Source organism: Nycticebus coucang, chromosome 21 (genome assembly GCF_027406575.1).
Source record: "Nycticebus coucang isolate mNycCou1 chromosome 21, mNycCou1.pri, whole genome shotgun sequence".
NCBI lineage: Eukaryota > Metazoa > Chordata > Mammalia > Primates > Lorisidae > Nycticebus > Nycticebus coucang.
The window spans coordinates 66,386,415-66,447,362 of NC_069800.1; the positions used below are offsets into that span (position 1 = coordinate 66,386,415).

The 60,948-nt window shown below is 54.8% G+C and overlaps 1 protein-coding gene across 1 annotated transcript; it reads left to right on the forward strand.

Annotated features, from left to right (window-relative positions):
* The first annotated feature begins 16,194 nt into the window (after nt 1-16,194).
* NTSR1 (neurotensin receptor 1) lies at nt 16,195-58,900 on the forward strand. Its single transcript, XM_053573508.1, has 4 exons — nt 16,195-17,282; nt 50,707-50,908; nt 55,026-55,116; nt 56,365-58,900. The coding sequence occupies exons 1-4, from the start codon at nt 16,569-16,571 to the stop codon at nt 56,612-56,614; spliced, it is 1,257 nt and encodes a 418-aa protein (XP_053429483.1). The 5' UTR covers nt 16,195-16,568; the 3' UTR covers nt 56,615-58,900.
* Nucleotides 58,901-60,948: the final 2,048 nt, after the last annotated feature.

Here is a 60,948-nt window from a genome sequence, read left to right on the forward strand (position 1 = left end):
TTGAGTGCTAGGATCATAACATGACAAAATCCCTTCTTGCAAAATCCATTGAGCACATCTTGAGTTTTCTGTTTACTAAAATGGAGAGGCAGCCGCAAGAGGGTCCCCAGTTATGGGTGAAGTTTCAGCCTTAAGCATATTTGGAAGATGGGATGTTCATGGAGTAGAAAAATCAACCCCTCTTTGCCACTGGTGGGCATCAGTGCTTAAGTGACGCAAACAGAATTTGAAAGGACAGGCAGAGAACTCCTGAGAACCCAAAGGGGATAGCAAAGGTTTCACAACATCACAAGCCGCAAGCCACAAGTGTCTCGCCCAAACCCGTCTCAGTCAGGCCAGTCGCAGGTGGGCCTTGGTCACCACGTGGGAAGAGAGGAAGCTGGAGACACCTGGGGGCTCAGGACACAGCCTGGTGTGGAGACCATCCTGAAGGGGAGATGGCTGGACTCCACCAAGGGGCTCCCAAGCTGCCTTCTGTCAACCAAGGCTTGTCTGCAGAGCAAATGGGTGGGGTTCTGGGTGGGATGGATTTTTGACCACCCTGACTCTGGTCTGAATCCAGCAGCCAGAGGTATCCTGTGCAGCACAGTCAGGTCAAACTGTGCCCTGGCTGAGGCAACTGCTGCAACAGCCAGTGTGACCCAGCCACACAACCCGAGCCTTGCCCCAGGGCCTATGCAACTCCCACATCCCCTGGACGTCCCCAGGGCTCCTCCCTCGCCTCTTCCCCAGGCTGTAGTGATGAAGCCCCATCACCATGGGCAGAATGGCAGCCTACACCCCACTCTGCACCCTCACCCTGCCTATGCCCCCTCTCACACGTGCTACAGCGCCCCACCACTCCCCATTCCGCCCTCTCACCCTGCCTGTGCCCCTCTAACCATGCTGCATGCCCCACAGTTTCATTTTGTTCACTCAGATCAGTGCCTAGAGCAGTGTCGGTTCTCAGTAAGTGCTTGCTGGATGATGAGGGGGCCTGGCCAAAGCCCCATTCTCCCCCAAAGTTCCTCACCTACAACTTGGGAGTGTCTCTCCCCTGAGGGGTCAGTGGGGCATCAAGTGAGAGTGTGTACCATGCCCAAGTGTCTTCCCCAGACACGCACACTCACACTGCCTGTGCCCTGTCTCGGTGGACAGGAACGCCGAGCCCAGCCCTGAAGTTGAGGTGAAATCCTGGCTCTGCCCCTTACAAGTAACCTTGGGTGGGTGCCATTACCTCTGCCCCAGTGTTCCCATCTGCAAAGGGGGCCGGTCCTGAGACCCTGTCATGGGGTGTGATGAGGACTGTTCGCTTCATCCATGCAGAGCTTTGGGGGCACCACTGGCCACAGCAAGCTTGATGGGTCCAGGGCATGCACTGGGCCTGTGTGTGAGGACTGGGCAGGTGGGTGAGGACTGAAGGCATGTCCCCTCCTGCCAGCTCCTTGGGGGACACAGAAGATGAACCATGGGCGCGACTGCTCTGAGTGATGATTTGCATTTACACGCAGCGTTAGAGAGGCGCCTGTGACAGCGCTTAATGTCTGTTGTGTGTATAAATCCACTTTGTTCTCAGCTGGCTCCTGCGGTAATTACATTTCTTTGTGTTCAACTCATAACGTGATCATTTATTCTGAGTCATGTTGGGCTTGGACCATGGGCTCTGCGGACCGGGGTGAAGGTGCTGAGACCGAGCACTTGGGAGCAGCTGCTCTGCCCTGGCCATGCCTGGCTGTGACGAGGTCACAGACCTCTCCATGGCACTCATGGGGACAACTGCTCCTGGTGTGGTCCCAGGTACCTGGTTAGGACAGAAGCCATGAGATCAATGACAGTTACAATGACAATGTAACAGCAGGAAGGCAATGGGTCATTCCTGCAGCACATGACAATGTTTCTCTCAGTTATCGGCCCACGATACAAGGGTGTCCCGTGAGGCTGCACACCATATTGCCACCGCATCTTTTCTGTGTTCAGGTGCATGAGTATGTGACACTGTGTGGCAGCTATCGGCAGTGGCCAGCAGTCTGGTTGTGCAGGTTGTAGCCTTGGCTGCACTACCGTGGGCTGCGATGACACTCCATGTGCAACTCCAAGGACAACATCGCCTGACGCGTCTTTAGAACGTGCCCCAGTCTCACTCAACACGAGGCTGAATTAGACAAGAGGCTCACACACACACCCACCCTCCAGGAGCACAGTGGGGGTTTCTCAGCCTTTGGGGCAGACCCAGGGGTCCTGGGCATTTTACCCAACCTTTTCATTTCCTTCCTTCTGTTTCCCAATCTCCAAAGTGGGGCTATACCACAGCGTCAGTTTCACTGAGGTGTCTGGACATTTTAGTGTGTGTCTATTAAATAACTAAACCATCATCACCCTGTTTGGCAGGTGTGGAAACTGAGGCACAGGGTGCTAATTGACTTTGGGGGACACAGAAGATGAACTGTGCCAGACAGCTCAGCAGGCCACACTGGCTCTTCTCCCCAGAACGTCCATCTATGGGGTTTGGGACACCAGTGCCTCCACTATAATCATGGGACCTCTTTGTGAACCCCAAATCCAGCCACCCTCACCCCACTGGTTAGAGTCTCTCTGAAGGGTCTCTCTGCTTGCATCACAGGCTACCAGTTGTCATTTAAGTGAAGTCCCTTGACTCACACCCCCAGCTCATCTTCTGGGGCATGCAGGAGGCTGCATCCCCACACTCAGAGCTGTTTATGCCCTGAGGACCATGCGGGGTCTTTGTGATTGCACAGCGGCTGCCAGGCAATCACCATCCCTCGACATTGCTCTCTCATCAGGGGCCAATCAGCCCAGCCCCCTACCTCACCCCAGTGGCCCTGGTGAATGCACATGTCAACTTTGCAGCAAAGGCAGCCACAATCATGACAATTGCTGTTTATTTCCCACTTCTCCCCAGAAGGGCATGGAGCAGCAGTGCCCACAGCTAGCTCTCCATGGGGTCCTGCGGCAACATCCAGGCAAAGACCAGAAACGGCCACAGGGCAGCCAGGGTCAGTGGAGGTGGGGCAGTGGAGGCACTGGTGTCCCAAACCCCATAGATGGACGTTCTGGGGAGAAGAGCCAGTGTGGCCTGGCCAGTGTCGCCCGCTGAGCTGTCTGCCACGGCCTAATGAAGTGGGTCGTTTTCTTGTTTTGTCTTGTTTTGTTCTTAAGGAAGAAGAGATGAATTTAGAAAGCTATAAAACACAGTTTGTGCCTTACAAATAGTTCTCCTCTAATTGAGTGTTTACCATGGCCGTGATGGATGTCGCAAGGTCTCGGCTTTCTGAGGACCTATGCCAAAGCACCCTCTTCTCCTGGAGGGAAACCCATCTGTCTCTGACACCAGGGTAGAAAGGGAAAGATAAAGGAAGGAAGCAGGGAAGGCGGGGAGGATTCATACCTGGGAAGCACAGCAGGGGCCTTTGTTTCAAAATTAGGGTTTTATGTTAAATATGTGAATAAGCCGCTCTGTTATAAGGTAATAAGGAGCCCAGGCCCAGGGCAGGGGTGCTGCTCAGGCCTTGGAAGCCTCCCCTCTCCTTGTCTCCCTCCACCCCCACCCTTCGTTCCCCCTCCTTCCCCTTCTCCCCTGCCCCTCCGGCTCCCCCTTCCTCAGCTTCTTCCCCTCCCCCTCCTTTCCCTCCCCTCCCCTCCTCTCCCCTCCCTCTCTTGTTCCTCTCCCTCCCACTCTGGCTGTAATTGCAGGGCAGTAGATGGGGTCCCTGGGTGTCCCCACATTCCTGCTCTTTGTTCAGTGACTGAGAAAGCCCTTCCCTTCCCAGCCACTGGAATCAGAGCAGCCACAAGCGACAGCCCACGGATTGAGACCAGCACAGAAGGAGAAGGTGCCCTTCCGGGGTGGGTGGTCCCTGGGCGCTGAGAGCCTGGGGTCTGGGTCTGCCCTGTCCCAGCATCTTGGCCACGCCTCTAGGGCACAGCCACCCACAGAGCGTTTCTGGGGAAAGGGAGCTGAGCTTCTCAGTGCAAAACTGGTCCTTCCCCCAATGCAGGATGACAGGTGATGTCTAAATAGCTATTCACGAGGACATTATCTCAAAGCACCCTTTTAAATGAGCCTCCCCCCCCCCACAGCTGCGACAGGCTCTTCCTTCTGTTTACCAAGGATGACAGTCAACTGCTGAGACGTGGAGTTTATTACTCCTCTGAAGTCCTGTTTGTGACTGAACGTCATGTTCCAAGGCTTCAGAATGAATAAAACTCAGCTCCATCAGTGACGGAGAGGGAGGCAGAAGGCACTGGTGTGGGGGGCAGGGGCTGGTCACTGCCTGAAGAGCGAGACCCCCTGAGGGCCCTCTGACCCCAGCACATCCTCCCAGCCAGCTCATACCCTTCCAGAGTCAGACCTTTGTTTTGTTTTCTTCCTTTTTTCCCTAAATCCTTTATTAGAAGGAGAAAAGGGAAAAGGTCATTAAGCCTTTAGTCTGAATTAGTGTATCAGCTATTTTGCCAAGAGCAGATTTGGATGCTGCAGGGAGAGGGAAGAGGGTATCACAGCACCATAGAAAGGCAGGTGGGGGTACTGTTTTCAGGTAGGTGAGAGATATTCCCCCAAACAGGTGCTGGAACCCCTAAAGCCCAACGCCACTGACCTCCTAACTTGAGCCTTACACTGCTCCAGAGGCCCAGGAAGATAACTAAAGGCTGGACACCCATGGGAGACACAGTGAGCAGCATGAGGGCTTCTAAACTGACCAGTCAAGGGGTCTTGGGGAGGAAGAAATGTTTGCCCCAAGGCGTGGGGAGGAGTCAGCAGGTAGAGAGGGGGACAAGAAACAGCGCAGGTGACTGTCCAGGGCCAAGACCACAGGGGCATTGAGGAGGGAGACCAGGGCCTTGGGGCTGAGCACAGAGAGGCACCCCTCTCCCCATCCCCTCCACCCCCACAGAAGGCACATTCACACCCCCACAGCAAGGTGGGCAGGGGTGGGGGGAGACAGTGCCCAGTGTGACCAGCAGAGTCTCTCAGGCTCTGAGCTGGGAGAGGGAGGCCTGTCATGGGTGTGCACTGTTGCCCCTATGGTTGGGTCTCTCCTGCACCCCAGGGCAGGGCTGGGTCCAAGCCACTGTCAGGGCACACGGGCGTGGAAAGATGCTCCTAGGCACAGGACAATGCTCCCCTCCTTGAGCCCCTGTAGACCTTGGGGACAGTCCCGGCCCCAGCACCTCCCCACCCTCAGGGGACCCCTGAGCGTGTGCTGGGTACAGGAGAAGAGACCAGGTGACTCACCAACGGGCCCTACCCTGCTCCCAGACCACCACCACCAACACAACACCAGCTCCCTTGCCTTAGACACACATACATACACTCACACACACTTGTGAGGGGCTGACTCACAGGCCACCCCTCACGCAAGCCAGGAAGCTGGACGCACACTAAGGGCCAGGCTAGGGCAGGGGGAGAGGATGTGTTCCTGGGGTCCCTACAAGGACACCAACTTGCCTAGGGTCCTCCCCCCAGCCCGACTCCAGGCCCCTTGGGAGGGCGACATTCCCTGCACCAGTTAATGTGTTGAGGGCCCTTGGCCAGCACACTCCAGCTATGTGCACCCCCAGGGCCCACCAGATTCTGCACTCTTGTACCTCACAGTGCACCATTCTGCTGCTGTTTCCTGGGGTTTTCTGTGCTCATGTCAGACACCCAAACCTGGGTGAGTAACAGAATCAGCTTCAGGTTTTTGAAGGCAAAATGTAGCAGACGAAGGGCTGAGGAGACGCTGCACCCTTTGATTTGCTGTGAGCAGGGCTCCAAGTCCAATGTGGAGATCAGCTGCCTCCCTGGGCCCCGAGACACAGCAGCTGCCGGGAAGAAGGTGCGCCCTGCCACCTGCTGCAGCTGGGCTGGCCCCCGCCAGGCTACGTCCAGGACAGAGGAGCCCGGGCCTGGCTGGTGAGTGCCAGGTGGAGCGACCCCTGCAGTGCCAGAGCACCATGTGCAGGGGAGGCTTGGGCCAGGCTAGGGCAGGAGGCACTAGCATTTTCTGAGTCCCTTCAAATAAGCCAGATGAGCACCTCTCAGCACAATAGCGCAGCTGTACAGGAGTCTGGAAGGTCAGATTCATCAGGAAAGATCATGAAAAGTTGACTCTCCACTGACACCTGTCTGGCCTGCTGTCAAGCAGCCAGTCCTCAAGCCAGCAGGTGGCCAGGGTGGACGGTGTGTAAGGAACTGGGCTAGGCCTTCCACCCACCCTTCTGTGGATGCGACTGGCTGTGCCCTGCTCCTGAGGCCCCATCACACGGCCCCTTTCTCTACCCCTCCTTTGCCTACTGCCCCAAGGTCTGCAGGGGCCCAGGTGGGTGCCATGGGTGTTGGCCCAGTGGCCTCCTGGGCAGGAGGAGTGTCAGGTCCCTGTGTGGGATGTGGCAGAGGGGACGACCGGAGCAGCGGGCACAGCAGCTACACAAGCCACGTTCTCACCCTCCCAGGCCAGATCCTTTTCAAAGTCCTGCAGGCCCCAGGACTCTGCAGAAGGCAGTCGACCTTCCCTGAAAACACACTGGGGCCAAGGTCACAGGATGGCTGCCCACCCTGCCATGGGGGCCTGCTGAGCAGCCACTGCCTCCTGGGCTTCAACCCAAGGGATCTCCTGCCATCAGCACCCCGAGGCCTGGGGCCCTCAGCTGAGCCCACCTGAAGCAGAGGCCGTATGGACCTCTCTCTGCTCAGTCCCTGTCCTGGGGCACCTGGGGGTGGGGGCTGCCTGACTCCTGTCCCTGAGCTGTATAATTCTGTGGGGAGGGTGGGTCGGCCAGACACTCTCCCTGCAGAAACCCCTTTCAGCAACACGTACAGCTCTACCGTCTGGTTTTTAAAAATATCATTACTAGAGGGAAAAAAGAGCATTAGCTTAAGGAAATGTGTTTCAGTATAAAAGAGCAGTTAGAATACAATCAGATTAGCATGCCCCACATACCAATGGGATCTGCTGAAATCACACCCTCTCTCCCGCACGCACACACATGCGTGTGCACACACTCTCTGCCTATGCACACGAACTTGTCTGCACTGAGCTGGGATCCTGTCGATGCCACGTGGCTGCCTCACTCCATGGATTTCACAGCATCATCTCCTTTGATCTGCGCCTGGCTTCCTCCCCATCCTCCCTCCCTGTGTCTACACACACACACATTAAATATGTGCCCGTACATAATGAGAGTGGGACTAAGATGAGATTTTATTTTATTTTTCTTTAAAAAATGCTGCCAGATGTCACTGAATGAATAATCTTGCTGTCAACATCCTTAAGGAGCCTGAGTCTTGGAGTCTGGCTCTGACTCTTTCTCAGATGCCACTTCTGCTTAACAAGCGTGTGTGTGTGTGTGTGTGTGTGTGTGTGTGTGTGTGAGAGAGAGAGAGGGGTGGGGGGGTCTGCTGCCCCTTCGGCCTTCACAACAGCCCCCAAAGCCATGCCCACTATGGACAGCTGACGCTCAGGGTAGGGGGGACATCTCTGGTTTTGCCCAGATCCATGACCTCCTGCTAGCCCTGTCCCTTCGCTGGGACGCAGGGCTGTCTGTGCCATGTGCCCACCCTGCAGGGTCTGGAGGTGGGCTGGCCCTCTCCTCCCCAGCCCCCAGCAGCCAGAGGCCCCATTCCCATCAGGGACTGGTCCAGGGATGGGAGTGTCCCCAAGGTTTACAATCACTGGTTGCCAAGTGGGTTCCAGGCTGCCAGCGTCAGGGATGGGAAGAGTTTGGAAACCCTGCAGACAGTGCTCTGACCCCGACCCTGCCTACCTGAAGCCTGCCCCTGCCTGCCCCACTCTTCCTCGAGCTGGTTCAACTTGGGTTTGTCACCTGTGCTCACATGCAGTGAATGTGGGTGCTGGGCACAAAAGGCAAGGATGCAGGCATTTCAACCGTCATGGGAGGGCTCAGGGCCCTCAAAGGTCACACAAGGGTGTGGCCCGCAGGTGAGGGCGGGACCAGCCCAGGCTGCATTTTCAGCAGTGGCATGCATGAATAGGTCCCTGTCTTCTCCGGGAATTTCAAGGTCTGATAATAAAGACATTAGTTCCTCAGACGCTTGGGGCTGACGGGAGCTGAGTAGAGATAATTATCCACACGGCCCCTCGGCCTGGTGGGGCATCCCCCAGTTCCCTCAGAGACACCTGTGAATGGGGGTGACAGCTGCTCATGCCAACGTCTAGGGAGCCCTGGAGAAAGGGGTGTTTCCTGCACCCCTTGCCTGTACTAATAGCAAGAATAAACTCCTGTTGTTTCAAGCCCAAATACAGAGCTCTTCTGCAGCCCACCATCCGCAGCCATGGGGGAGCACCCCCTGTGTTCATCTCCTTTGTTGGTCTGAGCTTTGAGTTGTCTACACTGGGGCCCAGCATGGTCAAGGGTCATCCAAGAGGGTGTCCATGTGGAACCAGCCAGCAACTCTCAGAGGCTCACGACAGAGCAGAGATCGAGCCCCTAGTGCCTGGGCAGAGGCCCTAGCCCCCAGGCAGGCTGTCTGAGGCAGGCTGGGCCATGTTCATCCTGTGGCCCTCAGAGGAGGGGAAAGCTGGGAAAGTCTGAGGGAGATCCCCACACTTGGCCCCTGTCGCATTGTCTAGGTGCAGAAGCACAAACAGGGTGACACAAAATTTTGGCAAAATTTAATGGCAGCAGCCTGCACTTGCTGGGGCTCAGACCTGGCTGATGGGGTGCGTGCAGAGCAAGTCCAGGCGAGTCAACCACCCTCATGGACTTTGCACCCCAAATGAGCAAGGCTATCACTGACTATATCAGGGATCCACACCGGGGACACACAGCTGACCATGCAGGAGTGGGCTATGTCATTATCTAGACATCATGGGAGGAGGCCCAGTTCCCGGCCAGCACCTGTGTGTTATTTTTAGGAAAGTTTTACACTTGATTATCCACGTTCGGCTCAACACAATTCATTCCCTGAAAAGAAATGACAATTAGATGCACCAGGCTGGGGTCTGGCCCTCCAGAGAATTGGGACAGAGAGTTCTGGAGGGCTGGATTCTGAGGGTGTCCAGGGAAAGAGGGAACTGCACTGGGCCTTTGGGGAGCACGTGGTCCATTAGGCACAGCCACTGCGGACACATGGCACCAAGGAAAGGACTCGTCCCTCCTCCTGCAGCCTGAGGAGGGGCACCTGGCATCTCGAATGGGGAGGGGCAGAGCCCGAGAGGGGTGCCTGCGGTGGAGACTGCCTTCAGGCCTCTCCTGCAGCCTTGGCTGGGCCCCAGACTGGACTCCCAGATACTGTCTTCTGCCCACTGGACTCAGTTTCCCCTGAAAGGAGACCACAGCCCCTGGCCTGCTGTGGGCAGACCTTCACTCACCTCATCCCACAGGAGGTGATTGAAGCAGCTCATGGATTCATGGGTGGCGGACTCAGCATACCTGGGGGTGAAACTTCAAGTCACACCAGCTCAAAAAACAGGGGCTCCTGTCTTGGAACCTGTAGCTCAGCAGCTATGTTGCCGGCCACATACACCGAGGCTGGTGGGTTCGAACCTGGCCCGGGCTTACCAAACAACAATGGCAACTACAACAAAAAAAATAGCCAGGTGTGGTACCAGGCCCCTGTAGTCCCAGCTACTTGGGAGGCTGAGATAAGAGAATCACTTAAGCCCAAGAGATTAAGGTTGCTGTGAGCTGTGACGCCATGGCACTGTACCAAGGGTGACATAGTGAGACTCTGTCTCATGAAAAAAACCAAAAACCAAAAACAAACAAACAACGACAACAACAACAACAACAACAAAAAAAAAAACCAGGGGCTCCTGTGACCAAAGGGCCCAGGGCCTTGAGTGATGTCCCAAAAGCTACAGACTCTATTTTACCCCCAGGAACGGTCCCAGGAAGGGGAGGGTCCCAGGAAGACATTCGGGCCAGGGTCAGGGAGGGGTTCTGTAGTAAAGTGAATGTTTGTGCCCCCCAGATTTCCATGCGAACCTCCCCCAAAGTGATGGCATTAGGAGGTGACGCGGTCTTGAGGGTGGCGACTCAGGGGTACAGCCGTTGCCCTGTACAAGAGGCCCTGGCGGGGAGTGTCTTTCCCAGTATCTTCTGCCTCACAGGCTCTGCCATGGAGCACACAGGCCACCAGTATGGGGGCCTCTCTCCACATTCCCGGCCAGGGCTCCCACTGAGACACACCCACCAGCAGGGGCAGGATAGGGAGCCCTTAGCTAGACTCAGGGTGAAGGCAGAGGACGCTGCATGCCATGGGCTTACCATCACCCGCAAGAGGGAATTGTGCTGCTGCAGGCCCCTCCAGGGATCCTCTGCTCTCCCAGGGTGCCCGTGGGTCACCCGATGGACAGGCCACTCTCGGTGAGCCAGGCCCCTGACTTCAGCCCTCTTTACCTCAAGATGTTAAGGAAACCGCCTTGAACAGGCAAGAAAAAATGAAGGAGGAACCGTTTCCAGGTTTTATTTTTGGAACACAGATGAAGCCACTAGAGTGAAAGACATTTTTCCTATTCAAATATTTCTGAGGAGCTAGAACTCCTGATCGTAGCTAAGGCAGCACCCTTGGCTCTGCAGCCATTGGAAGTCTCATTTATGCAAACCCCATCCTTCCCCCTGAGGAGACACAGATTTGGAAGGACAGAGGGGAAGAGAGTTGGGGCCTCAGCCACTGTCCTGCCCCCGGGACAGCCTGGCAAGGCCAGGGGAAGGCTCAAGGGCTGGCGGCCGACATTCTACACAGCTCTCCCCTTGGCTCAGGGGCCCAAAGGGTCACCCATCCTGCTTAGGCTGTGAGCCCAAGAATCTGGAAGGGTGCCCAGCAGGGTCACCACCTGAGAGGGGGCCTGCTTCTGTGAGGGAGGAGTCACAGGCAGCAGCAGGGTTGCTCCCCTTTCCTGCAGGTGCAGGGACTCCTCCCCACAGCCTCTCCGGCCTCTTATTGCTGTCTGGCCTCACCGGAAGTGACCTGCTCTGCCCCTCCCTCCCCTGCCCGCTCATGCCCTTACTCCCAGGCCTCTGTGGATGTGTCCTCCTCCGACAGGTCTTCCTGGATGGCCATCTTGCCAGGACCCCACAAGCCACATGCTTTCTCCCAAGACCTATTCCTTCCAGGCATCTCTCCCTCCCAGATGTCCCCTGGTGCTGACACTTGCATTGGGCGGATGGGTAGGAAGCCCCAAGAGCATGTGGGACCTCAGCAGGGACACCGAGAAGCAGAAACACAGTTCTCACTCAGGGTCATGGTCCCGTGAGGTGGGAGGATGTGCAGCTCCTGAAGAGTTCCTCCCATAGTCCCTCGCCACTCCTCCAAGGGAGCAGGTCCTGGTCCAGCCCAGCCTCCAGCCCAGGGGTCGAGCAGCTGCAGCCACCTGGGCCTCCCCTTCCTCTGTCCCCAGTCCAGGCTGGGCGGCCGCTGGAGCCCCATTCTGGCCTCACTCCCCACAGCACAGCCTAAAAAGTGGGAGGTGGCAGGGAGGGTGCTGCTCAGTGCTCCGGGGAGGGAGGGAGGGTGCTGCTCAGTGCTCCGGGGAGGGAGGGAGGGTGCTGCTCAGTGATCTGGGGAAGGAGGGAGGGTACTGCTCAGTGCTCCCGGGAGGGAGGGAAGGTACTGCTCAGTGCTCCGGGGAGGGAGGGAGGGTAATGCTCAGTGCTCTGGGGAGGGAGGGAGGGTGCTGCTCAGTGCTCCGGGGAAGGAGGGAGGGTACTGCTCAGTGCTCCGGGGAGTGAGGGAGGTACTGCTCAGTGCTCCGGGGAGGGAGGGTACTGCTCAGTGCTCCAGGGAACGCCAGGCCTGGAGCTGGGCACCTCCTGCCTGGAAGCCAGAAGGGACCTGTGGCTAAGGTGGGCAGAGAGGAGCTGAGGCCTGAGCCCTGGTGCTGGCTCTGAGGCGTGAGGTCTGGTACGTGGGCTTGGCACCAGTGTCTACCCCAGCCTTCATTCATTTGTTTGTTCATTCATTCAGCCATGCTGAGAGCAGGGTCTGGGTTCCCAGTTGTAGTGGCAGGGGGCAGTAGCAGCTGCGGCCAGGCTGACTCACCCTGTGATTTGGTGTTAAGGGGCCAAAGGCCTGGTTTACAGGGAGGGCCCCTGGAGTACAAGTCTGGAACCCACATCTGAGGACCATCCTCTGTATACAGGGGGCTCCACAGTGAACTGCGAGGGAAGGAGGGAGGGAAGACCAGAGGGTCCCCACCTCTCGGAGAGCCTGAGCGAGGCCAAGCCAATGGGACTGAGTTGTGGGACCATGTGGGGTCCTGTGTGGGGTGTGTGGACAGCATGGAGCTCAGACGCTCCCCAGAGTCTCCCTCAGACCGCAGGCAGGATCAGTGTCTTCCAGGGACCACTTCATAGGCTCAGTCTGCCTCTTGTAAATGCAGCAATAGTTCTGGGAATCAGACCCCAGAGTCTCAAGAGGTAAAATCAAGGTCAGCAGGGCTGGCTCATCTGGAGGCTCCAGGGAGAATCCACTCTGATGCCTTTTCAGTGTCTGGCAGCAGCCCCCACCCCTCACTGAGGCATCCTCCCACGGCGGCTGGTCTCGTCTTGCTCACACTGCACTTCACTTGCAGAAGGCATGGGGCCCCTGCTTTGGGCCCTGCTGTCCCTGACAGGGTGTGTGGGTGAAGCTGGAGTTCACTGAGCAGCAGCCCCATCCTGTGAGGTACACAGGGGCCACGCAGCAGCCACGTAGTGGCCACATCATCTGAGTGTCACACCTGAGGAGATGGAGGATCAGGACTTGGAATTGAATGTACGTCCCAACTCCTCCCAACCTGCCCTCTGCCCCTCAACCCACTGTGGCCTGTCCCTTGCAGAAGCAGGACGCACTCACGGCTGCCACATCTACTTCTCCTGTTTCTTCTGTGAACATAGCTCATGAATCCAGCAAGCTGGCCAGGCTCCAAGGAGCCACCTGGGAATAGGAGAGGCAAGGAAGATCGAGTTTGACCTGTCGATAGTCCCAGGATGCCTGGAGCATAGCTCTGCCTGCCGCACCAGGCCACTGACGCTTTGCTCACACACATACATGTGCTGCTCTATTTTTAAAAATCCTCCTTGGAACACTGTGCATCCTGGAACATGTGCAACTTCCATGCCGTGGGTGGGAAAATCTACAGCTAAACTCCACAGATTTGCATGTTACATTTCCATGGTGTTTCTACATTCCTCCCCAGGTGGCCTCATAGGAAGCCACTACAGCTACTAGGGGCAATGTCACGTGTTTGTGGGGTTAAGCCACTGGGTTCTGGGATGTTTTGTTATGCAGCAGCAAATAACTGATACAGATATTGTTGGGAACTTACTTTTTAAAATAGTAAGAAGGCTCCTTGCTAGCAAGAATCACCCAACAGGGGGCCACAGGAAAGACAGGGGCCATGCTGGAGAGACACCAGCACTCCAGCATTTGTGAGCCTGTTGGGAAGTGACCGTGGGTTTTGCACACCCTGCACGCCCTGCACAGCAGGAGGCACCCTCTCCTTGTGCGGGGTCATCCTGTACCTTCTCACCTTCTCACTCAGCAGAAACCTGAGCTCCAGCTATGCGGCAGGCAGCCCTGGGGGGTCTCGGGATAAGTGAGCAGGCAGCCTGGGGGCAGGTCCACGCAGGCACCTTTCACACCGTGACTCTTGGGACTTGATTTTCACCCCTGCTCAGTAATGTGGATGCAGCCCACCCACACACATGGCCGCCCTCTCAGCCCCAATCCGGGTGCATCCTGTAGGCGCTGGCACCCATAGAGGAGTCTGTCTCCAACAGGCACATTTCGGGTGTTGGGGTTGAGGCGGTACGCCCTCGAGGCTCTCCAGGTCTCAGGCAAATGTTCCTGCCCCAGAGCCCGGCTCCCCCAGGCTGTGCCTGGCTTCCATGTGTCAGGGCAGAGAGGAGCTGGCCCAGGGCATGCTGGGTAACCAACGGGCACAACTGGGCCTGGGCTCTGCCCTCCCCCAGCTCCTCATCAGTGCTGGATTTACAGAGCCACAGCTGTCCACGAGCTGCCTGGAGAAACAAGAAGAGATGGAGGCAAACAAAGGGGAGCTGAGAGGCTCCGGCCACTGAGCTGCCGGGTTCCTGAGCAGCTGGGCCCGTGCTCACCACGGAGCCCTCCCGGGGCCTGCCATCCCTTCTGTGTAGAACAAGGCCTTGCAAATGACATTTTCCTCTGTGATTTTAGGCAAATGCCTTGTCATAATATTTGTGCTTAGTTGCCTTTTATGATTTTTTAAGCTCCTAGCCTAGCTCAAAAAGAAATTTTTGAAAATAAGGCCAGCTTAGCCAAAAGGTCAGGGGTTTGAAAACCAAACAGTGGGTGTAAGTGGCCAGCAACAGCACGATTCTGCTGGTGTCCACCTGTGCAGCAGTGGGCACCACAGTTGAAGGGCCAAACCCCAGAGGCAATAGGTGGCCCAGCCCAGGGTCAGGCCCAGATGCCCTCGGGTTCCATAGCAGTGACGAGCATGTGGCCGACACCTCCCAGCACTGGCACTGCCTAGCATGGCGTGGACACTCACTTCTGGCACAAATCTCTTTCCCAGATCTACTCAAGCTATTCTTGTTGGACAGGACACTGCACCTCCCACCAGGTCAGGGCACGGCCCAACCACCACATTCCCCTCCCACACCCATCAGTAAGAGGCCTGCCCCAGAAACCTTCATCCTACATGGTCCCAAGCCCAAACATGAAGCAGCAAGGCAGAGCTTCAGAACCACCTGCCAGCCCTGGAGCCTGCTGCCCTGGCTTCTAAGCGAAGGGAACATTTATGTCTGTTTTAGTGGCTAAATGTTTAGGCACTTATTTTTATGAGTTGAGACTCCCTGACGTGCATAGCAGGCTTCAACGTTCTGAACAGGCCCAACTAGAGCAGGCTGAGAAATAGAGACCCGGGTTGCCAATAGCTCATTAGCCCAACTTCTACCTGCCATGCTGGGCAGCTTTCCTGGGCACAGCCCCTCCCTCAGCATCCAGCGATTCCCCGAGCCCGCTCAGGTTTCCTGATGGCAGCAGAGCAGGTGCAGGTAAATAGGTCCCATCAGGGATGGGCCAGGTCCCTGAGGCTGTGGTTCCAAGCGTTCCTCCTGAGCTGCACACTCTGAGCAGGGCCCTCCCCTACCATCTTCCAGGGGATGCAGCTTCCATTGTTGGGAGGATGAGTGTAGGGGAGGGGTGGAGGGCCCAGGGGGAGGCAGTGGTGGCCTGAGGGGCCTGGGCAGCCCAGAGATGGCAGTAAGCTTGTGCCCAGCCACTTCTGCCTGTACCGCTCCAGGTGCAAGGAGCACAAGTGGAAGGCCCCAGACCCTGCCCTCAAGGGTTCTCAAGGCAGGACAGGACGGCCCAGGAGGCCCATACTGGCTGCCTCAAATCCCCCCCGCCTCACAACCCCCCTGGGCTCTCAGGGTGGCTCCCAGTGACCAAATCAAGGCAGAGCAAGGGGCTCCGAGGGTGCCCACTCTTATCCCCCAGGGGCATAAGACCACCCCTGGGTGCCAGGAGCAGAGGGCTGCCTGGGGAGGGGTGATATTTCAGCTTTCCTCTCACCCCTGTCCCAGACAGTGGTGCCACAGCCCCCTTGAGCTCAGTTCTGGCACCCAGTGGGCACTCAGAAAGGAGGGGCAGAGCGGTCAGCTGTGCAGAGAGGCCCAGGACTGCAGGGGGAGGCGAGAGGCCTCCACTTGCCCTCCTACCCTTTTACACCCTAAGCCCACCCAGCAGGCTGGAGAGGCTCAGCAGCAAGATGAGGAGGTCCGACAGCGCAGGCTGCCCAGGTGGTAGTGCACAGTGCGCTGCAGGCCCTGCAGCGACTTGTTGAGCACCGGCGTGAACGCCATTGCCGCGTTGCCCACTGCGCCCACCACGAAGAGCGCCAGGTACGCGGCGGTCACCAGCCCCTTGGAGTAGATGTCGGTGTTCACGTCCAGGTCGCTGCTAGGCGCCGCGAGACCAGGAAAGAGGCTGCCACGCTGCCTGGCAGAGAGCGGCTGGAAATATCTAATGCCCAAAACCCATTGCACCACCGGGAAGCCTGGTGCCCTGGGCGTTCACCCAAGCCCACATGGCCCTGGGAGCATAAGGGGCGACCCACTAGCCTGCAGGGACGGGGCGGGGACGGCGGCTGGGGCGCCTCCCTCTCCCAACACCGCCCCCGTGGCTGGGCGCGCCGCTCACAGGAGGGCGCGGGCGCGGCGGGAGGTGTGCGGAGCCGGGGTGCGCGGAAAGCGCGAGCAAGGGAGGTGAGCGCGCCGAGCTGCGAAGCGTGCGCTCCGCTCTGCCGGCGCCAAGAGCGGTCATCGAAGGACCGAACTACCGCCCAGCTGAGGACGCGCAGGGTCTGACGATCGGAGGTCGCCTGGAGCCCTCGGCAAGCACTGAGCCCGGAGGGAGGCCGAGGAAACCTAGGGTCTGAAGCCGGGAGCCAAGAGCTGCGAGTCCAGAGGAGCGCGAGCCCGAGCGCTCCCGGGGCAGCGCGATCTGGGTCCGGCGCCTCCAGGCTGGACGGCGCCCCGCAGCCCTCCCGCGCCCTCCCTCGGGCGCCTCCTCCTCCGACCTCGCCTGCCACACGCCCACTCTCGCCCGGACTTCTAGCCGCTGAGGTGCAAGACAGAGCTGCGAACCGCGCGCGCCCACCATGCGCCTCAACAGCTCGGCGCCGGGCATGCCGGGCGCGCCGGCCGCCGACCCCTTTCCCCAGCCGCGGACAGGGTTGGAGGTGGCGCTGCTGACCCCAGGCTTCGGCAACCGGTCGGACAACGGGTCGGAGAGCGACCTCGCGGCGCCCAGCAGCGACCTGGACGTGAACACCGATATCTACTCCAAGGTGCTTGTGACCGCTGTGTACCTGGCGCTCTTCGTGTTGGGCACGGTGGGCAACTCGGTGACAGTGTTCACGCTGGCACGCAAGAAGTCGCTGCAGGGCCTGCAGAGCACGGTGCACTACCACCTGGGCAGCCTGGCCCTGTCGGACCTCCTCATCTTGCTGCTAGCCCTGCCCGTGGAGCTCTACAACTTCATCTGGGTGCACCACCCCTGGGCCTTCGGCGACGCCGGCTGCCGCGGCTACTACTTCCTGCGCGACGCCTGCACCTATGCCACGGCCCTCAACGTGGCCAGCCTGAGCGTGGAGCGCTACCTGGCCATCTGCCACCCCTTCAAGGCCAAGACCCTGATGTCCTGCAGCCGCACCAAGAAGTTCATCAGCGCCATCTGGCTGGCCTCGGGCCTGCTGGCAGTGCCCATGCTGTTCACCATGGGCCAGCAGAACCGCAGCGCCGACGGCCAGCACCCCGGTGGCCTGGTGTGCACGCCCACCGTGGGCACAGCCACCGTCAAGGCCGTCATACAGGTGAGCAGCCTCTTCCTGGGGGAGAAGGACTGAGAGAAAGCAGGGACCCTTGTGTGCCAGACTGGGGCCTCTCATCAGTAGTCAACTGCGGGGGGTGAGGGTGGGGTGGGGGGGGTGGGGGTCTCAGCACTCCCTTTCCCCACACCCCAGAAGTTGTTTCCTGTGGGTACAGGAAGTTGGAGAGGTGAGAATTCCAACCCTGGGAGGCTGGGGAGGGAGGGGCCCACTGGGAGAGACTGGCCCCTTCTGCCTGCTCACTCTGGCATGGCCAGGCCTCAGCCCCCACCTCTCCCTTCTACTGATGGGAGCTGGAGCCCCAGCCAGTGACCTCCCTGGGGTCCAAATTCTCAAAGAGCTAATGGAATCGTGCACGTGCTGGCAATGCCTCTTTAAAGGGAGCGTCCCTTTCAACAGTTTCTCTGCAGGCTTTGTGCCCCCAAGAGGCCACCACCCTTTCCTCTGCAGAGAAACGCCCCAGAGTGGCCCCCTCAGTGCTCCTCGGCCACCTTGCCCAGGCACAAACATGAGAGTCAGACATCAGTCTGACCCTGATGTCAAATTGGGCCAGTTCCAAGTTATCCTCAGTTTCCCCATCTGTAAAATGGGGTGATCATGGCCTTGACCTCAGAAGGGAGAATATTCAGGAGCACATATGGGAAGGTCTGTGTGGTCCTGGGAGCATGGGGCACTCACAGGTGATGACTGTTGCTGTTGATGGTGGTGATGTTGTTTCTTCTGGGAGGAGAAACAGGAGTGTCCACAGGGGAGGTCAGGGCAGACGTGTCACTTTGATTAGCATCTGGGCACTAGGACATGAGTAGCTGTGGAGGTCCCGGGTTTCCTCCATCCCAGAGCCGGTTGAGGGAGACAGAGGATAGAAGGATCTGGGCAGGGTCTCCCTGCCCCTGCCAAGCCAGAGGGGCCAGGGCAGCCTGCTGTACCCAGCCTCGGCCCCATCCCTTGGAAACGTGTACAGCAGTGTGCCTGGGAGGGCACTGCTTGCCTGTCACCCTGAGCCCTGACTGACCCTCCACTGACCACCACCAAGGTAGGCTGTGGGGGCCAAGCTAGACTCTGAATCCCCCAGCCTATGTGGAATTTGTGGCTTCAGGTGTCCACAGGAGGCTGGAGGTGACCCAAAACCTTGCTCCCCAGCCAGATTCCTTCCCCTCGCCAGAGGCGAGATAGCCGGGGTCCCGGGGTGAGCAGCAAGAAATTGCCTCCTGCCTCCTTCTAGGGCTCCTTCTCTTGCCTCAAGCTCCTGTGTTTGAGCAACTTTGCAGGGGTTGGGGGTGGGAGGGGCCTCTGGTCAGGGGCCTGGAAGCAGCAGCCGTGGGTCAAATCCCCCACGAGGGGCCAGTGGGCTCAGTCCCACCCAGTGAAGCCTGCATTCAGCCCCCTACCCCCTGCTCCCAGGCTCAGACAGGAGCAGTCTGGCCCACAGAAATCACTAAAAGCAAACAAAGCACAGGGAGGCTGACGACAGCCCAGGCCCGACGCTCTGCTGAGCCCTTGGAAATGGCTGGGTGCTGATGGGAACAGAGGCCTGGGGCTCTTGGGCATCTGGCTCAGATCTGACCTGGGTGGCTGTGTCCTTTGAAATGGTGTTCAGAGATCCCTTCTCCTCCATGGCACATTCCAAAGCAAGTCCTGCCCAGCTTTACCAGGCACAAGTCTATTATACCTGCCATCAGTGGCCACTGAGACACCTTTGCCATCATCCCATTAGTGCCTTTTCCACAGCTGGGGGGACTTGCTCCCAGGCTCAGCCTACCAGACTTGTCTCTTATCTCAGAAACACTCTTCCAACTTTGTGGGCATGGCTTCCCTGTCCAGCCCCCGTGCATGCCAGGAGCTGGCAACCCATCCCTTACTCAGAGCCCACAGGCAGATAGATCTCAAGGCAAAGTCCTGGACCCCCAGGCCTTTGAAGGCCAGAAGATTCCAGGGGAGGAGAGGCAGCCAAGACCTGTTTCCACAAGGAGGAAAGTTTGTTCCCATGAGATCAGGCCCTCCACTGAGCCTCAGGCAGCTCCCTTCTCAGAAATACTCAGGGCTGTTTAGAGGCCAAAGAATGTGATGCCTGCCTGTCACTCACAGACGGTTCAGGAGAAAAGTGTGGGTAAACCCAAGGATGGTGCAGGGGATTTTCGGGGGTGGGGAGAGGATGCTCAGGAGCCCCCCACGGCAGGGCCCAGGGCCAGCAGATCTGGCCCAGGGGCAGAATGGCCCTCCCTCTATAACTTGTCTTCAGTTTGTCTTCCCAACTTTTTTTCAAGTTGGGAAGTTGCAAAAGGGGTTCTGTGTTCTCGTGGGGACAGAAGGTACAAAGAGGCCTCATGGGTGGGCAGCAGACCCCCAGGACAGCACCCCACACTAGCAGACCGGGCGTCTCCCTGGTGGCCACGGCTTCTGCATCTGCAGCTCCAGGGCCGAGTGGGGTTGGCGAGAGGGAAGGATCACACAGTCCCTCACTTGAAAAGTCCATGGCCCTTTGGCAGGAAGAATCGAGCATTTTCCTGCCTTTTCTGTACAAATGTACTTTAGAAAAACCCAAGAGCAGGTGAAGGGTGGGTCTCAACACAGAGATTTTCCAGCTAATACGTGAAGAAGGAACCAGGAGTCTGATACTCCCGTGTGTGTGACCTGGATCCCCTAATGGATTTTAAGCAGCCATCGGCGTTGAGTCAGACCTGGGCCAAATCCCAGGTTTTAAACAGTCTCCAGAGAAGTCCCCAGATTAGAACAATCGAATCTGAATCTGGTGCAGCCCTGGACGAGGCTGGCAGCCCACGGGGATGCACGGAGGGGCTCAGTGAATGAGCCATTGGGATGCAGGGACACTGTCCCCAACCTAGGCTGTGAGACACACAGTGGACAAACTACCCAGCCCGTCTTAGGGACAGACAGCAAGGGACCTCTGTGGGTAACAAAGGCTTGAGAGACAAGGTGACTAGCCACAGTGACTATCCTTCATGCCAAGAAACGGTGAAGAGGTCCGCAGACAATGTGGCCCGTGCACCAACTGGGCAGTGGGTGGCTGTGACCGACTCCTGTCTCCAGCTGTGGTTGGCCTGGTCTGTGAAAAGTCCTTATCTCTTAGGAGGGGCACACAGACTATTTACAGGCAAAGTGATGCAGCCTCTTGGATTTACTGAAATGGGATCTAGGGAAGGGGACACAGGACAGCAGCAGATGAAACAGATCGGCCTGGAGTCCATAGTTGTGGTATTAATGATTTTTTTGTATATGTTTGAAAACTTTTGTAATTAAAAGTTTTCAAAAGGCTAAGATGCTATATGAGTTGGCGAGACAGAATTTAGCCTCAGACTATGACTCAGAGGTCCTGGGACTGAGGGAGGGCCTGGCCTTATGCTGGGGGCAGGCAGGAGACCAGCAGGGTGAGGACACGCAGACAGACCCTTGGCTGGAGAGGGACAGAGCCCAGAGGTCTTCCCCACTCAGAACGTCAGGCTCTCAGAGGACATGGGTGAGTGAGGGGCCAGAGGTGGCTTGGACCCAACTTGGCATCATGGAGGATGCCCTTGTGACGCAGATCAGACCCCTGCGGTCCCAGCCCTGTGCTGGGACCCAGACACTACTCTCCTAGGCTGTCCTGCGCTCAGACTGAAGGCAGCCAGAGGACGTGTTATCTCCCAGGCCAGAGTGTATCCTGAGGCTCAGTCTGCAGCCAAGGGGCCATGAGGGGGGTGCAGCTGCCCTGTGTCCACTGAGCACCCCTGTGGGCAGGTCACTCCAGGCCTGGTCTTATCATTGTCAGAACTCAGACCATGTGTCCCTCTCAGGAGGTGGCTCTGAGAGGCACTGAGCCCGCAGCTGGTAAGATTTGATGGGAGCCAGGAGCCACCCGTGGGCACAGTGGGAGTGAGCTGGAGTCAGGTCTGTGTGTGTCTGCTGGGAGCAGAGCCCGCTGGGTTTCCCCAGACACAGAAATAGAGTCCCGTGTGATTACCTGGTAGTTTGTTTTTTCTGAAGGATTTCCTTTTTCTAAAAATTGTGGTGAAATACATGTCACAAAATATATGTCATCTTAACCATTTGTAAGGGCACAGTTGAGTGTTATTAAGCTCATTCACATTGCACCGTCACCACTGTCCATCTCTGAGCCATTCTCATCTCCCCAGAGTGAATCTACACCCCCCTCCCAGCTCTGTAACCTCTATTCTACTTTCTATCTCTGCAAATCAGGTGACTCATGCTGTGGAATCCCACCTTACAGAGTGAGACAGACCAGACCCCCAATGACATGGTGCTGTGGAAAGGCTGCAGGGACAGGAAGCAGATGGGAGAAGGGTGGGTGGCCGGCACCGGGCACCTTGGGGCTGCCAGAGTGCTCTGCATTGGGTAACCCCAGGACTGCAGGCTGGGGGGCTACCTTCTGCCTGTAAATTCCATCTCAGTGAGTCTGCAGACAGCTGAAGTGGCAGAGTTTCGGCACTTTTGCCCTCCAATGGCTGTTTTGAGGAGGCAAAGTCCACTCACTGTGTGCCTTGGGACACCTCAGGGTCCTCCTGCTCTGGGCGGCTACTCTCATGAGCCCCAACCAGGCAGACGTTGAGGAGTTGCTGGCTCTGTAGGGGGCCGCATACAGGGCTGTGGGGCTCTGGCTCTTGGCACCGGAGGGAACAGGGCTCCTGAGGTCACGCCATGGGGTCTGCCTGCCCTGGAGACCCCGCTATTCCCAGCAGCACTGGGGCCCCACTCTGCCGCTGCCAGAAAAGGCGTGGTCACCCAGGAGGAAGCACTGCATGGGCCTGGCCCAGACAGGGGACCTGGAGTGTCTATGCCCAGGGTGGGCTCTGGAAGTCAGGAGGGGAGAAGGACAGAGTCAGGCCACTCAGGAATGGGTAGGTGGGGTTTATGCCCAGTGTCCCCGAGAGGCAGCCCAGAGGCCCAGGTTTAAATCCCAGCTGGCTGCAGGACTATGGGCAAGCAGTCGGCCTTCTGTGCCTCAGTTTCCCCACCAGCCCACTGAGATGATGATTCTTCTGTGGTTTAGTGTGTTAATGCAAACAAAGCACTTGGGATCAAGGCTGAGGCCTTAGAAAGGGCTCAGTGACCAACATCCTGGCTTGTGTCACCAATACTGACAACCGCAGCCACACGGCCTTGCTCCCACGCCAAGCAGGTCTGGGAGCCGCTGACGCGGGTTGGCACCTACCCTCCTCTGAGAAACATTTGCTGCCTGAAGCAAGGGCCTGAGTCAGGTCTGTCCAGCACCCCTGTCGGAGGAACGCTCCTCTGAGCGTCTTAACAGGGGTCCTCAAACTTTAAACAGGGGGCCAGTTCACTGTCCCTCAGACCATTGGAGGGCCAGACTATAGTTTAAAAAAAAAAAAAAACTATGAACAAATTCCTATGCACACTGCACATATCTTATTTTGAGTAAAAAAACAAAACGGGAACAAATACAATCACACCACCTCATGTGGCCCGCGGGCTACAGTTTGAGGACCCCTGGAGACATCCTTCCCTCCCTCCCTCCCTTCCTCCCTTTCTTCTTTCCCTTCTTCCTTCCTTCCTTTCTCCCTTCCTCCCTCTCTCCCTTCTTTCCCTCACCAACACACAGTGGGAACATTAGCAAACAAAACTGGCAAAAATTTCTGCCCCCCTATGAAACTTCCATCCCATCAGAGAAGACAGAAAATAAGCCAAAATCAGTACAGTGTGTGGACAGCGCGCAGCAACAAATGTAGCAGAGAAGAGGCCGGTGGAGACCACAGGGCTCATGTGCAGGTGTCAAGAGGATGCCAGGTGCTGGGCGTGATGGGGGCAGGGGCCTGGTGTGACCAGAGTGGAGCGGGCACCGGGCAGTGCAGGCCGTGCTGGCAGATCGTGTAGACCCGGCTGCAGCTCTCAGTCTGGAAACACAGCAGCCACAGGAGAGTCTGAGCAGAGCAGGGTGGTGCTGGTATTTGAGGGGTGGTTCTGACCGCCTTGCTGAGAATGCATTTGGGGATGGGGGATACTTAAGCCACCCCGGATGCCAGGTGAGTGATCAAGGTCCCCTAGACCAGGCAGTGCTGGGGAAGGCAGCAAAATAGTGGCTGGGGACTAGATGCACGTTTTTCTTTGTTTGAATCTCATCTTCACTCTGCATTCAGCCAGAGTCACTTTCTGCTTTTGTTTACATCTCTGAGCTTTGACCAATTCACAAGTAAGCCCCCCATAGGGAAGTGCAGCCCAACCATCACCCCAGCACTGCTCTGGTCTGGCCTCTGCCCTGTGGCCTGCCCTTTCCTGGGATGTCACAGAAATGCAGGTGCTGGAATCATCTCCCTGCACTTGCTCACGTGCTCACAGGGTGTGTTTGAGGCTCATTCAGCTGCATGACATCCTGGGGAGCAGGGTCTGGGGCATGGGCTCACCACCGCGTTGGGCTTCTCCCTGTGCCCACGGGGACGTTTGGGGTGAGCCCGGTTGTGGCAGCTGCACACGTGTACATGCAGGGTTCCGTGTGCGCACACCTTGTCTTTCCTTAGACGGCCGTACAGTGAGCCAATTCCCAAGTGATGTGCCGTTTCTACTGTCCCTGGCAGTGTGGAAGTGCTCGCCACTCTGCACCCTGGCCAGCCCTTGGTATTGTTACTTTTTTTGGTTTTGTTTTCATTTAACCACTCTAATACGTTCTCATTGGTATCTTGTGGTTTTAATTTGCATTTCTGGTGGCTCATGATAGTAAGCATCTTTTCATGTGTGCATTTGACATCTGTAGTTCTTCTTTGATAATGTGTCTGTTCCAATTCTTTGCTCATTTTTTAAATTGGGCTGTTGTTTTCTTTTGGTCGAGTTTTCAGAGTTTTTTTTTCTTTTTCTCAATATATTCTGCATACAAGTCCCACGTGTCAGCTATGCGATTTGCAAATACTTTCTCCCCATCTGTGGTTGTGTTTGCATGCTCCCAATACCATAATTCACAGAGCAAAACTGATGATTTGGTGAAGCTCCACCTATCAGACTCTTTATGGACCCTGCTTCCGGTGTCACATCTAAGAACTCGGTGCCTAGTACAGAGTCTTGAAGATTTTCTTCTATGTCATCTTCCATGAGTTTTATTGTTTTCTATTTATGTTTCTGAGCCATTTTGAGTTAACTTGTCTGAAGGGCATGAGGTATAGGTGCCAGTTTTGGTTTGCACATGATTAATACAAACACTCTAGCACCTCTTGTGAAAAGATGGCCTTGTCTCCATCGAAGCTTCTCCATGCCTCTGTCATGGTGGGTCAGCTGCCCCATTGTGGGGTCTGTTTGCATTGGTTTTAATTTGCAAACAAAACTGGCAAAAATTTCTGACCCCCTATGAAACTTCCATCCCACCAGAGAAGACAGAAAATAAGCCAAAATCAGTACAATGTGTGGACACTGGGCAGCAACAAATGTAGCAGAGAGGAGAGCTGTGCCCAGGCTCTCATCTGTCCCTGCGATCCACGCGTCCCTCCCGTTCTGCACTCCGGTGATTGCCACGGCACTACAGGAAGTCTTCCAGGATGCCCAAGTCTTCCAGCTTCATCCTTCTTTGCTGACATCTTGTTTTGGCTATTCCAGTTCCTCTCCTTGCTACATAAATTTTAGAATCAACTTGACAATAGCTACAAAAAAGCCTGCTGGGGTTTACATTAGCCTATATCAATGTAATTAGTTTTTGTATATTGACCTTGTATCTTACGACCATGATAAACGCGCTTATTAATTCCAGGAGATTTATGTAGTTTCCTTGGGATTTTCTAGTGGTGGGTCCTGATGTCTGTGAGCACCAGAAGTTTGCAGTCTGCATCTTTTATTTCCTTTTCTCCCCTCCTGGCTCGGGCTGCGACTTCCCGTGTGATGGAAGACGGACATCCCAGCCCTGTTCCCCATCTCAGGAGGAAGTCTTTAGTCTTTCTAATCAAGAAAGTTTTTAGTGAGTTTTTAGGAGAAGCTCTTAAACAAGTTAAGAAAATTCCCTTCTATTCCTAGTTTGCCAAGCATTTTTTAAAAATCATAAATGGATGTTGAATTTTGTGCGATGATTTTTCTGTGTCTATGAATGTATGGTTTTTCTTCATAAGCCAGCTAATCCAGTGAATGATAGGGATTTTTTTTTTATTGTGGTAAAATGTACGTAACACAAAATTGACCATTTTGAGGGTACAGTTCAGTGGTACTAACTACATTCACATATGAACATCAGCAGCACCCATCTCCAGAACATTTCCTCACCCTGAACGGAAGCTCTGTCCCCATTAAACACTAACTCCCCATCCCCTGCCCCAGCCCCTGTCACCACCCTCCTACATTCTGTGCCTATGGCTCTAGGCATCTCATTTAAGTGGAAAACACTGGCTAATTTTTCAACATTGAACCAGCCTCACACTCATCAGGTAAACCACTTGGTGGTAGATTTGATTTGCTGACATTCCCCTGGGAATTTGTGTGTCTGTGCTCCTGATGGATATTGGTCTGTACTTTTATTTTCTTGTATTGTCTTTGTCTGGTTTTGGCATCAGAATAATACCGGCTTTGGAAAAATGAGTTGTGAAGTATTTGCTCCCCCTTTGTTTTCTGGAAGAGGTTGTGCAGAACTGGTATTATCTCTTCTGTAAAGGTTTGGTAGAATTCTCAAGCAAAATGATTTGAGCCTGGAGTTTGGTGGAAAAGTTTCTGACTATGAATGCAATAATTTCAAAAGATATAGGGATGTTTGTGTTATGTGTATCTTCTTGAGCAAGTTGTAATGTGCAGTATCTTCTGAGAACTTGGTGCGTTTAATCTATGTTGTCAAATTTGGGGGCACAGATTTGGTTGTGGCATCTCCTCATTGTGCTTTAAGGTCTGTGGCGTCTGTGACGGCATGCTCCTTTGCTCCTTTTCATTCCTAACACCGGCAGTCTGAGTCCTCTCTCTCGTTTCCTGGGTCACGGCGAGGAGTCCGTCAGCATCATTGTACTTTCTGAGGAATCAGCACAGGTCTCCTGGGTCTCCGTTGCCTTTCTCAGCCTTTGGTTTTATTATTTCTACTCTTCCTTATTTGCTTTTGGTTTAATTTGTTCTTCCTTCCCTAAATTTCTAAAAGTGGAAGCTTCGATTATTGGTTTGAGAACTTTTTTCTTTTCTGATACAGACATGTGATGCTGCAAAGTTCCTCCCAAGTGCTGTGTTAGCGGCATCTCAACACTTTTGAAGTATTTGATTCTAATTTAGGTTTTATTTTCTTCTTCCTTTTGAAACCCTCTCTTTAACCGTTGGGTCACTTAGAAGTGTGTTAATTTCCAAATGTTTGATATTTTATTATCCATTTCTAATTTAGTTCTATTATGTTTCGAGAATATAGTTACTTAATTTAAATTCTTTAAATTTGGCTCAGCATCTGTAGCTCAGCTTCTAGAGCACCAGCCACATACACCGGAGCTGGAGGGTTCAAACCCAGCCCAGGCCTGCCAAACAGCAATGACAACTACAGCAAAAATAGCCAGGCTTTGTGGTAGGCACCTGTAGTCCCAGCTACTTGGGTACTCTACCGAGGGCGATATAGTGAAACTCTGTGTCAAAGAAAAGAAAAAAGAAAAAAATTTCTTTAAATTTGGTAATGGCTCACACCTGTAATCTTAGCCCCCTGGGAGACTGAGGCAGGTGGATTGCTTGAGCTCTGGAGTTCGAGACCAGCCTAAGCAAGAGTGAGACCCCATCTCTAAAAAAGAAATAGCCGGGCATTATGACAGTGCTTTAGTCCCAGCTACTTGGGAGGCTGAGGCAAGAGGATCACTTGAGCCCAAGAGTTTGAGGTTGCTGTGAGCTGTGATGGTACAGCACTCTACCCAGAGTGACAGAGTGAGACTCTGTCTCAAAAAAAAATTTTTTTTTGTTAACAGTGCTGTCATGGTCCAGGATAAAGGTCTGTGTTGATGAGTGTGGGGTGTGCTGTGCTGGCATCGCTGGGTGTGTCACAACTTGGTGGTTGATGGCAGTGTATTATTTAGTTCTAAAATTTGTATCAATTTCTTTAATATAGTTTATTTTTCTCTGTTATGAGTTTTTATCTTTCCATTCATTTCAAGAGGGTCCCCTTTCCCTGATCATAGGGCCTGCGTTAAAGGCCTTGTCATCCTATCCTCTGGATCATCCCCAGGGCAGCATGTAGCCATTGTCTTTTCCTTGAGACTCAGTCACATTTTCCTGGTTCCTTCAACTTTAGGTAATTTTGCTTTATTCCTGAGCATGCTGAGTTTTGTTGTGGTTCTGGTTATGTTAAGATCCTTCTGGGACTTCCAGCAGGCAGTCAGCCTGCAGCTTCTGTCCTGCCACCTGTCAGTGGGGATCTGATGCCAGTCCCGTTCCCACATCCTTCGCTGGGCCACTCCAAGCAGCGAGTGGCGAGTCCTCCCCACTCCTGTACTACGGAGGGGTAGGCCCTGGAACGCAGAGGTGGTTTGTATCAGAGCTCAGTGCGAAACCCTTTAGTATGTCCCCATGTGCGTGTCATCCCAGGGTAATCTCAGGATTCATACACAGAGTGGGGGGTTGGCTTTCCAGCTCTCTCCTCTCTGAGATTTACCCCGACAGTTTCTAGTCCCTGGGGTCCCTTCCTTCTTTTGGCAGGAAGCTGGAGTGTCCCATTGTCTTTCCTCTGGGGGCCTTTTTAGATGGCTCTCTGTGTCTGTTCTGGGAGAGGTTGTCTAGACCATCACGAAGGTGGTCCAGACAGTGCCAGACTCTAACAGAATTGTGCCGCTTCACACCTGACGCCAGCCTCTCCTCACGGGTCACCTTGAGGTCTGTTTCATTTGACTCCTTTTTTTCGTGTCAGCGACTCACATTTTCCTTTCTTCACATATCTAGGGATCTTTATTTTATACCAGACCCTGTAGAAGACAGGTGAAGACACTCTGGGCCCTCTTATCTTCCTTGGAAGAGTGCTGGTTCTTGTTTGGGGATTTCAGTGCAGACTGGCTCCTGCTTGGTTCCACCCAGCCCGGCAGGAAGCTCCTGGGTCCCTTCCCCAGTCTCTGTGGACTCCATCAGCCAGTCATGGGTGTAGTTAGGGTGGGTCTCAGCACATGCCTTGATCTGGGCCCCTGCTCCCCTCTCTAGATGCCCAGTGGGTCAGTGCGATGATGTTGGAGCCCCAGCTGCCCCTAAGAAGCCCTCCCAGGTCTTGGTCTGCACACTCAGCCTGGCCAGCCCAGACCCCACAAGGAGGCCCCTGCAGGCTTCTTAGGTCCCCCAGCAAGCACACCGCCTTGCTCTGTGGATATAAGCCACCTCTAAGCCCCTGTCTGGTCTTGGCCTCCCCTGCTCTGGCAGCTAGTTCAGCCCAGACCTCAGCCCCTAAATCTCCATCTGGAAAACGTCCCCCAATCAGGGACACGGCTGACTGTGGGCTCATCCTATGCATTTTCTGCACAGCCACAGTCTTGAGGCTCTTCTAGGGCCAGAACACAATTGCCTGATACGCCATATGCAGCCTTAGAGCCATTTCTGGCAGGCGCTAGTCCAACACTCAAGTGAAAGTCATCTGTAGGTTCTAAATGCTACCTATTTTCAAAACTATGGGAGGCAGCTTATGATAAAAACACTTTAGCTCAAAGGAATTATAAAAACAATGTTGCAAGAGATATAACAAAGGAACATAGTTATCCTAGAAACATGAAATCCTGGCAGCTCAGCTTTGAGTAAATCTTACACAGAGGCTTATGAGAAAGAGCAGGACTGTTTGGACTTACTGTTTTTAGCCTTTGTCTGTTAGAAGGTAAATTTATTGTAAATTTCAATAACCTCTTTTCATAGACTTAAAGGTTAAGAGCATTCTTCAGACTTTCATGTTCTTACAACTCAAAAACAGTTCCTCTGGTTTAAAAAAAACACACACACACAGTACTTCCACCCTGTCCAAGTTCAGGGGCTGTTTGGGGATAATTTCTGTTTGGGAATTACGCTCACGGCATCTGAGGACACTGCTGTGCAGAGCACAGGTTCCCGGTTGTCTGGTAGGACCATGCGTCCCCGGCTCCTGAGTGTTGGGGGACCAAGCATGGGTCTGGCTTGTGTCACCGGGAGCGGAGCTTTGGCCGTCCCCGGTGTGCAGCTCTGGAGCCCAGTCAGAGGCTGGCTCATTTGTAAACCTGTCCGAGTCGGGCTGTGTGCCCAACAGGATGTGCACGGTAGGAAATGGCTGTCTAGGGTCACTATTTATTGCCTGGAGATGAGGGAGAAACGGTTGCATCTGGGCTGAACCAGCCCTCTGGGGGCTGCCTCCAGATCCCCACACCTGGGGTCAGTCTGTCCCAAGCCCTCAAAAGACAGAAGTTGCAGGCAGGGGTAGGGGTCTTTCCAGACTGGAACCTTCCCCTGCACCCGGAAGCTCTCCTTTCTGGAAAGTCTACAGTGTGTGTGGGGGTGGGGGGAGGCAAGCATTACCTTCATTTTCCCAGTCCCGTGTCATGCCAGAGAGACACCTGGGGTCTCTCTGGAGCCAGCTGCAGGTGACCATGCTGGCTCGCTGGGTGGTCTCTGGGTAGGCCTCCCGTGACAAGAGGTTGGCTTTAGTAGTAGAAAGATAGACAGTGGGGCTATAAGATCTGTCCCTGGCAGCTGCAGCCTGCATATAGGAGTCAGGGCAGGGGGTGGCTATCCTAAAAGGCCCTGCTGTGCCCACTGGCCTGGCTTGGGGGCCACAGAGTCTGCCCAGCTCCAGGGCCCATGTGGCGGAGGTGGACTTTCCTTTCTGGGGACCTGAGCCCCCATGCAGAGCTAGACTGCACTTTGGGAGGAGGGGCAGATGAGGACATTTGGTGCCCTGGCCCAAGCTCGAGGGCAGCAGCTCAGGTTGGAGCCCCTGAGGACAGAGGGGCCCTCTGCACCTTCAGCGGCCGGGAAGGCCAGGAACAAACAGCAGGCAGTGGCTTGGACAGTATAGCAGTGATGTGGGGTCAGGAAATGAACTCCAAGCTGAAGGAAGTATTTCTGGAGCAGTAGGGGTCTCAGAGGCCCCCACCCCATCAAACTCAGCGCAAATTAGGAGCCAGTAATTGCAGGGCACTCAGACAAGGGTAACACCCATTAAACTTCCTACGATTAATTTTCCTGACAGCTTGTTTAAAAGGGGCCTGTCTAACGTATTAAAAATATCTACATTTGTGTAGGATCAGTGAGGAAACGCTCAGAAAGCTCCCTGTGAGCGCCCTGGAGGATATTCATGTTTTGAAAGTGCTAACCCCAGACACCCTCTGTGCTTCTCCCTGTCACGAAGGGCCACGGAGGGTCTCAGAGCACACACATGCTGACCCCCTGAGGCTGCCTAACGATATCCCATAGCCAGGCTGCTCCAAACAGCACTGTCCCTCTCACCGCCCAGGAGTCACAGGGCTGCTCTCCTTCCTGGCTCCAGGGAGGATCTGTCCTGGTCCCTCCAGCTGCTGCTCCTGGTGCTCCTTGGCTTGTGGCCACATGACTCCAGTCCATGCCTTTGTCACCACACAGCTTCTCCCGGTCTGTCTGTCTTCCAAGGATATCTGCCATTAGATCTAGGCCCACTTCAATCCAAGAGGCGGCTCTCGTCTGGAGACCCTTCATCACATCTGCAGACACTTTTCACTAAAGAGGTCCTGCTTCCCTGACTTTTGTAACTAATTAACCAAGTAGATCAGACATCCCTGTGGTCCACTCTCCTGATACCACTCTGAAGTTATCCCCTGCGGTCACCTTGTAGAAACCACAATTAAAACCCAAGCCCAGGACTGGGAGGAGCTGGACATCCCAGGAGGCTCCAGTGCCCAGGAGTCAGCAGAGGGAATCACCTCATGTATTTGTTAGCAAGTGAAACTTGTTTTTCCTCCCACCCTTGAGGGTTCGCCACTGTGGGAGAGCAAAGTGGGGTAGAGGATGGCTGTCTGTGCAGAGAGCCTGGAGGTGCCTGCCTGGGCCTCAGGGTACCAGACACCCAGTGTGACCTCGCTCACACCTGGACTGCTCTGAACACAGATCAGCACATGCACGTCTATGCAGGGCTAGGGCAGGGCCATCTGTGCTTCTATGAAACAAGGATGTGCCTTGACTCATGAGGGTAGCAGGGAGGGCTTCCTGGAGGAGGGGGCCAGTCTGCTTTGAAGTGTGGGGAAGGGAGTGACGCCTGGGTCCCCAGATTCTCCCAGCATCTGAGCTCTGCTCCCACAGGAGGGAGCCAGCTTCCCCACCCATAGCCCAGCAAGCCCCAGGGCTGCCTCTCCCCCATTTCCCCAACCCTGTGGTCCCACCTCACGAGGGGCAGAGCTGAGTTCTACTTACACTCCTCTGGTGGGTGACCTCCTCAGGAATTGCAAGCTCCTATCTTTCCAGCTTTGCTCCCATGGATTTTGCTATTCTAAAAATGGCAAAGCTCATTTTTCAGTACCCCTCTGCAGAGAAGTTTCAATTTCCATAAAAATCGAAGCCACCTGTGGTTTTCTTTGCTTGTTGGTCCCTGGGCCCTTTCTCCACAGGGCCCAATCACGTGCCCTATGGGATAAAGTGTGCAGATTTGAAGTTTCCCTTTGTGAGAGTCTCACTCAAAAACAGAAAGAAACAGACAGATGAGCCTGAAAGGCACCCTCACACAGAGGACATGATTCTAGATTTAGAGAAAATTGAGCAGATAGTCCAGCTGCCTCCTTATTAATATTGCAGTTCAGTGTTAAATTAATGAACCCATCTCGATACCTTTTTTTTTTTTTTTTTTGAGACAGAGTCTCATTATGTCACCCTTGGTAGAGTGCTGTGGTGTCACAGCTCACAGCAATCTCAAACTCTTAGGCTTAAGCAATTCTCTTGCCTCAGCCTCCCAGGTAGCTGGGACTACAGGCACCCACCACAATGCCCGGCTATTTTTTTTGTTGCAGTTGTTCAGCTGGCCCGGGTCAGATTCGAACCCACCACCTTGGTGTATGTGGCTGGTGCCGTAACCACTGTACTACGGGTGCCGAGCCATATTGATACTTTATTAATGAAATTCCATAGTCTGTTAGGCCTCACTCTTGTTGTGGTACATTGTATGATTTGGAGAAATGTGCAAGGCCTCACGTTACCACCGCAGTTTCTAACACAGCAATTCCTCTGCCCTAATCGTCCCCACGCTTCCCTGTCCTGCCCTCCCTCCCCACAGGCCCTGGCAGCCACTGACCCTACTCCATACTTGTGACTTCTCCAGAATGTCACACGGCTGGTGTCATACAGCGCAAAGCCTTTGAGTGCTGTTTCTCAGCAACACACATCTGAGGTTCCTCCATATCTTGTCACAGCTTGACGGCTCCAGGCAATACCCCACTGTCGGGACACACCACAGCTTGTTTACCATCCGCTCACCCACCAAAGAACATCTTGGCTGCTCCCAGATTTTAGCAATTATACATAGAAATGACAAACCCTCAAGTGCAGAGTTTTGTGTGATTTTTTTACTCCTTTGGATAAATACAAAGCAGTATGATCAGCAGACTGTGTGGGAAGAGCATGTTCAGTTTTATAAGAAACTGCCAGGTTGCCTCCCAAAGTAGCCATGCTGCTTTGCGCTCCCAGCAGCCTGAATGAGCATCCCTGTTACCCACATCTCCACCAGCACTGGGTGTTGTCAGGTTTTTTATTTTAGGGTTTGTGTAGCCATTCTCACTTTGCCTGGCTGGTTTAATTTCACTTCTCTGATGCCGTCGGATATAGAGCATCTTTTTACATGCTGCCTGGCTGTCTGCACAAACGCACATCTTCTTGGACAAGGGATGCGTTCAGATCTTTTGCCCATTTTTTGCCCATCTGGCTGTTGGTTTTCCTTATCATTGAGTTTTAAGAATTGTTCGTGTATTTTGGATGGAACCCTTTATCAGACGTGCCCTTTGCAAATATTTTCTCCTAGGCTGTGACTTATCTTCTTATTTTTTTTAACAGTGCCCTTTGCTGAGTAAAATTTAATTTTAATAAAGTCTAGTTTACCAGTTTTTTCTTTCATGGATCATGATTTTGATGTATCTAAAAACTCACTGGCAAATCTAAAACTCACGTAGATTATTCCCTAGAAGTTTTTTTGTCTTTCACTTTGTATTTTGGTCTGTGATCCAATTTGAGTTAAATATTTTGAAAAATGTCCGGCAGTTTTGTTTGCAGGCGGATGTCCAGTTGTTCCAGCACCATTTGCTGGAAAGGCTGTCTTCTCTCCAGCAGCAGCCTCGGCCCTTTGTCCAAAGGCAGCTGACAATGCTTGTGCCGCCCTTTCAAGCCGTCTATTCCCTCCTGTCAATCTCTCTGTCTGCTCTTCAGCCATGACCATACTGTCTTGATCACTGTGACTTTATAATAAGTCTTGAAGTCAGATAGTGTCAGTCTTTGGACCTAGTTTTTCTGCATATAGCCTTTAGAATCACTTTGTTGATATCCACAAAATAGCTTGTGGGGTTTTGATTGGGTTTGAGGTGACTCTATATGTCAGATTGAGAGGAACTGACATCTTAGAGCCACACTCTTCCTCTCCATGATCCTGGAGCATCTGTTCATTTCTTTAGATCTTCTTGGATTTTTTTTTTTTTTTTGTAGAGACAGAGTTTCACTTTATTGCCCTCGGTAGAGTGCCATGGCCACAGCTCACAGCAACCTCCAACTCCTGGGCTTAGGCGATTCTCTTGCCTCAGCCTCCCGAGTAGCTGGGACTACAGGCGCCCGCCACAACGCCCAGCTATTTTTTTGTTGCAGTTTGGCCGGGGCCGGGTTTGAACCCGCCACCCTCGGTATATGGGGCCGGCGCCCTGCTCACTGAGCCACAGGTGCCGCCCTTTCTTGGATTTTTTTTAAATTAGAGTTTTGATGTTTTCTTGATGTAGGTCCTGAACATATTTTGCTAGACTTACACCTAAAGTATTTCACCTTTTTGCTGCTAATATTAAGGGTATTGTATTTTTAATTTCAAATTTTAATTGTTTATTGCTTGTGTAGAGGAAAGCGATTGACTTTTGTGTATTAATCTTGCATCCTGCAGCCTTGCTGTAATCACTTTATTAGTTTCAGGAGTTTTTCCAGTCTTTGGTATTTTCTATATAGACAACCAGATCATCTATAAAGAGAGTTTTCGGGGCCTTCATGTGTGTCACACTTTATGGGGGCAAGACATGATTGCAAGAGGGACTTTACCTAACAATTGCAATCAGTGTAACCTGGCTTATTGTACCCTCAATGAATCCCCAACAATAAAAAAAAAGAAAAGCAACTCAAGAAATATAAAAAAAAAAAAAAAGAGAGAGAGAGAGTTTTCTTTCTTCCTCCCCAATCTGCATACTTTTAATTTTTTTTTTCTTGTCTTACTAACCAGAACTTAAAACTAAGTAGAAGGCATGAGGGAGGACCTCCTTCTTTCTTTCTGATCTTAAGAGGGAAGCCTCGAGCGACTCTCGATCAAGTGGAGGGCCTGAGAGCTGTCCCCATCCAGCCCACCCTGGTCTGGGCCTTTCTCATCCAACTTCCCTCCATCCAACTTCTTCCCAGCCCTCTCTGCCCTGGCCTGCGGCCTTTGGGCTCAGGGCACGCATAGCGGAGTGGCCAGGCTGAGTACAGTGCTGGCCCCTGGATGAAAGGGGTTTCTGGCAGTTGGAAGCTTTCAAGTCTTGGAACTTTGTTCCAGGAGATGCCACCGCTTGGTGGAACTTGCCACATCTCCGTTTTGTCTCATCACAGAGGCGCACGGGAAGTCAGACCTGCATCCAAGCAGGCAGCATCATGAATATTCATGCCAGCATCGGACTTGCAAATTCCAAGTGATTTAAATGTCATAAGCTGTGCGTGGAAGCTGTGGGGAGGAGCTCTGTCGGGCACCGTGCATCTTGGTCACCTCCTAAGAGAGAAGTGGGAGTCCTCCCTGCCTGCCCCCAGAGCCTCAAGTGACAGCCCTGGACAGGGCAAGGTCAGAGCTGATTAAAGGGATGGCACCTCCATCCTGCCTGACGCAACTGGTTGATGCCATAAGCTGTGCTCCTTGCTGGGGGCAAATGGGCATTTGGGGTACATTTATGTTTCCCCCAGGCAGGGAGGGAGCCATGCTGGTGGATCTGGGGTGGAAGTTCCTGCCAAGGGCACCTGCCAGATGGCAGAGCTTTATGGCAGGAACTGGAGGGCTGAGGGCCATGGCTGAGGGAGAGGTGGGAAGTGGGCAAGGCGGTGCAAGGTAGGGTAGGAGCAGATCACCAGGGCCGCAATGCGAAGGGGGAGGTGGAGCAGAGGCCACGTCTGTATTTGGGGCTGCTTTGCAAGTGGACAGAGACAGGCGGGGGCAGGAAGGCAGCCGGCTCTGGGGACAGGCAGAGACCTGGGGAGGAACAGCCATGGGGCAAGGGCAGCAGGAGGACTCAGTTCTCTGCAGGTGCCCCTAGCCCTGGTGTGGAGCTGGTCCAGGGGAGACCTGGCTCCAGCTGACCTTGCCCAGCACCCTCGCTGAGGCTGGGCACAAGAGGCCTATGACACTCACACAAAGCTAAGAAGCACTGACTGTGAGTGGAGGTGCAGCCATGAACCAGCGGGCCCTCAACCACTCAGAGGGAGCCTTGCGATGCTCACCCCCACGCCTGCCCCAGCCCCACCTCCTGGACTCATGTCCCTGTGCAGGGGTTGGAAGATGTTTCCTATAAAGGGCCAGAGGGTGAGTGATTCTGCTTTCTGGCCAGGCAAGCTCTTGCACAATGACTCGGCCATGGCAGCTCAAACTCAGCTGATATGTAGGTGAACGGGTCGGCTGTTTGCCAATAAAACTTTATAACTTTATTTATAACTGTGAGTGGTGGGAGCTGGATTTGTCTGACAGTTGTCACTCACCATCCTGTCCTGGAAACCTGTGCTCATAGCTATGGGACGCACACAGACACACACAGGCATGAAGGCTAAAGCACTGTCTTCCAGGGAAGAGCTTGGGCCAGTCTGAGTAACACCTGGAAGCAGGGAGCGAGGGGTATGCACTCGGACTGTGGCCCATCCCCAGGGGTCTGGGGCTACAGAGTCAGAGACTCCCTGGGAGAGGCAGGGAATCCTGATTGCAGGGCAGCCTGTGGGCCCTGGATGGCAGAGCTTGGCCCCAGGGAAACCCCTGACCCACTCCCTGGGAGCTTGGGTGGAGGGAGGCCCCTGCAGGCCAAAGGAGGCTTTCCTTTCCTTTCCCTCCCTCAATCACACACTTGAAGATACAAGCAGACTGCAGCCAGGGGCCCATCCACCCTCCAGCCTGAGCTGGGCACCTCCATAGCTTCACCTGTGGCCTCTGAGGGTGGTGGGCCCGAAGTTGTGTACACGTGTGGGTGGGAGGTGGGTCCCCTGTGGCTAAACTGTTTTCTTCGTGTGGGTCTTCGATGCTGGCCCCCTCAGGGATTCCTCCTTACACCTTTCACCTGACGCCTCGTCTCTCTCCTTATGGGAGTGTCCTGGCAGAGGCCCTTGGCTACACTGTCTGACCGTCCCTCTTCCTATGGCACTGGTGGCCACATTTCTGCAGTGACACCTGGTCATTCACTGAAGAGGTATCTGTGAAGTGGTGTCTGTTCACCTCAGTGGGGCTCACAGTGGCAGCAGAGCACAGCCTTCCCAAGCGTCCTCCCGCCAAGCCTGGACATGAGAGGACGGGCCTGGACTCCACAGACTGTCACCTGCTGGGGCACCCCCACCCCACATTCTGACCAGGTGCTCACTGTGGCCTTGGGCTCAGTCAGGGCAGTTGGGCTACTGACTCTGCCCCACACAGCAAGGTGCATTTACTCTGACAGCTTTGAAATAGCCAGTCTGCTTCTTTGGGCTTGGGGAGGAGCTGGGGCTGGATGTGCCTGGCATGCTGGCAGGTCGTCAGCACCCGTGCACCCTGCATCTGTTGGCCAGTCTGCTATCCTCCTCAGGAACAGCTGGCCCACAGTGAGACAAGCTCCCCAGACCACTGAGGCTACAGGGGACATCCCAGCCAGAGGGCACCCATGACTGACAGATGTCAAGGTCCCCCTTGGGCAGGGACACTTATGAGACTCACGTGTGATTCAGGCTATATACCTGGACCAGATGCCCCGTGGTCCTCACATGCCACCCAGTGGCACTTTGGCTTACCCCAGCACTGCAATGTCTATGTCCTCACGGTCACTAGAGCTTGTGTTGTCACGAGGGCCTGGGACACAGCTGTCATCTCAGGCTGCAGGTGCTTCCTGACATGGCCTTGAGGCCACTGCTCAAGCAAGAACTGCCCATTACCAAGACTGTCCTGTCACCCTGTCAGCCTTGTGTCCAGTGCAAGATGGTCCCCAAAGAGCCAGGCTGTGTGCTTTGGCTGTTCACCTTGAAAGAGGTGGAGTCAGTCTCCTACCCCCTGCTGGAAGCGCCAAGCCCACCAGCCCCACATGTCAGCTCTCCAGCTTGGGGGCTAGGGCCACTCAGAGTGAGGAGCCCTGTTGTCCTCCCAGAGGGAGAGGCCAAGCCAGACCTGAGAGCGCCACATGTGACCAAAGCTACTGACCTTGACGAGACCAGTTGAGCCAGCCCCAGTTGCCATCTAGAGGATCGCAAGCAAGTCAATACCGTAGTTCCTGTGTTAGGCCTGGAAGTTTGGGCTGTTTTATTACATAGCAGAGGATAGCAGTGGATGTCCAGGAGGACACCCTGCCTGGACAACACATAGTCCCCCAAGTCTGACCAGAAGCCCAGGGACTCCCTACCCTGCTCCATCAGGGGAAAGTTAGAACTGGCCTGTGCACATAAGCCCCAGCCACAGCACCTGCATCCTCGCAGCCCAGACTCTGGGAGGGTCCCAGGCTCCCAGCTAACCTGCCCTACATGGTGGGGATGATCAAACTTTCCACTGGGCTAATCCCCCTTTCATAATTGCCACAGACTGGTTTCTATGGAAGGATGAAAATGAACAAATTTAGAAGGTAATTGTCATGCTCCGAAAATTGTTCCCCGTAAGGAAAGGGGTTTAATACAGATGTCAAATTTGGTATTCAGACCAGTCATGGGTGCCCTCTGGCTGGGATGTCCCCTGTAGCCTCAGTGGTCTGGGGAGCTTGTCTCACTGTGGGCCAGCTGTTCCTGAGGAGGATAGCAGACTGGCCAACAGATGCAGGGTGCACGGGTGCTGACGACCTGCCAGCATGCCAGGCACATCCAGCCCCAGCTCCTCCCCAAGCCCAAAGAAGCAGACTGGCTATTTCAAAGCTGTCAGAGTAAATGCACCTTGCTGTGTGGGGCAGAGTCAGTAGCCCAACTGCCCTGACTGAGCCCAAGGCCACAGTGAGCACCTGGTCAGAATGTGGGGTGGGGGTGCCCCAGCAGGTGACAGTCTGTGGAGTCCAGGCCCGTCCTCTCATGTCCAGGCTTGGCGGGAGGACGCTTGGGAAGGCTGTGCTCTGCTGCCACTGTGAGCCCCACTGAGGTGAACAGACACCACTTCACAGATACCTCTTCAGTGAATGACCAGGTGTCACTGCAGAAATGTGGCCACCAGTGCCATAGGAAGAGGGACGGTCAGACAGTGTAGCCAAGGGCCTCTGCCAGGACACTCCCATAAGGAGAGAGACGAGGCGTCAGGTGAAAGGTGTAAGGAGGAATCCCTGAGGGGGCCAGCATCGAAGACCCACACGAAGAAAACAGTTTAGCCACAGGGGACCCACCTCCCACCCACACGTGTACACAACTTCGGGCCCACCACCCTCAGAGGCCACAGGTGAAGCTATGGAGGTGCCCAGCTCAGGCTGGAGGGTGGATGGGCCCCTGGCTGCAGTCTGCTTGTATCTTCAAGTGTGTGATTGAGGGAGGGAAAGGAAAGGAAAGCCTCCTTTGGCCTGCAGGGGCCTCCCTCCACCCAAGCTCCCAGGGAGTGGGTCAGGGGTTTCCCTGGGGCCAAGCTCTGCCATCCAGGGCCCACAGGCTGCCCTGCAATCAGGATTCCCTGCCTCTCCCAGGGAGTCTCTGACTCTGTAGCCCCAGACCCCTGGGGATGGGCCACAGTCCGAGTGCATACCCCTCGCTCCCTGCTTCCAGGTGTTACTCAGACTGGCCCAAGCTCTTCCCTGGAAGACAGTGCTTTAGCCTTCATGCCTGTGTGTGTCTGTGTGCGTCCCATAGCTATGAGCACAGGTTTCCAGGACAGGATGGTGAGTGACAACTGTCAGACAAATCCAGCTCCCACCACTCACAGTTATAAATAAAGTTATAAAGTTTTATTGGCAAACAGCCGACCCGTTCACCTACATATCAGCTGAGTTTGAGCTGCCATGGCCGAGTCATTGTGCAAGAGCTTGCCTGGCCAGAAAGCAGAATCACTCACCCTCTGGCCCTTTATAGGAAACATCTTCCAACCCCTGCACAGGGACATGAGTCCAGGAGGTGGGGCTGGGGCAGGCGTGGGGGTGAGCATCGCAAGGCTCCCTCTGAGTGGTTGAGGGCCCGCTGGTTCATGGCTGCACCTCCACTCACAGTCAGTGCTTCTTAGCTTTGTGTGAGTGTCATAGGCCTCTTGTGCCCAGCCTCAGCGAGGGTGCTGGGCAAGGTCAGCTGGAGCCAGGTCTCCCCTGGACCAGCTCCACACCAGGGCTAGGGGCACCTGCAGAGAACTGAGTCCTCCTGCTGCCCTTGCCCCATGGCTGTTCCTCCCCAGGTCTCTGCCTGTCCCCAGAGCCGGCTGCCTTCCTGCCCCCGCCTGTCTCTGTCCACTTGCAAAGCAGCCCCAAATACAGACGTGGCCTCTGCTCCACCTCCCCCTTCGCATTGCGGCCCTGGTGATCTGCTCCTACCCTACCCTGCACCGCCTTGCCCACTTCCCACCTCTCCCTCAGCCATGGCCCTCAGCCCTCCAGTTCCTGCCATAAAGCTCTGCCATCTGGCAGGTGCCCTTGTCCCCTGGGTCTCATGCTCCCCAGGCACCATCACGCTGTCCCTTAATCCTTTCCATGTGAGTGCACCTTGCACGGGGCTGGTGCTCAGTAATTGTTTGTAAGGGTTGGACACTGTGGGCCTGAGGGCACACAGAGGTGCATGGAGTGTGGGCTGAGTGGAGGGGGAGGAGCATGCAACAAAGTTCTAGAACATTGCAAGAGGAGACAGTGAACTCACTATTCAGGCCGTATGCACTGGGGCTGCCTCCCAGCCACAAGCTGTAAGACCCGGCACAGGAGGACCTGTGCGGCCTCCTTTCCTAAGGCTGTGGCAGCTGCCGAGGAGCCCACAGGAGGAGAGGGTGGCTGATGAGCCATGAGTGAAACCACAGGGAACTCTCAGCAACACCTGCAAGGCTCACAACTAGCTCCCAGGAGAGGGGCTCCCCTGGGGCTACTCAGCCCCCTCTGGCTCTCTCAGAACTGTGTGCCTTGGCCACGCCCATGGGGGGGTGGTCTCTGTATACAGCCTCCCTCCTCCCTGTGGGGCAGTGGGGCCAAGGGCTCCTCCAGGCTAAGGCTAGTCCTCATGGGCAGCTACAGCCTCAGGCTGTCCTTGGCCAGTGCCAGGGTCACAGGGTCAGGACCAGAGATATTCAGGGAGGACCAGCCCATGCCCCTCCCTCACAGGGAGGAAACAGGCCTACTGTGAGGGGGGTTGTGCTCAGGGTCACTGAGCCTGGGGCCTGCCCCACCCCTCACCCCTCACCCAGGTTTCTAGAAACAGAAGAGACCCAAGGCTTCCACTGTCCACAGTGATAAGTGTGAAAAGTCGAGAGACCTGTTCACCATCGTGTGGCTGCATAGCTCTGAAGGATCTTCATCACAGCCATCCCATCAGTGCAGAGGCTGCTGTCTACAGAAGTAGTCTCCTCCCTGAGCACTGAGAATCCCAAAACCAGGAGTTAAGAGCATCCCCTCCCCAGGGGGCTGGTCAAGGTGGGAAGAAGGGAGAGTAGAGCTCCAGCTGAGATAGGGCAAGCCCCTCCCACACTGGGGCCTCAGGGGACGCGAGTGGGTGCTCCAGCTTCCTCTCTCATGCTGGCCACCCTTGAAGCCTCGTCCGGTGGGTGAGCACATGCGCCTCTCTGTCCACCATAATCAGATTCACTTAAGGCGGGGGCGGAGCACTAATTCTATTGAAATGTGCCGAGGTGCTGTGTGGTGCCAGATGTCCACAGGGAAGCTCAGTGCCCACCTTTGCCAGTGGATGGTAATTAGACATGGGGAGGGACAGGATATTCACCAAACTGCCCACATAATTACGTGGCAAGAAAACACTGGAAAATTGCAGGGCTGGAGACGGCTGCCAGCATTGAGAACCAAGCCCAGGTGCCGGCTCTGTGCGGGAGGCTGGGTGAAGTCAGCTCTTTTCTAAACATGCTTCTGAATTGTAAGCTAAGTCCTGCTTGGGATGGGGGACCTCAACAGCACAGCCTATCCCCAGCCTGCAGCCTCACCTCCCTGGACACAGCAGAGGGCTTTGTACAAAAACCCATTGGAAACCCACTGCCAGTGTTCACACAACCCAGTGTTCACACAACCCAGGTTTTACTGGCGTGGAGCACAGCTGCTTGGATGGCCTCTGTCAAGGGCACAGGCTAAGGTTCCAATGCATCCTGTGATCAGTTGGCCCCACTTCTAATCCTTCAGAATCAAGTTAATGCCCTGCATTTTAGAAAGATGCAAACAAAAGGCTTAGCAAGCCTGATTAAATTGGCTCATGTTTTAGTTGCATGAGCAGCAGTCTGCACCTACAGACCACAGACGGACTTTCCTGCGAGGAAAAGGGGCTGCAGCCCAGGGAAGCCCCCATGTGGGTCTGTTCTCCATGTCTGAGATGTGCCAGGTAGGAGGCCACCAAGGCTTCTTCCTGCTGATTTGCTCAGGCACAGGTGGGGATTGAGCCCCAGGTCGGAACCCCACGCACCTGCTCACCACCTGTGCTGCGCCGCCTGCCCTCACCAGGGACCTCTAAGCTCCATTTGTAGCCACTTAGCAGACGCCCAGAATATTTGAGAACACAGCAAACAAACATTTAGCCCACAGCTCCCAGTGACGTGCTGCCACCTGCCGATAACTGTAAGTCACTTTTGAGGTGCCCAAAAGCAATTGGCATCCCAGCCGCTGCTCTCAGTGGTTAACGACACGCCCACTGACAGTCACCAGGGTATCGGGGCAAGGCCAGACCCCGCATCTGCCCCACTATATGGAGTGAGGGGAGCTTTTCTCATGGGTTTGGGGCCTGGGGTATCTCTCCCTGTCCTGGACGGTGCTCGCCCAGCACAGTGGGGGAGAGGGATGTTGGAAAGGCCATTTCCTAATCCGATTGAGGCACTCTGGGCTGACCTCATGGTCTCCTAGCAGCCAGGCTGGTGCCAGTCCTGCCGCACAGCCAGTGCAGACAGGATGTGGCTCCTGGGGGCTTCTGCTCTGTCAAGTCCTCACTCACACAGCGGCCTCTGTGGCTCCAGCAGTCAGGAGAGAGGTTCCAATTGCCTCGTCCAGGACTGCTGGCTGCACCATTAAGGAGAAGGCAGCACCTCCCGCCAATGTTACAGGTACACCTAACTACCTCGGAGGAGTGGTCCTGGTGGGGCCCCGACCCCAGCTGGCTTGGGGTCCCCCTGCCCCAGCCAACATTCCTGCTGGACAATGAACTTCGTCTAGGAGGGAGGCTGGCACTGTCCATGGTGCTGAACTCCCTGGGGCTCTGACAATCTCCTGACGCTAAAGCCATTAACTTCTGGCCCCGCCCCTCCCAGAAATTCCAAACCAGAATTTCCCCTGTGGGGACCGAGTGGAGAAGAGCTAACGTAAGGGAGGAGATAGAGATGAGGACAAGGCTGCAGGAGAGGCTCAGCCCCTGAGAGCTCACCAAGTACATGACCCTTGGACTGTATGCTCTCAAACCTCCAGTCACCCACAGAAAGTGTCCCCTTGGGAGCGGGTGAGGCACCGCCTGCCAAGGCTCCAGCTCTGCCTGTAGTGGTCCACACACAAGAGATGCTCCTTCAGCTGCTGCTCTGTTCGCCGGGTGAAGAATGGCCGTGGTGTGAATGTGAGCACTCAGGCTGTGGGGTCAGACTCCTGGGTTTCTCCTGTAAATGGGGTAACAGTAGTTCCTTCCTCCCAGACTTGATGTGGTTGTCACTGAGGTGACACGCAGAGCAGGTGTCTGGCTCCTGCAAAGGGTGAAATGTTAGCTGGAAAGTAGAAGTTATATTAATTTTTATATAAAGCTAAAGGCTGTATATTAGAGCTATCTGACGGTCGGAGGGACTGCTTTGTGACCACCAGAGCTTGCTGCTCTGTTGATCTCATTCCCCTTCCCTTCGTGAACTCTCTGAGTCAAATGCCCCGGCCTCTCCCTGGTCGTCCGCTCATAGGCCCAGAAATGTGGGCAGTTATAAGAGAAGGCGAGGGTCCAGAGTTCGTCGCCCCTCCCATTGCATCTGCTGGGCTTCCCCTCAGGCCACGTCTGTGGTCCCTGCCACCCAGCGCTGACCCGTCTTCTGTCCAGGCTCTTGTCCACCGTGGGTTGTGTGTCCCACTGCCTTGGCTTCTAGATCACAGCAGCATCCAGAGCCGTCTCCGCAGGTGCCGGGGGGGGGGGGGCAGCCGAGCACAGAGATGGGACTAGGGGATGGCACAATTCACCCACAGCTCTTCCCTGGTTCCAGGACAGTGGGGCACCCATCACAAGAACAGGACATGTCCACAGGAGAGGCATATCAAATGCATCTGTTTATTTTGGTTTTGCTTTTGTATAGGTAGCTCATCTGTGGGCCTCTAGTTCCAGGAGGACATGCTGGGCACACCTCCTGCTGCCCAGCCCTCTCCCCAAGTCAGTCCGGGGGCTCCTCTGCAGGGGGCCGTGCCGGGCACTCAGTAGAGCCATCTCCATGGCTACATGGAGCACGTGTGTCATAACTGATCAACCAGCCCCGAGTGGGGCGCATTTGAGTTGTTCCTGAAGTTCTGCTGTTTTAAACCAGGCAGCTGAGGATGCTGACATGCAGCTTTCTGGAATTAAGTACATTATTCCTGGCCTTGCAGTGGTGGAAGCAGGATGGGGCCGAGAGAAGCCCAGGAGTTTGCTGTGGTTTGGGGCCTGGGGGCTTTTCAGTCTGGAATCAGACAGGGAAGTTAGAAGAGGTCGCCCTGGCCTGGGCCCTGCTGGACTGGTCATCTGCTGTAGGGGAGGGGCAGTTCCCTGCCAGGCCACTAGGCTGGCCCCAGTGGTCACCATGTCGGGAGGGTTTGGGCAGTAGCTGTCTTACAAAGCCCCTGGGCTTTCCAAGCATCTAGAGTGACATTTGGTACCTTCCCTATCTAGCAGGCTGCTTGCTGAGCTGAGAAGGATGTAGTTGGGGGCTGTCTCTTTATCTGAACTATGGGATTGATTACAGAGAAAAAGGGCCTGGTGAGGTGGCTCTTGCCTATAATCCCAGCACTCTGGGAGGCCAATGCAGGTTGATCACCTGAGCTCAGGAGTTTGAGACCAGCCCAAGAGTGAGACCTCATCTCTAAAAATAGCTGGGCATTGTGGTGGGCACCTGTAGTCCCAGCTACTTGGAAGGCTGAGGCAAGAGGATCACTTGAGCCTAACAGTTTGAGGCTGCTGTGAGCTATGACACCATGGAACTCTACCCAGGGTAACAAAGTGAGACTCAATCTCAAAAAACAAAAGAAGAAGAAAGAAAAGAAAAGGAAAGAAAAAAAAAGAAAGAGAAAAAGCCCATGTTCCTCAGAGGAAGGGTGGAGCAGGGGTGAGAATATCCTGCCCAGGGCCAGCTGTCTGCAGCTGGGTCCTGGTGGCCTTCACTGGCCAGGTGCTCCCCAGCTGTCCCCAGCCAGGCTGTGTGCACCCACTCACCCTCCGCCGTCAAGGCCACAACCCAGAGGCCACGCCCTGTTGCAGCTGCCCCTAAACACACCTCTTGTTCTATGTCTAACGCTTTCACTCCACCTCCTCTTCCCACACAAATTTGAGAGGGCAGAGGCCTGGCTGCCCCCACTGGAGTAGCCTCTCCCAGCTTCCAGGCCAGCACCCAGACTCAGCCCACTTACTTCAGTTGCCCACCCCCAAAACATTAACTACCAATCCTGTGTGCATGTGAGTGTCATTGGTGCTCTGAGCACTGAGTTGGGAACTTCAAGAGCCTGTCTCGTAGAAATAGCTCTGAGACTGGGGCTACTCTGAAGCTGCCCGGGGTCACAACTAGCCATGGGAGCAGCGGGCTCCACGTCCATCTGCAGTCACTCTCCTGCTTCTGTGAGGCCCTGCCTGTCACTCATGGTTTTCCAACTCATGTCAGAGCCCCCCATAAGCACAGGTGCCTGGAGGAGGCAGTGCCACTGGCAGGCCACAGGGCTGCCATGTCCCAACATCCCTGTCCCCCTCCAGTACCCCATTTTCCAAGAGGTCCCCCCAACCCAACTCACAGACCCAACCACTGAGGCCCACAGCCCACGTTCCCAGCCAGACACCGGGCAGGTGGCCCAGGTATACTTGAAGCTGTCAGTGCACACACCAGCCACAGTGACACAGAAACACGAGACATAGAAACAGAAGCACAGAGACACACAAGCTGTGTCATGTTCTGAGGTGACCCATGCTGAGTGCCTGGCCTCTTCTGCAGGGACTGGCCATGGATGCAGCCACATTCCTGCTCTTCCCGCCCCACAAGCCTCACTGTCCCCATCAGCCTTTTGCTCAGGTCACATCCCTCTCAGTGCTTAGAATTGCAAATCAGGGTGTTCTAGAGGGTTGCAGCCCACTAAATGTACCCCCAGAATATTTGAGGGGCTGGATGGTGACCTTCTTTGCTCTCCCTACTGGCCAGTCAAAAGGTACACAGGTGCTGTGGCTTCAACAGCACTCAGAGTACTACTGGGCAGCCCATTAGACAATGTCCCTCAAGGCCACCTTGTGTGACTGGCACTAGGACTCCCAGAGGTGGATTAGAGAGGCAGACATTCAGCCTGGACAGGAGGCATGGTCACACCTGGCAGCGGTCAGCCAGGGTGGACAAAGTTGTCCCTGAATGCAGCTGTCCCTGCCAGCCACCTGCCTCCCATGTGGTTCTCATCATCTGACCCATAAATTTGTTGGACCCTTTGCCAGGAAGATTTGGGATTCCAGCTAGGTCTTAGGTGCCTTCGGGTTGAAGGTCAGAAGTCACCTTCCCAAACCCCCCAGCACTAACCCAAGTGGGCTGCCTCCAGCATCACTCTGTGCTATAGCTTTCATTGGCCCTCAAATACTGTTCTTTTCTCTAGTCTCACCTCCCCTGGGTTCTGCTCCCTGAGAGCAAAGGCTCCTGTTTCATTTCAGTGATGTTTATGGGAAGGGAGGAGGGAGAAGGGAAGCTAGACCAAGATTAAGAGAGAGAATACAAGTAATCAAAATCAGAAGAGACAGAGGAGACATTACAGCTGATGCCACAGAAACAGAAAGAAAGGATTGTGATAAACTACTAAGAACAAGCACATGCAAACAAACCAATGACCCAGGAGAGATGGGGAATTCCTAGAAACGCACAGCCTTCCAAGCAAACCGATGACCCAGAAGGAATGGGGAATTCCTAGAAACACACAGCCCTATGAGACCAAATCCTCTGCCCATACACTAACAATGAACTACCCAAAAAGATATGGAGAAAACAATCCCGTTTATAATAACATCAAAAAGAAGAAAATGCTTAGAAATAAATTGGACCAAAGAAGTGAAAGCCTTGTACACTGCATGTAGCAATGGGTAAAAGTGGAAGACACAAATAATGGAAAGATATACCATGTTCATGGATTGCAAGAATTAATATTGTTAACATTTTCATTCTAGGCTGGGCAAAATGGCTCATGCCTGTAATCCCAGCACTCTGGGAGGCCGAGGCCAGGGGATCACTTGAATTTAGGAGTTCAAGACCAGCCTGAGCAACAGCAAGACCTACTAAAAATAGAAAAAGTAGCTGGACATTGTGGCAGACACCTGTAGTCCCAGCTACTCAGGAGGCTGAGGCAGGAGGATCACTTGAACCCAGGAGTTTGAGGTTGCTGTGAGCTATTATGACACCATACCACTCTAGCCTGGGCAATAGAGTGAGACTCTGTCTCAAAAAAAAAAAAAAAAAAAATTCATTCCACCCAAAGTGATTTACAGACTCAAAGCAATCACTATCAAAGTTCCAATGACATTTTTCATGAAAATAGAAAAAAAAATCTTAAAATTCATATGTAACCACAAAGACCTCAAATAGCCAAGCATTTTTGGGAAGGTAAAAAGCTGGAGGCATCACACGTCCTGATTTCAAGTTATATTCAAAGCTAGAGTAATCAAAACAGCATAGTACTAGCATAAAAACAGACATATGCCAATGGATCAGAGAACCAAGAAATATACCCATGCGTGTACAGTCAACTAGTCTTTGACAAGGTGCTATGGTTTGAATGTCCCCTTCAAAACCTTTATTGAAACTGAATGCCCTATGTGGCAGTATTAAGAGGTGGAGCCTTTAAGAGGTGACTGGGTCACGAGGACTTCATGAATGGGTTGATCCACTCATGGATTAATGGATCGATGAGTTATGGAATTGGGTCCACAGGGGAGGGAAGCTCGTGGCTTTTTAAGAAGAGGAAGAGAGAACTGAGTTGGCCCACTGAGCCCTCACCCCGTGTGCCCTGCATGGCCTCAGCCCCCAGCTGGAAGGCTCTAGCACTTTTGTATTTACATGGACAGATTTGGAGAACATCCTCCTAAGTAAAGTATCTCAAGAACGGAAAAGCATCCCATGTAGTTGGTACTAATCTGAAAATAGTAGACCAACAACTATAGGCCCACATGACAGAAAAACACAGTTAAGTGCAAGAAGGGGGGACGGGGGGTCAGTTCCCACCTATCGGGCATCTTTGCTGTGGCCATCTTTGGAAGATGCTGTCTGCCACACTAGGAGAACTGGTGAGCAGAAGCTCTGGGGATGTTTTACTTCTGCAGTTGCAAGAGGTGCTTAATGTAACTTGTGTTCACCTTTTGTTATGGTATATATTAAGTATTACGATTTTAATGCAGCTTTTTCCTTTATTAAAATGTGTATACGTTTTTTGGCATCCTCTGTATATACAATTGTTATTTGTCAATTATACCTCAGGGAAGCTGGGGTGGGGGGAGTAAATTCTATAATATGCTGTCCAGAAAGTATCCAGCCATTTACTATGAAAAACAGAGACACATGTGTCTGGATACTTTCCAGACAGCCCTTATACACACACGTGCACACACACACATTTTCATTTAAAATGTCCATGTTTTCTTCCAGAAATTTTATGGGGTTTGTTTGTAAGTTTTAATCTTCTCCTCACCTGGAGTTTTTCTAATTTTTCTAGTTTTAGCCTTCTGGAATGTGCCAGTTGGCTAGGTCTGAGTCACATGTCCACTGGGTGCAGGGGTGGGCAGCTCCCACAGGAAAGGAGACAGAACTGGGGTCTTGAGGTCCAGCTTCCCGTCACCCCGGCTGCCAGCATCCAGTGCCATCCTAGGTTGCCTGTCTTCTCCTGCTGACCTAGGTACTATCTCTGCCACTGTCAACCACATCTCACTGACCTCTCAGTTCAGCCATCTGTCAGTGCCAAACCATTCTCAGTAAAGTCACCATTAGAACATTCTAGCAGCTGGGGAGGCTGGTGCATCCCCATCCCCTGAGAGTCCGTCCCTTCCTGTCCAGAACTTTCCTGGCTGTTCTTAGATTAATTTTTCCATTTAAGCTGTGGAATCAATGTGTCTATATGTAATCACTGCTGTATTTTATTAGGACTGAATGTACATGCAGGACATGAGTGAGTCCAGTCCAGGCAACGGCCTGTCCTTCCTCTCATCTTCTCCTCCCCATGGTGGCCCTCCCAGCAAGCGTGCCCGTTGCCCACTCTGCCTCCCTCTTTGCTTCTGTGGGAGCAGCAATCTGCACCGCCCAGCAGCAAGGTCATGCACAGGAGAGGGGCCCAGCAAGCCTGGCAGAAGAAGGCAACCCTGAGAGTCCAGTGTGCGCTCCTGTACCCCCACTTTCTGATCTGCCTCCCTCTCACTACAGGGCAGCGCTGGGCTTGCACCTGTGTCCCCATGAACACATGGCCCAGTGGCCTCTGGTCAGGGTAGACCTGCAGGGCAGGGGCTTCCTCACACTCCTCCAGAACCTTAAGATCAAAGGCCTCAACTTCCTACAGCTGGGGCAGCCACCAGGCCAGGCCCTGCACCCCAGTGGCCTGCTGCTTCTGGCCCCCGCCGGCCCCCAGGTAGCTATTTTTACTGCCTGTGCTCAGTGAGGTATTTTAAATGTTTTGACATTTACAATCTGTGTTGGATACACTCGTTCTATTTAAATTATACCCGGCTGCAGTGACTCATAGGGAATTGGTTTGTCTCCTAAGACTCAGCTGAGGCCTCCTAAGTGGAGTCTGGAGCTGCCGTGGGAGCAGCCAGGGTCTTTGGAGGCACCTCAGTTAGTGCCTGGAACAGGCCCAGGGAGTGAACCTGCCAACGTGCTGTTCTGGCAACTTCCAGCACCTTTTGTGACTGCCCCAGTCTCCTGAGGCTCTCCTTAGCAGGGCTGTGCTCCAAGCACCCAAGTGTAACCTGAGCCATTTCCCAGAATGGCCAAAAGCTTCTTGGAGTCTGAGCCTGACAGGGTAGCTGGGGTGTTTCAGCCCGGCAGGAGGCAGCCTCTGCCTGCAGGCACAAGGGGCAACTGACAGGGATGAGCATTTGAAACAAAGGAACAAAAAGCCCAGAGTGGGCAGGGGCCTGGCTTCAGCTCCCAGGAGGCCTCTGCAGCCACATTTGCCCCTCTCATTCCCCAGCTCATGTCGTCTGATGCGTGTTGTCCCTGTTCTGAGCAGCAGCTCCAGCTCAGGACAGGCCCCTGCTGCCCCAGGGGTTGCTTGCAAAGGCAAAGCCTTGGCCTGGTCACCAAAGGAATTGGGCCAGGCTCAGATAGGCCAGGTTCAAATCCAGGTCTGGCTGCTTCTGAGCTGGTGTCTTTGGGCAAGACGTCCAGCCTCATTTGGGCTCCGTTTCCTCAGATACAGAGCAGACACAAGGGCCCAGCCTTGCAGGTGGACTTGGAAGTCAGAGGTGGGGTGGGGCCTCAGGTGCTAGGAGAAAGGGAGTGGGCATGGGGGGTCTTCACCAGGATCAGCTGTGACATCAGCGTGTTCTGCCTGTGCAAAGGCTGGAAAGGGAAGCAGGGACACTCTGGAGCAGCAATCATGAACACAGTGTGTCCCCACCTGGGAGCCCAGAGCCCCGGCCCTTGGTCACAGCCCAGACACTCCAGAGTCTGTTTCCTACTGTTTACAGGCTGGACCCCACGGAGGGGCTCACCGAGGCGTAAATGAGGCTGCTAACCTCTTCCAAGTGGGGGGTTGGGGGAGGCGCTGAGAGCCCAGCTTAGAGATGGGTGGCTTAAACCCCAGCCAGTGCAGCAGGCGCCAGGGCAACAGGCAGCTGTCTGATGGCCCACCTCCCTCTCCTGCAGGTCAGCACCTTCATGTCCTTCGTGTTCCCCATGGTGGTCATCTCAGTCCTGAACACCATCATTGCCAACAAGCTGACCGTCATGGTCCACCAGGCAGCAGAGCAGGGACGGGTATGCACAGTTGGGGACCAGCACGGCACGTTCAGCATGTCCATCGAGCCTGGCAGGGTACAGGCCCTGCGGCACGGTGTCCGGGTCTTACGTACGTAGCCTCTGGGCCCTTGGGGATGGGTGGGGGGTCAGGGGTCAGCTAAGGCTGTGCCACTGCACCACCTAAACCAGAGTGAGTTTGAAGGCAGCGAGATGGTGCAGCCCAGGCCCAGACCCAGGAGTGCTGGCTCCACAGGGGAGGGCTGCCCTTCCCTCCATCCCACCCTCCCTCCCTCCATCCATCCCTCCATCCAATCCCTCTCTACATCCATTCTTCCCTCCCTCCATTCATCCATCCATCCATCCTTCCATCCCTCCATCCCTCCTTCCCTCCATCCATCCATCCATCCCTCCTTCCCTCCATCCATCCATCCATCCATCCATCCATCCTTCCATCCCTCCCTCCCTCCATCTGGATGACCAGCCCTGGGAGCCTATGCTGCCAGGTCTGGGGTCCTTGCTTCAGCGTCGGGGTTGCCAGATGAAAGCAGGATGCGGAAGAAAATTGCATTTCAGACACTCCGTGAGTAACTCGTTAGTAGACATATGCTCCAAACACCACAAACCCAGTCTATCTGGATGTCCCTTTGTGCTGGGAGGCTGGTGGTGTCATTGTGAGGTCAGCCCACCCTGTTGAGCCTGCCTGGCCCCGTCAGGAACCAGCCCTCCTCCTGCCCCTGGGGGAGGGACCCACAGTGCTCTGTTGAGCTTCAAGGAACCCCCACCCTGCTACCAGAAAATTTGGGGGTCTGTTGCTCAGTGGGCTCCAGACCTCAGTCTCCTCAGATTACATCAGCCTCAAACCAGAAGACCCACCTCGAATTTTACAGGTGAAGAAACTGAGGCTGAGAAGCTGCAGGGCCCTGGCCAGCTTTGACAGTGACTGCAGGCAGGGACAAGCCCAGAACCTTGGGCTCCCTCGTAAGCTCCACGCTGCTGGGCACTGGGAACTTGCACTTGGAGGGAGTGTTCCCAAGTGGGTTTTTTGGTTGTTTTCTTTTTTAATTGTGGTAAAATACACATAGCATAATGTTTATAATCTCGGCCAGTTTTTTTTTTTTTTTTGAGACAGCGTCTCAGTTTGTCGCCCTCGGTAGAGTGCATGGTGTCACAGCTCACAGCAAACTCCAGCTTTTGGGCTTAAGTGATTCTCTTTCCTCAGCCTCCTGAGTAGCTGGGACTACAGGCACCCACCACAACACCCGGCTATTTTTTGTTGCAGTTTAGCTGGGGCCGGGTTCCAACCCGACACCCTTGGTATATGGGGCCGGCATCCTACTCACTGAGCTACAGGTGTCGCCTCTATCTTGGACATTTTTAAGTGCAGTTCCGTGACACTAAGCATGTGGGCACTGCTGAGCAACCACCCCCACCAGCTCCGGAAAGCTCTCACATTCCCAAACTGAAGCTGCCATGCTCCAAACACGGCTCCCCAACCCTCCCCAGACCTTGGCATCCCCATCCTATTGATACTTTCTGTCCCCAGGACCTGTCTCCTGTAGGGTCCTCCCTTCATGGAGCCATGTAGTATTTGTCCTTTGAGTCTGGCTTATTTCACTTGTCGCAATGTCCTCAGGGTTTGTCCGTGGTTAGCATGTGCCAGAATTTCCTTCCTTCTGAGGCTGTTTAATATTCCGTGTGTGGACACCACACTTCTCTCATCCCTTCATCTGTCCAAGGACATGTGGGCTGCTTCCACCTCTCGATTGTGGGGAATGTGCTGCTAGGAACATGGGTGTGCAGAGGTATCCTCAGGACCCCAGCTTCAGTTATTCTGGGTACACACCCAGAAGGTGTGGTGCTGGGCTGTATAGAAATACTATTTTCAGTTTTAAAGAACTGCCATCCTGTTTCCACAGCAGCAGCACCATTTTACGTTCTGTCCAGCAGTGCGCAGAGAGGGGCTCAGTGTCCCACGTTCTCACCAGAACTTGCTACCTTTGGGCGTGGGGTGGTGTCACCATCCTGATGAGTGTGAGGAGGTGTCTCTCTCCTTAGGGGTGTGAGATGGTGTCACCCCCCTGAGGGGTGTGAAGAGGTGTCACCCTCCTGAGGGGTGTTAGGTGGTGTCTCTCTCCTGAGGGGTGTGAGGTGGTGTCACTCTCCTGAGGGGTGTGAGGTGGTGTCACCCTCCTGAGGGGTGTGAGGTGGTGTCACCCTCCTGAGGGGTGTGAGGTGGTGTCTCTCTCCTGAGGGGTGTGAGGTGGTGTCTCTCTCCTGATGGGTGTGAGGTGGTGTCACCCTCCTGAGGGGTGTGAAGTGGTGTCACCCTCTTGATGGGTGTGAGGTGGTGTCTCTCTCCTGATGGGTGTGAAGTGATGTCTCTATCCTGAGGGGTGTGAGGTGGTGTCTCCCTCCTGATGGGTGTGAGGTGGTGTCTCCCTCCTGATGGGTGTGAGGTGGTATCTCTCTCCTGATGGGTGTGAAGTGATGTCTCTATCCTGAGGGGTGTGAGGTGGTGTCTCCCTCCTGATGGGTGTGAGGTGGTGTCTCCCTCCTGAGGGGTGTGAGGTGGTGTCTCCCTCCTGATGGGTGTGAGGTGGTATCTCTCTCCTGATGGGTGTGAGATGGTGTCTCTATCCTGAGGGGTGTGAGGTGGTGTCTCCCTCCTGAGGGGTGTGAAGTGGTGTCACCCTCCTGAGGGGTGTGAGGTGGTGTCTCTCTCCTGAGGGGTGTGAGGTGGTGTCACCCTCCTGAGGGGTGTGAGGTGGTGTCACCCTCCTGAGGGGTGTGAGGTGGTGTCACCCTCCTGAGGGATGTGAGGTGGTGTCTCTCTCCTGAGGGGTGTGAAGTGATGTCACCCTCCTGAGGGGTGTGAAGTGGTGTCACCCTCCTGAGGGGTGTGAAGTGGTGTCACCCTCCTGAGGGGTGTGAGGTGGTGTCACCCTCCTGAGGGATGTGAGGTGGTGTCTCTCTCCTGAGGGGTGTGAAGTGATGTCACCCTCCTGAGGGGTGTGAAGTGGTGTCACCCTCCTGAGGGGTGTGAGGTGGTGTCTCCCTCCTGATGGGTGTGAGGTGGTGTCTCTCTCCTGATGGATGTGAGGTGGTGTCTCTATCCTGAGGGGTGTGAGGTGGTGTCTCCCTCCTGAGGGGTGTGAAGTGTTGTCTCCCTCCTGAGGGGTGTGAGGTGGTGTCTCCCTCCTGAGGGGTGTGAGGTGGTGTCTCTCTCCTGATGGGTGTGAGGTGGTGTCACCCTCCTGAGGGGTGTGAGGTGGTATCTCTCTCCGGATAGATGTGAGGTGATGTCACCTGGTGTTGATTTGCATTTCTCCAATGATGAACAATGTGGAGCATCTTTTCACATGCTTCTTGGCCATTTACATCTTCTTTGGAGAAATGTCCATTTAAGTGCTTTGCCCATTTTTTAATTGGGTTGTTTGTTTTTATGCTGTTGGGTTTTAGGGGTTCTTTATGTAGTCTTGGTATCAACCCCTTACCAAAGAGGTGATTTGCAAATAATACCCCCCTTTCTGTGAGTTGCTTCACTGTGCTGATTGCAGCCTTTGATACCCAAAAGTTTTTCATTTTTATGTAGTTCAATATATCTATTTTTTTTTGTTTTGTGTTTGTAACCTGGGCTTTTGGTGTCATACCCAAGAAGTCATTGCCACATTCAATATTGTGAAGTTTTTATTTTATTTTTTATTCTAGAAGTGTTATAGCATCAATCTTGAGTTCATATCTCCCCCTCATTGTGTATTAAATTTTGTTTGTGGTGTGAGGTAAGGGCCCAGAATCTTTCTTTTGAAAGTGGATGTCCAGTTTTCCCAATATCCTTTGTTAGAGAGTCCCCCGCTGAATGGCCATGTGATGACCATGAGTACCAGGGAGAGTATCTGGGCTCTCTGCTCTACTCTGCTGGTCTGCACATCGGCCTTCGTGAAGGTGCCCCTTTTTGCTGTGTGGGAAGAGCTGAAATCAGGAGGTATGAGACCGCCACCTGTACCCCTCTTTTATAAGGTCCTTTTAGCAATTCAGGATCCTTTGCGATTCCATATGAATTTTAGAATGGATTTTTCTATTTCTGCAAAAAACATCATTGGGATTTGATAGGGATGACATGGAACCTGTGGATCAGGTTGGACATTTTACCAATATTGAGTCTTTGCAGTCCATGAAAATGGGCTAGCTCCCCGAATCTCCCTGAGGCGCATCTCTCTGTGTTGCAGGTGCCGTGGTCATCGCCTTCGTGGTCTGCTGGCTGCCTTACCACATCCGGCGCCTCATGTTCTGCTACATTTCAGACAAGCAGTGGACTCCGTGAGTGTCAAGAGGCTGGGACCTGGGGGGTACTCCCCAGAACAGGTGGGGGCTGGGGTGGCGGGTGGTGCCAAGAGCCCTAGTACAGGGGCAGGGGTTCTGTGAGACCCCCAGGTGTCCCTTGGGCATCCATGAGGCTGTTAGGCAGTGGCTCTGCTATGGTGGGGCCCCAGGGAGGGCAGTGGAGAGACAGATTCAGAGCATAACAGGATGGAACAGGAAAGGAAAGTTGGGCCTGAGTATGTTGGCACCCAAGGCAGCTATCCCTGAGACTTTAAGAGAAACTGGGGGCAGCTCCACTATAAGATGGAGGGTGCTACCTCAGTCCATGGTAGCTGTGGGGGCCCCAATGCCAGCCCAGGTGGGACTCCAGGACTCAGCTTGGGTCCCACTTGGGACTATGATCTACTGCAGCAAAAGGACACCCAGTTAGCAAAGAGAATAGGGGCTGGGACAAAGTCAGGGGGAGGCCAGATGTGGCTTCCATACTCCTTCTCAGGTGTTCTCTCAGGGGCTGGTCACCCACTGCCCAGCACAGAATAAAAGCTCAGAGGAGAAAGCAGGGGTTCAGCACAAACCCTCCCATTTGCACAGAGGGTTTAGGAGCAGAAGCCCCTCTTATGAGGAAAGAGGTGGGACCTCCCCCAAATCCCAGTTCCCAGGGGCCAGCAGGGGTCAGCCCTCCAGCTGGCCATTCTGAGCAGGCAGCCAGACACAGGGGGCATGGGTTCTTCAGAGTAACATGTCACCATCAGCACAGGGAACAGAGTATACAGCCTGAAGTAAAGGTTTCAGAAACTTGAGGTTTTGGTGCACTGAGCTGTCAGGTAAGGGAGTGAGATCCCTGTGCTTGGAGGCAAATAAACTGAGGGTGAGGGAAGGTTCAGGGCTGTCCAGGAGGCTTAGAGAGGCTTCCTGCCCTAGCTGTTTTGTTAGGTTATGGAACAGCCAAGCCCTGAAACTTCAGATGCCCAGGACTCTAAAGACAGTCCAGGCAGCTGCCAGGAGAGGCATGGCCCCAGGCATAGCAGGGACAGAGCCCTAACGAAGGCTGACACCCCATGGGAGCTCAGCCATCCTCCAGTGGTTCAGGAGAAGCCAGGCCCTGGAATTCATTATGAAATATCCCCATGTGACAAAATTCTCAAGTAGCTTTGTCATTGGTGGCTTGGCCATCACTCGGGGGCACCCCTGGGGTCCCCGCGTGTCTTGCCTGGGCAGGTGGGTCTGAGTGCCTCCCCCCTCCAGGTTCCTCTATGACTCCTACCACTATTTCTACATGATGACCAACGCACTCTTCTACGTCAGCTCCACCGTCAACCCCATCCTGTACAACCTCGTCTCCGCCAACTTCCGCCAGATCTTTCTGTCTACCCTGGCCTGCCTCTGCCCCGTGTGGCGGCACAGGAAGAGGCGGCCAGCGTTCTCAAGGAAGGCCAACAGCGTGTCCAGCAACCACACCTTCTCCAGCAACACCACCCGAGAGACACTGTACTAGGGCCCGGCCTTATGACGCTCAGTGTCCTCAGCCTCAATGGGGGTCAGCTGGGACCAGCCTGGGTTGTGGTCTGAAGCCTGGGAACCCTCACTGTGCCCCAGAGGCCTCTTTCTCTCCAGCTTTCCTTTGCCTCTCCCCACCCCCACCACTCTTTGAAAGCCGGAACAGGAGATTGCTCCCTCCCAGTTGCAGCCGGGCTTCTAACAAGGAGAAATTAGTGTGCAGCGACAGGCAATGTCTTTGTTCCCAGCCTAATGGATCTTTAAAGAGAAGAAAATGAAAGGCCCTCGGGCGGCTGGGCTGTTGTTGGTGAGGGCACCTCTGATGTCCCTGCTGGTGGGAACTCAGCTGTTCTGCCCGCTCTGTCCCACCCCATGAAGGAATGAGGAGAGGGCTGCTGGGCTGGCGGCACATCCCAGCTCTACCTAGCAAGTTCAGGGTAAGGCCAGCCCCAGGTTCGGCAGGCACCAAGGCTTTCAGCCTTGTACCCAGGCCCTTCCGTGGAGGACAGGGCTCTGCCTTCCCTAAGGCAACTCCGAGGAAGCCTCTGATTCTGTCCTTCAGGTGTGGCCCCACTCAGTGCCCACTGCTGGGGGTGGAAAATCCACCCCAGCACCCTGGCCCCAGACAACCGAGGCCAACAGAGGGGACCAGGTTCCACACACCCAAGAGGGATACACAGGGGCTGGCCTCAACTTGCCCCACCCCAGCCTCTCCTACCCTGTCCTCCCTAGGGACACCACCAGGGGGGCAACCTGAGCCTCTCAGGCTCAGCACAGGGGACTCCAGGTTGATGGCAGTGCTACCCTGCTGCCCAGGTGGCCTTGGATGAGCACCCTGTGAGCCCTCACTGTGGTGCAGGCTGAGGTCCAGAGCCAGGCTCCCCACCAGCTTCAGAGTGGGTGCCCTGAGAAGTTGTCTGGTCCCTGAACAAGATGACAGGTCCCAGGGACTTTGGCCAAAGGTAAGAAGGGAGCTGTGTGACCAGGCACCAGCTAGCCAGCAGCATCAGGCCAAGGCAGACTCATTTATCACCAGGCAGCAGGCAGCTGCCTGGGCCCGGGCGCCAGGAAGGGGAGGTGCCTCCATGGCTTCCAAACAGAGCAGGACCAGCCGGCTCTGGACTCCAGAAAGTGGTTGCCTAAGCCCCAGAGAGCAGGCCCCCCAAGCCTGGGAGGTAATTCAGCCCCTCTGAAAGCAGGCTGTGAGTCCTGGAGCAGCATTTGCCCAGAAGGGAAGTGGGTGAGCTGCCCATGTGGGTAGCATGGATTTGGGACTCAGGAGACCCAGTCCTAAGCAGAGATTAGCCACTTGGTTCTCTCCAGACTCAGTTTCCCCATCTGTGAAATGGTGAGCTGAGTGCTGCCATCTCTGTGGTCACTCTGAAACCCCTCCAAGCTGCAGGATGCTTCAGTTCCTTGAGGGCAGGGTGGTGTCAGGCCCAAGTGTCAAGCTTCCTAGCAACTGTCACCTCCCACAAGTGGAGTCATCAGGCCCGGGAGTCCCCTGGGTACCAGAGGATCACTGAGCCCAAGGAGACATGCAGGCCAGGAGGCCTTTCTTCACCCTACAGCTCCCCCTTGGGGGATCTGCTCTGGGAGAGGAGCTGCCCAAAGGAACCAGAGCTCAGCACAGCCCCAGGCCTGCTCAGTGAGCGGCTCAGAGTGTAGCCAGTTCTAAGGCCCCTGAGACTGGACACAGGCTTCTGAATGAGACCTTGGACACGGGGTCAGACAGTCCAGGCTCTATCCCTCTGTGGCGTTCCAGGATCTTGGGCATCCTACATTTCTCTGAGCCTCAGTTTCCCCATCTAAGGAATAGGCATGGGCATTGTACCCTTTCAGTATGACTGTCCCGGAGGACCCAGGCCAGAGTGGACAGAAGGAACCCTAAGATGGACACAGAGTCAATGCCCCTCGAGCCAGGCCCTTTGTGGACATAGGCGGCGTCTGCCCGGTGAAGTCTATGGCTGAAGCCTAAAGCCACTTAATGGTGTAATTTTTATGTCCCCATCTGTGCACTCGGTGTCTGCAGGGACATGTGTCCACACACCCTGGACGAACCCCTGTGACCCCCCCCACATCCAGTGCTATTACCTCCTGGGCACGTCATGATGTGACTGTGGAAGCCAGCCAAGTGCCATGAATGTGGCAGTGGCAGAGTCCAGAGTCCCTGTGACTGCCCAGTAGTGACAGCGAAGCCCCTCCCCAGCCCAAATGCCTGCAGGGATGCACCTGCCCCACCCCTGCCACGCTGCAGATGACAACAAGCCCCTGTGTCTCTCAATAAAAGAGACTGTGTACTCTTGACTGGCCCCTGTGCTAAGCGCATCCAGGCACCATCCACGTGCTCTCTCACTCTGACAGCACCAGTGCAGCAGACAGAACTCCCAAAGGTGGGGGGGCCAGGACCTGCCACATCCTGCCCACCCTGCCTAGTTTCCATAAGCAGCAGAGGAGGCCACTGGGAGCCTCCAGAAGTGCTGGGGGCAGAGCCTGGTGACCACCGAGAGCCTGTGCCTTGATCTATGCACTGGCACAGAGGGGCTTCAAGAAGAGGGGCACAAGGTCCCCTGACCGCTCAGCTCTGGTCTCCATGCCCCCTGCCAGCCAAGGGGTCCTGTGGTCCAGGCCCCAGCAGTGGACAGACAAGGGCACAGAAGACTCCCCAGCTGCAGCCCCCACCCCAGGGCTTCTACACTTCAACTTGGTGGTTTCCAGACCAGCTGAGAGCTTTGAAAATACAGATTCCCAGGCCTCTTCCAGCCGTGGCAGTCTTCCAGTGAGGCGGGGGCGCGGGGGGGCAGTCACTCAGACACTGCCTCTTTGACATGTCCCTCTTAAGGGCAAAGGCAGCTTTTCTCCCATCAGCACCAAGTCTCTCAGGAAGGCCCTGCATCTTTTTCTCTCAGGCCTCTTGGGCCTCAAGATCAGGAGCACTGGGCTTACCCCATGGAGCTCAGCAAAGGAAGCATTCACTGGAACTGGAACAGTCCAGGAAGGCTACCTGAAGGAGGAGGTGGGAGACAGATCCTAAGGAAAGGAGGGCGCAGGATGAGTGGGTCTCCCTGGGCACATGAGGGCCTCAGAGGTGGCTGGAGGGGGAACAGGAGGGACAATGAAGCAGGCTGGGGGCTAACAGGGTTCAGGGGGCTGAGTGTAGAGGGGAAGAGGGGTGGGCTGGGGTCTCTGTGCTCTGGAGCCTGGTCTGGGGCTGGGTCCCTGGACAGGGAGCCCCTCCCTCAAGGGGTCCTCTTAACCATTCTCAATAGGCCATGGCCCTTCCTATCCTTCACACTGCTGCGTGCTCTAAAATTATACCATTTATTTGATGTTTTCTTACACTTAGGGGCTCAGGGTACCTTCCTTTGGGGGCAGTGGGATGGCAGCAGGGCTGGAAGGGGTGCGCATGGTAGTGGGGGAGACAGCTATGACCCAAATCATCCAAAAGAGGCCTGACTACACATTGCTGGAACCATCTCTCTCACACAGCCCAGAGCCCAGCCCCCAGGCTACAAGCTCACCTGCCTCCCCTGTGAGGAACTGAGCCCCCTGCCCCTCCCCATCCAGCGCATCCTGTCCTGATTCATACTATAGTGTGAGTGGCTATAGCCTCTCCTGGTGACAAAGACTCCCACAGGACAGTAGAAACCCCCACCAGGCTACCCCTGCTGCTGTCCCTGCTCAACCCAGGGACTGCAAGGGCCCTGAGGAGCGTCTTCTCACACAGACAGGCTCATGTCTTGGAAGCCTTGAAAGCTGGAAAGAAATCCAGAGGCTCCGGAGGAGGCAGCATGAGAGTGCGGAGAGCCCCCTGCCTTGGGTCCACCCTCCCCTCTGCTGCGGCAGCCATATGGCACAGGGAGCTAGCACTGGGATGTGGGTTCCCTGGGGGAGGCACTGCCTAGGCCCTGCATTGGGTACTCCAAGGCTGACTTTTCCAATGGGCAGTAAGGCCGTTAGGAGTTTGGGGTGCTGAGTTGGATGGGGCTGGGCACCAACTCCCACTCTGCTTACCAGCTGGGAGGCTACAGAAGCTAGAAGAAGGAGCTCAGGCCCTACCGCAGGGGTGAGGCTGGTCCGCGGTATGGATGGCAGCAGGACAGCAGGGACTCTGGGGTAGCCCAGGCAGGGAGGTGGGACCGAGGCCTCGTCCTTGGCTTTCTGGCATAGCAGCCAGGGGAGGTTCCTCCTGGCTCAGAGAGAGGCCCAAGGCCTGGCTGCTGCCCATGCCTGTGTGCCTCTGGGTGAGTACAGTCACCAGACGTGTCCAGGACTTGGTGGCTCACCTCAACTCTCTTTTTCTTTTGAGACGGTCTTGCTCTGTCACCAGGC

Bases quoted from the DNA above. Each gene is read 5' to 3' on its own strand.
- NTSR1 (XM_053573508.1), top strand. From the start codon at position 16,569: ATGCGCCTCAACAGCTCGGCGCCGGGCATGCCGGGCGCGCCGGCCGCC. The intron at 50,909-55,025 runs GTACGTAGCCTC...TCTGTGTTGCAG, and splicing joins GCACGGTGTCCGGGTCTTAC to GTGCCGTGGTCATCGCCTTC. The intron at 55,117-56,364 runs GTGAGTGTCAAG...TCCCCCCTCCAG, and splicing joins TCAGACAAGCAGTGGACTCC to GTTCCTCTATGACTCCTACC.